The sequence below is a fragment of the Pinus tabuliformis genome, chromosome 8, assembly GCF_031772625.1.
Source record: "Pinus tabuliformis cultivar Carrire ecotype Pingquan chromosome 8, CPIR1, whole genome shotgun sequence".
In the NCBI taxonomy this organism is placed as follows: Eukaryota; Viridiplantae; Streptophyta; class Pinopsida; order Pinales; family Pinaceae; genus Pinus; species Pinus tabuliformis.
This window is the reverse complement of record NC_142294.1, coordinates 1,708,674,302-1,708,746,390: the sequence shown is the minus strand read 5'-3', so window position 1 is coordinate 1,708,746,390 and position 72,089 is coordinate 1,708,674,302.

Below are 72,089 nucleotides of genomic sequence, written 5' to 3'. Positions count from 1 at the left end.
AAGATAGTTGAACGCCTTAGAATTCAACCTCTTCGAGGGGGAAACCTCCTTTTGCATTACAAAAATGAACAATTCTTTGATGATACAAATGACAAGACCTCCTTTCTAAATAGGAGTCTAAGGAGTCATAATATAATTAGAGTTGACATAACAATAATAATGTAAGGGCACAATAATAACAATAGTGGGCTTCTATGGGGCACAATAATAAAAATATGGGGACTACATGGGTACAACAATATAATAAGGGGGGTTGTATTAATAACAATAAGGGGTTACACTAGTAGTATAGGGGCCTAACAAAAACATAGAAAAAACAGTTTTTCAGGAAAAAAGAAAAAAACAAAAATAAGAGAGGAAGCAACACCATCCACCTCACATGAAGCCTACCTACTACCTCTTCATCTCTATCTACACCTCTGGCATCATCTTCAAAGCTCCAAGCATAGAAAGAAGCTGAAGTTTCAAGGGGAGAAACAACTATAGGAGCTCCTGTAGGAATTCTTGTAGCAGCTGATCCCATCAAAACCCAGCACCAACAGTAGGAGAATGCACACATGAAGGTTGAGAAGGCACCTGAAGCTCAGACCCAGCTAGAGAAGAACCTGCACAAGGCACAACCACACATCAACAAGCAGACAACATACATCAACATAAATAAAGGCATGCAACAGAGAGAGAGCCAAAACACCTCACAACAAATACATTTGGATCATCGGTAAGTAATTAACCTGCTCCTCTGTTTGCATTTGTGCAATTAGAAGTCATGAAAAAGAAACGAGATGGTTGAGGTTGAATGAGGGAAAGGTGGCCAATTAACTTGGCCACCTTCATCTAGTTGACTCCACTCATCTGAGATGTCACCCACACGTGCGCATAGTCAACTCAAGAAAGATGTCAAGGACAGGTAGTGGAGGAAGTTTGAACTCCGATGCAATAATGAGGGATGATTACGAGGAGGGGCCATGATGACAAGGTAGGTGGGGACCAAAATTCCACATATGGCCAACGTATACTTTGCCAGCTCAGCCCCCATCACTAGAAATATCCATAAAGGGTAATAAGTACTCCTCCCCAAGCATTCTCACCACCTTTTTCTTCATTCTCTCCTTGTAACTCAGCTACATCAATCTCCTTGTGCCCCCACAGCCTTGTAACCATCGTCCTCCATCGATCTCTCCCATATTCCTGCTCTTGGTGTTTTCTACAAGAGCACCTACAGGTTCTACAGGAGCACCTACAGGAATCCTATCAGAGGGACATCAGGCTTCTACAGGAGGGGCAGTGAGTTGTTTTGAAGGGAGAAAACATGAGTTTTAGCACAATTTTTGGTTTGAGGAGGTAGGTTCCATGCATGCGCCTATTGAATATCAATATATGCAAGAAGTTGTTTCAATTTGAGGAAATAAAGTCTTTAGGAGAGGAGAAAATACATAAAAATTTCTACTTATTTAAAAAAAAAACATAGTCTCCTCTCTTTCTCTGTTCTTCTCAAAAATTGTTGTCTCCATCTCCAAATTTGGTTTCCCAAAAGAGTATAAAAAAAATGACACGAGGGTTTATGAGAAAGGATCCCACTAAATCCACTAGGCTCCATGCACATCCACAAGTGGTGGACATCTTCACAAGGGAAAATTGGATGAATTTCTTTGAGAAATTCTGAGGGTTTGATGAGGAGATTGCCCAAGAGTTTGCTCTCTCTTTGGTACCCCACACAAGAACTCATGCCACTATCACCTTTAGAGGTCTTTCCATGGAGATAACCCCTGAATTTATCAGTAGAGTCACTACCCTTCCTCTTGGGTTGCCTTGGAGTAAGGATGAGAAACCAATTGGCCAGGCTGCCAAGAAAAACGTTTTCCATGACAATGAAACCCCTGTAGAGGATAAAAATGGCATTAGAAGGGCTAGCATACCATATCCTTGGGATGAGGTTAGCTACCAAATAATCAAATACATTTCCTATGAGGGAGGTACAACATTGTCTATGGTTATCACTTTAGAATCCTCCATGAATTAAGGTACGACATGGACACTCCAGCACCTCAGAAGCTTAGCATCCCCTACTTCCTATTGCAGTCCCTCATTGACTCCAACACTAAGGTTCATGCAAGGAATTCAGAGCAACTAGCTCACCATGCGTTAATGAAAATCCTAGTGGAAGAAGCCCCCCATACATTTACACTCCCTATAGCATGGGAAGTCTTCCAAAACATGACAGCTGAGGATGACATAAAGGCCCTAACCTATGATGTCAACCATACTGGCAGTGAGGAGGAAGAGAAGCAAGGGGGAGAGGGTGAATCCACTGATGACTTAGAAGAACAAGGAAGGAAGGAGGAAGGAACTAAAATAGAGGAGGAGAAAGCTGAAGAAACAGAGCAGGAAGAAATAGAGCGAAAAGAGACAGAAAAAGAGACAGAAGGAGGAGAGAAAGAGGCAGAAAAGGCAGAACAAGGAGAAGGGTCCCCTGAGACTCTGGAAAGGGAGGCAACAGCTGCCCTCACTGCCCTCAGTACACCAATCAAGCCAAAGCAAAAGAGGAAAAGGCAGGCCTCCATGTATTTCAGGGCTAGGAAGAGCACAAGAATTAAAACAGGAAAACCTCAACCCTCTTCAAAAATGCCAATTACAATTGAAGATTCACCCTCTACTAAGGGGAAAGAATCCCCTTCAAAGACACCTATCACATATGAAAGGGGGACTCCTAGATACTCCACATGGAAAGAAAAGGTATTAATACAGGACCCAAAAAGAGTCCTACAGGAGGCTTAGATAGTTCTACAGGAGACGCTGTCAAAGCTACAAGAGAACCAAAAGCTTGAGAAAAGGATGGAAGAACAACCACAGATAAAGGAGGAAGCAATAGAGTTACAAGAACCTGATCCCCAGCCTAGTCTTGCCTCCTATTACAATCTACTTGAGGGAGGAAGAATAATCCCACAAAAATTTGCAATTCCACTATTCTTTGAATTAGAGAAAGAGAGAATAAGAACAAATAGGTGGATGCAAATAGCCAAATACAAAGGAGTTGAGGATATTGGCCATATGGAAAACGAACTTAGAGAAATGGGTAGAGAGTTGAGTGCTCTCAGAGACAGGGAAGCAATTACAAGAAGCCACCTTGAAATTGAAAATGAATTGTTAAGGCGACAGCTGCAAGAGAAAGAGACTCAGCTAGCATGCATGTCCAGCTTATCCATGGAGGCATTGCAATGTAGAACACCAACAAAATCCTATGGCCTATGTCTCAAGGACCAATGGTTACAATTCCAAATAAAGACTCTGGCACAAAGAGGCACAATGCCATTCCAATATTACAGGCAATTTATGGATTTGTGTGACCAAAGCACATCAGAGGATAAGGCAAAGATGGAATAATTATACCTACATAACATGGCCTTCATAGACATGATGTGTGGGACCCCAATTCCAGGCTAGGGGACCTGCAACTAATGGCCATGGCCTCATGGATGAACCATGAAGAGTTGAGCACAAAAAAAATAAAAAGATTGATGATAAAAGAGTAGAATGAACCATTAATGATAAGATCTGAGCCATCAGATCCCATGACACTCATCAACACACACAACCTGCTTGCAAATAATCCTTAGATTGCCCCTAGATATCTAAATGATCAGGCACAATCCATTGCACACTTTGAGGATATGTAAAGGCTACTTGGGGATGACTGTGTGCATGCATGCATGAGTAGATGGAACACCTTACCACACAGTTTGCAGATAAGGGAATATCATTCCCCCATGAGGTTGAAGGAGGAATTAAGAAGAGTGCCAATGTACAAGCACTCCATGCAGAGGTTGAACGTCAACTGGATTGGCCTCAAACTGAGTCGCCCACTGCTGTTAGGTAGAAGAGAAGAAGAAGAGGAGGAGAAGTGGGAAGAGATAGAAATGAAGGTAGGATTCTATGACAAAGAAGAGCAGATCACATCAGAAGATTGGGATGCTATGGAGGCCACCAGGGCCATAAAAGATGAGGAGATGGACTAAGTTGCTTAGAGGATGAGCAAAACCTTCAGTAGGGGGGTGATGATGAACCTCATAAATGGGTAATTATATGGGCTCATTTTACCTCCTAACTTAGTAAAATCAACCATTCTCTTAGCTTATTGTATGATTTTCTGATTATATTTATGCTTATGGAGTGAGTTGAGTTAGTTATGATGCCATCTGGTCTAACATGTGTTTAATGCAGATTATTGATGAATTTTGAGGTCAAAGTCAAGGATCCAGTGGAAAAATGGCAGCAATAAATTGAAGTGGACAAAGGAGAGGACTTAAGGATGGAATCCCCCTCATTTATTACTCCTCACTTCGAATTCCCCTTCATTCAGCTCGCAGTACAAGCAGCCAAATCATGCACTAGAAGGCAACCGAGCAAGTGGAGGATGATTGATGATTATCTCGATTTTTGGGAGCCAAGCCTCCCTGATTTTAAGGATGCTGTTGGTAGATTCATTTGTATAAGTAGAGAGGCCTAGGGCCTCACTAGGGTCAGATTTTTGTTGGATTTTTGCTTATGTAAACTCTGCTCAATTTCGAGCTTATTATTTTGTGACAGTTTCATGTAATCCTGCTATTGTTTTGGAAATAGAGATGGAATCATTTTTGAGCTAGCATTGAGTTACCTCAGAGGGCTGAAGCTCTTGTGTTAGGGCCCAATCCAAGTAGCCAAGCTCCTCTTCACTTGTATTTTTATGTTTTATTTCAGTTTGTAGATTAGGTTGCTGTTAGATGTATTTCTTTTATGGTTAAGAATATGTTGCTTTTGATGATTCAGTAGTTTGCTTCCATTTGTGCTTTCTATATCAGGTTAAGTAGTGATAGAGAGAAGATTCAAAAGGCTACAAAAAATTCCTTGGCCTCTCTTCCTCCCTTTGAGACCGTGATTTGAGGCAAAGACCCTCTTGCTGCCCCAAAAACACAGATTTTCCTCCTTCATAGGACTTCTAGTGTTTGCAGCTTTTTAGTAGCTTAATAGTCCAGCTTTGCTTTGCTTCAGATATTCTTCATCATGCTCAATTCTTTATTTTCAATAGTCTTATTTCATTGTTTCCTTTCTTGTAGCATTTCTCAGCATTTCCTTTCATAGATCATAGTTTAGACTATTTTGATGCAAAACTCTGTCTTTCTAGATGCACTCATTTCATTTCTTGCTTGATCTTATTGGTTGATTGTCAGTTCCTTTGTAGCAGATCTCCTCTTGTAGTAGGCCAGCTGATAAACCATCACATCCTCCATCTAGACCATGCCCTATACGTCGCCCAAACCTCACCTCAATTCCGCCTTAGTTTCCTGCATTTTCCATAGAACTTCTTCCTCTCTCCTTGAGCAAACCCAATCATCTTCCTCTCTCCCGGTCATTCATGGTAGACCTTAGGCACCCTAACACCTCATTCCAACCTTCATCCACCTTTTCCACCCACTCTCACACCCTCAAAATAATGAAGATTGCTCTCGGCCTCCTCCTCTAGGCCTCCTGTAGTTGCCCTATTTTCCTCCTATAGATTTCCTTTGTCCTCCTCTAGATTTTCTTGTAGGCTTCCTTTTGAAGGCTGAGTGTGGGAAAAGCCTCAAGAAGGCCACCTGAGACCTCCTAGGACCCATCCACACCATCCTACATCCTCTCAATCCCAAAACCACCCTCCAACACCACCTATTCGCTGCCACATTCACACACAATAAATTACATGCATGTCAAATTCACATAAAAATACATAAAAAACCAAAAAGATGTTTTTTGCTTATTTATTTCTAGAAATAGCTTAGTTAGATGTTGTTTACTTCCTTGAGTAGGTAATGGCATTCCATTCATGGTTTTCATAGTGCTTTATGCAAAAGTAGTATTAGTTGGTTAATTAGGGTTTACTAGGTTTGCTTTACATTTCAATATTCCTCCTTTCTGCAGTTAGAGTAGCATATGTAGAGTAATCTCTCTCCTTTCATCACATATAGAGATTCTTCTGGAATCCATAAAACTTGGCTTTAGCTCCCAGTGATCTTGCGCTGGTTGACCAAGTGACAACTTGTAGTAAGAACTACAACTTGTGCATACATCACCGACGCTTCCAAGTTTGTTACGAACTACCGGGTTGATAAGAGTAAAGTAGACAACCCAGGAGTTGCAGCATTATTGCTGCAATACTGGTGCTCACCACAATCTTTGTCAAAATGTGACATTCGACCATGGTTGAGCATGGTTAACTATGATTGACCATAATTTATATTATAAACCCACGGGAATAATAAACCTGAGGGATTGATATTATAAAGCTAAGGGAATAATAAACCCAATGGACTAATACTAAAATGTTATGAAACCAACTCAAGAAAAGATAGAAAAGATAGATCAACGCCTTAGAATTCAGCCTTTTCGAGGGGGCAACCTCCTTTACATTACATAAATGAACAATTCTTGGATGATACAAATGAGAAAACCTCCTTTCTATATATAGGAGTCTAAGGAGTCACAATATAATCCAGCCGACCTAACAATAATAATATAAAGCCACAAAAATAACAATAGAGGGATTCTATGGGGCACAGAAATAACAACATGGGGGTAATAGGGGCACAACAATATAAATAAGGGGTATAACTACAATAGTAATGGGGTAATCACTAGTATTATAGGGACCCAACATAAAACCCCGAGGGATTATGAACCCAAGGAAATAATATTAAACCCAAGGGACTAATATTATAAACCTAAGGTATATAAACCTTGAGATAAATATTATAAACACTAAAATAAACATGGTTGATTATGGTTGATTTTCATATCAAGACAATCCTTGTTACAATCTGATATTGGGCCATGGTTGACCATGCCTAACCATGGTTGATTTTCAAATCAAGACAATCTTTGCCATAATGTGACGTTAGACCATGGTAGACCATGATTAACCATGGATGGCCATGGTTGACCAAGGTTGACAATGATTAACCAGGGTTGACCACAATTAATTTTATAAAACATGGTCGCCACAGTTGAATAATATTAAACCCAATGGACTAATATTATAAACCAAAGATATATAAACCCTAAGATTATAAACACTAATATAAACGTGGTTGACTATGGTTGACTTTCATATTGAGACAATCCTTGTTACAATCTGATGTTAGACCATGGTAGATCATGCTTAACCATGGTTGATTTTCATATCAAAAAGTTCTACCATGACTGACCATGGATGTCCACGGTTAGCCATGGTTGACCAAGGTTGACCAAGGTTGACCATGATTATCATATTGAGACAATATTTGTCATAATACTATGTTGGACCATGGTTGAGACAATGATTGATTTTCATATTGAGACAATCTTTGTTACAATGCGACATTGGACCATGGGTGATGAAAGTTGACCATGATTGACCATGGTTGACCAATATTATCATATTTAGACAATATTTGTCATAATGTGATGTTGGACAATAGTTGAGACAATGATTGATTTTCATATTGAGACAATCTTTGTCACAATGCGACATTGGACCATGGTTGACCACGATTGGTTTTATAAAACATGGTTGACCATGGTTGAATAATATTAAACCCAAGGGACTAATATTATAAACATAAGGTATATAAACCCTAAGATAAATATTATAAATGCTAATATATACAAGATTGACTATGGTTGATTTTCATCTTGAGACAGTCCTCGTCATAATGTGACGTTGGACCATCATTGACCATGTTTGATTTTGAAATCGAGAAAATATTTGTCACAATGCGACATTCAACCATGGTTGACTATTGATTCTCATATTTAGAAAATATTTGTCACAATGCGACATTGGACCATGGTTGACCATGATTGAATTTATAAAACATGGGTGACCATGGTTGACCATGATTCCTATTATAAACCCAAGGGAATAATAAAACCTAAGGATTAATACTAAAAACCCAAGGGAATATAAACCTAAGGGAATAATTCTAAACCTAGGAATATGAAACCTTAGATTAATAAACCAAAGGGATTGATATTATAAACCCAAGGGACAAAAATTATAAACCCAAGGTATGTAAACCATAAGATAAATATTATAAACCCTAAAATAAACATGGTTAATGATGGTTGTGTTCCATACTGAGACAATTCTTGTCACAGTGCGATGTTGGACCATGGTTGACCATGATTAATTCAACACTAAAATAAACATGGTTGAACATGATAGATATTCATATTAAGACAATCCTTGGACCATGGTTGACCATGGTGGATCATGGTTGACCATGGTCGATCATGGTTGACCATGGTTGATCATGGTGGACCATGGTTGACCATGTTAAACCCAATGGATTAATACTAAAACCCTGAGGGATTATGAACCCATGGGAATAATATTAAACCCAAGGGACTAATATTATAAACCCTAAGATAAATATTATAAACACTAAAATAAACATGGTTGACTATGGTTGACCATGGTTGATTTTCATATCGAGACAATCCTTGTTACAATCCGATGTTGGACCATGGTTGACCATGCTTAACCATGGTTTCTTTTCATATTAAGACAATATTTGTCATAATGTGATGTTGGACCATGGTTGACCATGATTGACCATGGATGGCCATGGTTGCCCAATATTGACCATGATTGATTTTATAAAACATGGTTGACCATGGTTGACCATGGTTGAATAATATTAAACCGAAGGGACTAATATTATAAAACCAAGGTATATAAACCCTAAGATTATAAACTCTAATATAAACATGGTTGACTATGGTTGACCATGGTTAACTTTCATATTGAGACAATCCTTGTTGCAATCTGATGTTGGACCATGCTTAACCATGGTTGATTTTAATATCAAGATAATATTTGTCACAATGTGACGTTCCATCATAGTTGACCATGATTGACCATGGTTGACCAAGGTTGACATGGTTGACCATGGTTCACCATGATTATCATATTGAGACAATATTTCTCATAATATGACGTTGCACCATGGTTGAGACAATGATTGCTTTTCATATTGAGACAATCTTTGTCATAATGCGATGTTGGACCATGGATGATGAAAGTTGACCATGATTATCATATTTAGACAATCCTTGTCATAATGCGACGTTGCACAATAGTTGAGACAATGATTGATTTTCATATTGAGTTAATCTTTTTCACAATGCGATGTTGGATCATGCTTGACCATGATTAACCATGCCTCACCATGATTGATTTTATAAAACATGGTTGAATAATAATAAACCCAAGGGACTAATATTATAAACGTAAGGTATATAGACCCTAAGATATATATAATAAACACTAATATATACATGGTTGACCATGGTTGATTTTAATCTTGAGACAATCCTTGTCATAATGTGACATTAAACCATGATTGATTTTCAAATCGAGAAAACCTTTGTCACAATGTGACATTCGACCATGGTTGATTCTCATATTCAGACAATATTTGTCATAATGTGACATTGGACCATGGTTGATCATGATTAAATTTATAAAACATGGGTGACCATGATTGACCATGGTTGACCATGCTTCCTATTATAAACCCTAGGGAATAATAAATCCTACAGATAATACTAAAAACCCAAAGGACTATAAACCTAAGGGAATAATACTAAACCTTAGGAATATGAAACCTTAGATTAATAAACCAAAGGGATTGATACTATAAACCCAAGGTATATAAACCATAAGATAAGTATTATAAACCCTAAAATAAACATGGTTAACCATGGTTGAGTTCCATATTGAGAAACTTGTCACAATGTGACTTTGGACCATGATTGATTAAACACTAAAATAAACATGGTTGGCCATGGTTTATTTTCATTTTTGAGACAATCCTTGGACCATGGTTGACCATGGTGGGCCATGGTTGACCATTCTAAACCCAATGGATTAATACTAAAACCCCAAGGGATTATGAACCTAAGGGAATAATATTAAAACCAAGGGACTAATATTATAAACCCAAGGTGTATAAAACCTAAGATAAATATTATAAACACTAAAATAAACATGGTTGACTATTGTTGACCATGGTTGATTTTCATATCGAGACAATCTTTGTTACAATTCAATGTTGGACCATGGTTGACCATGCTTAACCATGGTTGATTTTCATATCAAGACAATCTTTATCATAATGTGACGTTCGACCATGGTTGACCATGATTGACCATGTTTGACCAAGGTTGACCATGATTAACCATGTTTGACCATAATTGATTTTATAAAACATGGTTAACCATGGTTGAATAATATTAAACCCAAGGGACTAATATTATAAACCCAAGGTATATAAACCCTAAGATTATAAACATTAATATAAACATGGTTGACTATTGTTGACCATGGTTGAATTTCATATTGAGACAATCCTTGTTACAATTTGACATTGGACCATGGTTGATTTTCATATCAAGACAATATTTGCCACAATGCGACATTCGACCATGGTTGACCACGGATGACCATGTTTGATTTTATAAAACATGGTTGCCATGGTTGACCAAGGTTGACCATGATTGGCTAAACCCAAGGGAATAATATTATAAACCAAAGGTATATAAAACCTAAGATAAATACTATAAACACTAAAATAAACGTGGTTGACCATGGTTGATTTTCATTTTGAGACAATCTCTGTCACAATGTGACGTTGGACCATGATCGAGAGAATGTTTGTCACAATGTGACATTGGACAATGGTTAACCATGGATGGTATTATAAATCCAAGGGAATAATAAACCCTAGGGGTTAATACTAAAAACCCAAGGGGTTATAAACCTAGGCGAATAATATTAAACCATAGGAATATGAACCCTTAGATTAATAAACCCTAGGAATAAAAATTATAAACCCAAGGTATATAAACCCTGAGATAAATATTATAAAACATAAAATAAACATGGTTGACCATGGTTGATTTCCATATTGAGACAATCCTTGTCACAATGCGACGTTGGACCATGCTTGACCATGATTGATTTTCATATTGAGACAATATTTCTCACAATGCGATGTTGTACCATGGTTGATTTTCATATTTAGACAATCTTTGTTACAATGTGACATTCAACCATGGTTGAGCATTGTTAAGCATGGTTCTCTATGATTGACCATGGCTAATCATGATTGATACTATAAACCCACAGGAATAATAAACCCAAGGGATTGATATTATAAAGCCAAGGGAATAATAAACCCAATGGATTAATACTAAAACCCTGAGGGATTATGAACCCAAGGGAATAATATTAAACCCAAGGGACTAATATTATAAACATAAGGAATATAAACCCTAAGATAAATATTATAAACACTAAAATAAACATGGTTGACTATGGTTGATTTTCATATCAAGACAATCCTTGTTACAATCTGATATTGGACCATTGTTGACCATACTTAACCATGGTTGATTTTCATATCAAGACAATCTTTGTCATAATTTGACATTTGACCATGGTAGACCATGATTGACTATGGATGTCCATGGTTGACCAAGGTTGACCATGATTAACCATGGTTGACCATGATTAATTTTATAAAACATGGCTGACCATGGTTCAATAATATTAAACCCAAGGGACTAATATTATAAACCCAAGATATATAAAACCTAAGATTATAAACACTAATATAAACATGGTTGACTATGATTGACTTTCATATTGAGACAACCCTTGTTGCAATCTGATGTTGGACCATGGTAGACCATGCTTAACCATGGTTGATTTTAATATCAAGACAATCTTTGTCACAATGCGATGTTCGACCATGACTGGCCATGGATGTCCATGGTTGACCAAGGTTGACACTGGTTGACCATGGTTGACGATGAGTATCATATTGAGACAATATTGGTCATAATATGACGTTGGACTATGGTTGAGACAATGTTTGATTTTCATATTGAGACAACCTTTGTCACAATGCGCCGTTGGACCATGGGTGATGAAAGTTGACCATGATTGATCATGGTTGACCATGATTATCATATTTATACAATATTTGTCATAATGCGATGTTGGAGCATACTTGAGACAATGATTGATTTTCATATTGAGATAATATTTGTCACAATGCGACATTGGACCATGGTTGACCATGATTGATTTTATAAAACATGGTTGACCATGGTTGAATAATATTAAACCCAAGGGATTACTATTATAAACGTAAGGTATATAAACCCTAATATATATATTATAAACACTAAGATATATACGATTGACCATGGTTTATTTTCATCTTGAGAAAATCCTCGTCATAATGTGACGTTGGACCATGGTTGACCACGATTGATTTTGAAATCAAGAAAATATCTGTCATAATGCGACATTCAATTATGGTTAACCATGGTTGATTCTCATATTTAGACAATGTTTGTCACAATGTGACATTGGACCATGGTTGACCATGATTGAATTTATAAAAATGGGTGACCATGCTTCCTATTATAAACCCAAGGGAATAATAAACCCTAGGGATTAATACTAAAAACCCAAGGGAATATAAACCTAAGGGAATAATACTAAACCCTACGAATCTGAAACCTTAGATTAATAAACCAAAGGGATTGATATTATAAACCCAGGGGATAAAATTGATAAACCCAAGGTATATAAACCATAAGATAAATATCATAAACCCTAAAATAAACATGGTTAACCATGGTTGAGTTCCATATTGAGACAATTCTTGTCATAATGCGATGTTGGACCATGGTTGACCATGATTGATTAAACACTAAAATAAACATGGTTGACCATGATTGGTTTTCATATTAAGACAATCCTTGGACCCTGGTTGACCATGCTAAACCCAATGGATTAATACTAAAACCTAGAGGGATTATGAACCCAAGGGAATAATATTAAACCCAAGGGACTAATATTATAAAACCAAGGTATATAAACCCTAAGATAAATATTATAAACACTAAAATAAACATGGTTGACTATGGTTGACCATGGTTTATTTTCATATCGAGACAATCCTTGTTACAATCCGATGTTGGACCATGGTTGACCATGCTTAACCATGGTTGCTTTTCATATCAAGACAATCTTTGTCATAATGTGACATTCAACCATTGTTGACCATGATTGACCATGGATGGCCATGGTTGACCAAGGTTGACCATGATTAACCATGGTTGACCATGATTGATTTTATAAAACATGGTTGACCATGGTTGATCATGGTTGAATAATATTAAACCCAAGGGACTAATATTATAAACCCAAGGTATATAAACCCTAATAGTACTAACACTAATATAAACATGGTTGACTATGGTTGACCATGGTTAACTTTCATATTGAGACAATCCTTGTTGCAATCTGACGTTGGACCATGGTTGACAATGCTTAACCATAGTTGATTTTCATATCAATATAATCTTTTTCACAATGCGACGTTCGACCATGGTTGAAAAAGGTTGACCAAGTTTGACCATGGTTGACCATGATTATCATATTGAAACAATATTTGTCATAATATGACGTTGGACCATGATTGAGACAATGATTGATTTTCATATTGAGACAATCTTTTTCACAATGCAATGTTGGACCATGGTTGACCATGATGATCATATTTATACAATATTTGTCATAATGTGACATTGGACCATACTTGAGACAATGATTGATTTTCATATTGAGACAATCTTTGTCACAATGTGATGTTGGATCATGGTTGAACATGATTAACCATGGCCGACCATGATTGGTTTTTTAAAACATGGTTGACCGTGGTTGAAAAATATTAAACCCAAGGGACTAATATTATAAACACACGGTATATAAACCCTAATATAAATATTATAAACACTAATATATACATGGTTGACCATGGTTGATTTTCATATTGAGATAATCCTTGTCAGAATGTGACGTTGGACCATCTTTGACCATGATTGATTTTCAAATCGAGAAAATATTTGTCACATTGCGATTTTCGACCATGGGTGACCATGGTTGATTCTCATATTCAAACAATATTTGTCACAATGCGACATTAGACCATGGTTGGCCATGATTGAATTTATAAAGCATGGGTGACCATGGTTGACTATGCTTCCTATTATAAAACCAAGGGAATAATAAACCTTATGTATTAATACTAAAAACCCAAGGGACTATAAACCTAAGGGAATAATACTAAACCCTAGGAATATGAAACCTTAGATTAATAAACAAAAGGGATTGATATTATAAACCCAAGGGATAAAAATTATAAACCCAAGGTATATAAACCATAAGATAAATATTATAAACCCTAAAATAAACATGGTTAACCATGGTTGAGTTCCATATTGAGACAATTCTTGTCACAATGCGATGTTGGATCATGATTGACCATGATTGGTTAAACACTAAAATAAACATGGTTGACCATCGCTGATTTTCATATTGAGACAATCCTTGGACCATGGTTGACTATGGTGGACTATGGTTGACCATGCTAAACCCAATGGATTATGAACCCAAGAGAATAATATTAAACCCAAGATACTAATATTATAAACCCAAGGTATATAAACGCTAAGATAAATATTATAAACACTAAAATAAACATGATTGACTATGGTTGACCATGGTTGATTTTCATATCGAGACAATCCTTGTTACCGATGTTGGCCATGGTTGACCATGCTTAACCATGGTTGATTTTCATACCAAGACAATCTTTGTCATAATGTGATGTTCAACCATGGTTGACCATGATTGACCATGGGTGGCCATGGTTGACCAAGGTTGACCATGATTAACCATGGTTGCCCACAATTGATTTTATAAAACATGGTTGACCATGGTTGAATAATATTAAACTGAAGGGACTAATATTATAAACCCAAGGTATATAAACCCTAATATTATAAACACTAATATAAACATGATTGACTATTGTTGACCATGGTTGACTTTTATATTGAGACAATCCTTGTTACAATATGACGTTGGACCTTGGTTAACCATGCGTAACCATGGTTGATTTTCATATCAATACAAACTTTATCACAATGCGACGTTCGACCATGATTGACCATGGATGGCCATGGTTGACCAATGTTGTCATAATACGAAGTTGGACCATGGTTGAGACAATGATTGATTTTCATATTGAAACAATCATTGTCACAATGCGACGTTGGACCATGGTTGACCATGATTATCATATTTAGATAATCTTTGTCATAATGCGGCATTGGACCATAGTTGAGACAATGATTGATTTTCATATTGAGACAATCTTTGTCACAATGCGATGTTGGACCATGGTTCACCATGATTAACCATGGTTGACAACGATTGATTTTATAAGACATGGTTGACTATGGCTGAATAATATCCCAACGGAGTAATATTATAAACACAAGTTATATAAACCCTGAGATAAATATTATAAACACAAATATATACATGGTTGACTATAGTTGACCATGGTTGATTTTCATTTTGAGACAATCCTTGTCATAATGTGACGTTGGAACATGGTTGACCATGATTGATTTTGAAATCGAAAAAATCTTTGTCATAATGCGACATTCAACCATGGTTGATTCTCATATTAATACAATATTTGTCACAATGCGACATTGGACCATGGTTGACCATGATTGAATTTATTGAACAAGGGTAACCATGGTTGACGATGCTTCCTATTATAAACCAAAGGGAATAATAAACCCTAAGGATTAATACTAAAAAACCAAGGGACTATAAACCTAAGGGAATGTTGGGTAGTGGATCCCCCGCGTAATGGTTTTGGGGCTTAAAGCCAAGTTTTGGGTCAATGTAATGAAAAGACACCGCAAAATGTGGGCGCGGAGCGCGAGAGTCTAGGGTAGTCTGCCCTAAAATATTGTAATTTAATATAGAATGTGTCGGCCTACCCATGGTCTGTGGACCATGGGAATGTATAAATAGAGTGAGGCTCTAAATGTAGAAGGTAGCTTTTGGATCTGATCTGAAGTAATATGGTTTTTTGAATTCGATATTCGCTCTGAGTTGTAAGTCCGAGTCGTGGTTTGTAGTAGTAGATAGATGTTCCACAGCTGTGTGCATGGAAGCCTGGTAGAGTCCGCAGGTGTGTGCGCAGAAGCCTGGTAAAGTCTGCAGTTGTGTGCATGGACCCATGCAGCTGTGTGCGCAGGGTAGGAAGTGTATTGTAACTGGGAAAAGCATTAATAAAGATAGGTTGGTTTTGGAACATTGCGTATCTATTTCTATAATTCTATTTATGCATCTGTTTATAGTTTATGATTGTGCGCATGTCTGTTTATGTTGAATGTTAATTGAAAGTACGGGGCCTACTTAATTTAATTCAAGATCTATAATAATAATAAGCACAGTAAAGAGTAAAGAGCAGTCATGCTCTTCATTCAAGTCGTAGAAAGGTAGTTGCACTGGATAGATCGTGAACCTTCCAAGACCCATCAAGACATCCCAAGGGTGCAGAAACCTGGTTCCAGCACCCTCCCATACTACCTCGGATGAGACCTCAGTCTGCGCTCCATGGACTGTTGCTGAAAGGGCCGGTAGTTTTGGGATTTGTTTGGCTAAATTACTTTTGAACCTGGGTCAGGCCCCACCAAGCCAACAAATGGTTCTGTTGCTGGGACCGGGATCTGCCTAAGGGATGTCTAATGTCGGAACACTGGAACCCTACGAAGAAGGAAATTTAAGAGTGGTTAGATCAGAAGCTTCACGAGTTTGTGGTACAAGAAAACAAAACTCCATAGATATCCAAGAAGTGCTGGTTGGATCGCTACATATACACGGAAATCCACGAGATCTTCTGCACGACCTTCTCTTCAAAGCTGTATGATTGGATCGCGAGGTTAGCCGACAGCCAGGGAAGGTATAAGCTCGATCAGACGATAGTGTGGACTCTGGAGCTAGTGCGCAGACTAGAGGCATCAGAAGATAAGATCGCGTGGGCCGTGGACCACTGGCTCGACCGAATAATTGGAGGGTTTATCACTGAGTTCGCGATAGACACAACTGTGAGCTATAGCGAAGTAGAGTGACGTTTTCTTAAGGGACCATGAGGTAGGTACATCAAATTCTTGGACACTTGGATTATGATGTTGTTATGTGAGAAGCGGGTTATGCGAATACATTAATGAGTGGAATGACACGGATTGGAAAGATCTACAAAGGGATTGAAGGGTTAGGGAACAATTCTTTAATTTCACCTTCACGAGAGAGCCAGGAAGAGCGCACTCGGGTTTCTCCGAGAAGTGTGGTCAGTTTGATAAGGTGGCGCATACTGAAATTAACGCCTCCACTCACGCCATCACCCACTTCACCTACTTCAACCCCATCTTCAACCACCCCACCTCCACCCAACCCGCAGTTCAGCATGGTGAATGCAAGCAAGCTACCCGTATTTAGAGGAGTAGGGAATGAGGATTCAAAACAATTCTGGTTCATGGTAAGAGCAGTGTGGGAAGCACATGGGGTTGCGGATGACAACATTAAGAAGGCCAAATTAGTGAGTGCACTATAGGATTGCGCACTCACATGGTATGTCAAGCACTCGAATGATCACCCAAATGTAGGAATAATGGAAATCCAGAATGTGCTAAACATAGAGTTTAGTCAGCCAAAGTCAGAGACACAATCAATCATTGGGCTTAAAGAGATCGCAATACTTCCAGGTGAAACCCCCTGGGATCTGGATCAGAGGCTGAAAAGTATGATTTGCGAGGCTAATATGACATTGACGGATGTGCAACACTGCATGTGGTTTGTGGCATCTTTGACAACACACCTAAGGATGATGCTGTCACAACAGAAGCTCTCAACCCAGGCAGAAGCATTGGAAATGGCGATGAGGCTGCATGAAACACAGATACAGGATCCGGTGTTGGGGGTCCAACAAATCCACATGTAGCTACAAAACCTATGCTTGGAGATGCAGAGATTGAATCAGGATAGGGCGCCTTGGCTAGAAGCGTGTGAAGAAGTGTGGTGCATAAAATGTAAAGGCTAGGGCCACGACAAGGATCACTGTCTAGTATTCATGAACTACTTGGCGGGGGGGGGACCAATGCCATCCAGACTAGAGGCACAGGCAGGGCCAAGTGTAACACCCACGCTCTGGTGCATGATCTGTCGGGTGGGAGCAAAGCACACGATGGAAAACTATCACCTGTTGTAGAAGTATACACAAACTCCGTAACAACTGTTTTGTAATTTCTGTAGATCAGTGGGCCATGATGAGCGAAACTGTCGAAGTTACGAATTGTTGATGGATTGAACACCTGCTTACAGGATGCAGACCGAGGCGTGATGTTAGGATCCAGCCGCCACAATAGCGCATAATGGATTCCAAGGACGCGGATGAGGACGAGGAGGAATGGGACCCGAAAGAGGGTGTAGACAGTTAATCTGCTATAGTTGTGGAGGACCTGGACACTACGCGCGTGACTGTATGAGCCCAACCAGAACATGTTGTTCGTATTGTTATCAGTTTGATCATGAAGCTGTAGATTGTTCGACGTTGATCGTGCAGATGCGAGAGAAAGGTGTAGTTCAGCCTACTCCGATGTAGAATAGTCAAATGATGAGGTCTAAACCACGCAAAGAAGACCCCAATGTGAACATGGTGCTCAGAAGTGGCACGACTACTGGGGAAGATAAGGGGAAGCAGCTTGAGGAAGACACTTGGGTTCGCAAGGATCCTACAAAGGAACCTGAGTTTGACTTGGAACGCGCAAAAGAGACGTTTATGGAAGCTAAGAAGAGCTTCACAGAGGCCTCTACTTTAGGTAGTAAGGATCAACCAGAGCCAGGAATGGATCCCTTTATGATTACTACCTTTTTAGAGACATGCATGAAGCTGCTACACGACAATAACGCAGTTAAAGGACTACAAGAGTTGATCACTAGGTGCGCAGGGTCAGGGGAACCACGCGTAGTTTGAAAACTAGGAAAGCATGCCTGTGCACCGGAAGGGAAATGCGATTGACGACACAGATTGGCGAGTATGAAATGGATCAGGTAATCCTGGACCTGGGCTTAGATGCAAATGTGTTACCAAAGCAGACGTGGGAACGCATGGGTAGGCCCGCATTACAGTGGTCTCCGATTCAATTACAAATGGCAAAGCAACAAAAGATCTTGCCCATGGGAAGGTTGCAAGGGGTAATAGTGGATATCGAAGGTGCGAGCACGCAAACAGACTTTGAGGTAATAGAGATTGTGGATGACAGTAACCCTTACCCTGCGTTGCTAGGAATAGACTGGGCCATGGACATGAATGGAGTTATTAACCTGAAGAAGCGAAAGATGATTTTCATGAAAAAGTCCCTATGCGTGGTAATTCCGCTAGATCCAGCTGAAGTAGTGCCCTACACTGAACCTGTGCACAATGATGACAACAACGATGAGCTGGATTGCATTTACCAGATAACGGTGCAAGACCAGGATCGAGTGAACCCGATAGCGGACGGGAGAATCTCATGGGAGTGCGACATTTCCTGTACTTCAGATTCAGATGAAGAAATAGAGCGCTGGAAGAACCGGTTGCATGAAGTAACAATCCTAAATTGCAACATGATGGTTAGATCATTGCGACACATGACGACCGAAGCAATGGAATTGCCAACAGATGATGGGGCGACAAACGTGGAGGAATCCTTAGACTAGTATGAAAGGGCAGTGCTAGAACAACAACAGTATGGTGTGATGGAATGGGCATTGCGCACGACACCTATGTAATGGTGGAATACACACTAGAAGAATATTGGGAGCTAGCGCGAATGCAAAAGATGGATACACTTACGGTTTGGAAGTCCCCAACGTCGAATGCGAACTGGGTAGCCAGGGCGAAGTAGTTTGCGTGCCCGTCTGTGTCGATGGGTTCATACATGTGCTGTGCAAGCACATACCAAGCTAAGGATAAAAAATTAGAAATCAATGCGGCAGCCAAAAAAGAGACGCACACCACAAATACCCCATGTCGGAACATTCACAAAGCTACACGGAGTCATGAACAGATTTCACCAGATGAGATGAAACAACTGGGACCTACGCGTACCAAGGATTGGATGGGCCTATCGGACCATAATCACAAATAGGAGTGCGGAAATGACCCCATCATTGACGAGAAGAGATGAAACCAGGAGGACGGAGAGGAATCCCCAGACCATAGCTCCCGCAGTTGGGACAGGATGCGAGGACCGGGGTAAAGGAATTGGGCAGTTGCAAGAAGCCATTCGGCAAGGGAGCATGAAACTTTTCAAACTTGATGACTGGTGGGCACGAATGAGGAAGAGAAGTGTGACATTGGACAAAGAAATTAGTGGATTGGAAACCAAAGTCACGCAACCAGGCTGCAAGAAACTACACATAATGAGATCAAGTCTAGCTGGCCCTACTACTGCATTAGAAAGAGTTGCAACCTTGCTATCATGGCTATGACCACACCTTACTAAATAGGGGAGCATACCATACAAAGAAGAATGCAACACACTACCATACACAAGGGTATTTGAAGGGTGCCTGTAGGCCAGGCTAGCAGGTAAATGGAAGCCTCGCACCGGGGGTGCGACCACTTGACTATCTGTAGGATGCACAGTCTCAGTGCTCCAAGCAACTGAAAGAAGGCATGGGACTATAAATGTGTCTACAGGAGAGATACGCAGAAAGGAGGTTCCACATAGGGCCAGTATGTCACAAGGATCACGGTCGCATGCAAGGGGCTATGCTGCTGCACAGGCATGCTGGGAGGTGACCGTTGATGTCATTGTTCATGACAAGAGGTATACTTTAAGGCAAGGATGGAGCAACAGATTGTAGTGCGTCACTCATAGGGATGGTGGATCAAGAAGCCTTGGAAATGCTCCTCACCACACCGACGAGTGACTTGGGACGAGTCACGATGATTGTGTTGGGGTTCTGTTAGGTAGCGGATCCCCCACGTAATGGTTTTGGGGCTTAAAGCCAAGTTTTGTGTCAATGTATTGAAAAGACCCCGCAAAATACGAGTGTGGAGCGCGAGAGTCTAGGGTAGTCCACCCTAAAATATTGTAATTTAATATAGAATGTGTCGGCCTACCCATGGTCCATGGACCATGGGAATGTATAAATAGAGCGAGGCTCTAAATGTAGAAGGTAGCTTTTGGATCTGATCTAAAGTAATATGGGTTTCTGAATGCGATATTTGCTCTGAGTCTGTAAGTCTGAATCGTGGTTTGTAGTAGTATATAGAGGTTCTGTAGCTATGTGCGCAGAAGCCTGGTAGAGTCCACAGTTGTGTGCGTGGAGCCCTGTAGCTGTGTGCACGGGGTAGGAAGTGGATTGTAACTGGGAAAAGCATTAATAAAGATAATTTGGTTTTGTAACATCGCATATCTGTTTCTATAATTCTGTTTATGCATCTGTTTACAGTTATGATTGCATGCATGTCCATTTATGTTGAATGGTAATTGAAAGTACGAGGCCTACTTAATTTAATTCAAGATCTATACTAATAATAAGCACAGTAAAGGGTAAAGAGCAGTCGCGCTCTTCATTCAAGTTGCACAAAGGTAGTTGCAATGGATAGATCGCGAACCTTCCAAGACCCATCAAGACATCCCAAGGGTGCGGAAACTTGGTTTCAACACCCTCCCATACTACCTCAAGTGAGACCTCAGTCCGCGTTTCGTGGACTGTTGCCGAAAGGGCTGGTAGTTTCAAGATTTTTTGGCTAAATCACTTCAGAACCTAGGTCAGGCCCCACCAAGCCAACAGGGAATAATATTAAACCGTAGGAATATGAAACATAAGATTAATAAACCAAAGGGATTGATATTATAAACCCAAGGGATACAAATTATAAACCAAAGGTATATAAACCATAAGATAAATATTATAAACCCTAAAACAAATATGCTTAACCATGGTTGAATTCCATATTGAGGCAATTCTTGTCACAATACGATGTTGGACCATGGTTTACCATGATTAATTTTCATACCGAGACAATCTTTATCACAATGCGATGTTGGAGCATGGTTGACCATGGTTGATTTTCATATGGAGACAATCTTTGTCACAATGCGACATTTGAGCATGGTTGACAATGATTGATATTATAACCAGAGAGAATAATAAAACCAAGGGACTAATATTATAAATCCAAGGGAATAATAAACATAAGGGATTAACAGTAAAACCCCAAGAGATTATGAACCCAAGGGAATCATATTAAACCGAAGGGACTAATATTATAAACCTAACATATATAAACCTTAAGATAAATATTATAAAAACTAAAATAAACATAGTTCATCTTTTTCTTCTATTAGGCTCTCTTATCTCTTTCATTTGCAATACTCAACTTTTGAATAATATTGCAATAATAGAAATATATCTTTCTCCTATATTTACTTAAGCTTCATACAACCTCATATTCAATAAAATTAAAGCTTAAACTTTTACATTTCTCAACATTTAATTAAGATTCTCATTATTTAATTAAGATTATGACAATAAAATTTATAAAATCTTTAAACTTTTCATAATCTCATAATATGATTAAGTCAACTTCCTCAAACCCTTTCAACATGACAAACTTAATTTTTATTTTTATTTTGTTTCATAATCTCATAATATGATTAAGTCAACTTCCTCAAACCCTTTCAACATGACAAACTTAATTTTTATTTTTATTTTGTCTCATAATCTCATAATATGATTAAGTCAACTTCCTCAAAGCCGTTGCCCTTTCAGGAACATACAAGAATCCGACCATATCAGTCTCTGTTATGCTTTGTGGCTTAAAGCCGTTGCCCTTTCATGATGGTGGCGGTGAAGCTGGTCATGGCCTAGATTGAACATCATTCACCTGACAACCAACTGGTGAGCAAAGAATGTGTTTGCTTTACACTTGCCTGAGTGCTATGGATTGGCAATGATTGTAATTGGGATACACTCCATATTGTGAAAAAAATGCACAGTGGAAGTGCGAAGTAAGTAAATGACATGTGAGAAAATGAGACCCTTTTATATAATATGAGAAAATTGAGCATATCTATAACTAAATACGGCAGTACCAATCTTACAAAATGAAATTAACTTTAATGTAGGTGAGTGTATAAAGAAATGCAATTTTTTTAATTCACTGTCCATAAAATTCTACATTGATTATACATAGGTATTGTTGAAAGTAAAAGAGCAAATTCGTTCTACTTTTTTTTAAAGTCTTTACTAATCAACAAAATGCATGAGATTGGTGAAAACTTAGCTATTTCGTCCTTATCGACGTCACTTTAGAAGCCTTTTTAACTAGAATTTGACAACCTTTTGCTTTGTGAAATTGATCTATTGACTGCGCCGGTTTTCGAAGACTTTGAATCCATCTGCGGCATCAACAACGTCCAACATCTATTTCTGTCATTCTTCTGTATTTTGACAAACACCAACGGCTGCTTGGAGGACCGGATATTGGTAACTCTTTGTAGTAAATGTTTCAGCTGGCCCATTTTGGACGAGTTTATGAAGAGTACAACCTTCAATAGATTTAACGGAGCAGGAGAATATATGGCGCAGAATACAACTCCTATGATAAACTGCTATAGCACTGAAAACATGGTAGACCCAGAGAAGTCTTGGTCATGGCATCTATATAGATGCGAACACTGACCACATGGCCAACCTCTTGGAAAAGTTCCTGAATCTGGGCGTCCCTAACATTGGGCTCCAGATCCTCCACATACAGAGATTTGGGCCCTACTGATTCATTCGCTTTCTCACTGCTCCCATTAGTAATAACTTCCTTACTGTTACTGAAGGATACTATGGAGTGAATGCAGTTGATGCCACTTTCAAAAGATAGAGGCGATGGTCCTATGGGTTGACAACTTCCTAGTGAAGGTTGGTAGTAGCGTGCATAATGATAGATATGCAGACCTGGCCACTGTGCCTACAGTGTCCTCTACGAGGGTTTCGTGTTTTCAGCTCCAAAAATTGGCTGGTTAAATTATAATCTGGAGAAACAACCCGCTTGTTAGATGGTGGCTCCTATTTTGATTTACTTCCTATCGCTGGATAATGCAGTTTATGTTGGTTATGTTCTCAAATTGCCGTGTATTGTTTCCCTTTCGTGGTGAATGAACGACTAAGTAATTGTTTCTCGTCTGTGGTGAATGACCGCTGCAGCCACAAATGGACTTGGGAAAAATCAACAGGTATGCCTAAATTCCACTCCAAAACATCAAATATAGGTGAACATACATGCCAATTTTTTTCTTCTTGTTCTGTTAATCACATTCTGGTTTAGAAGTACTTTACATTTCCATATGCGGTTTTGTTTTGGGGCCATTAAAAATACCTTCTCCGCTATTTTTTCTTGGTGGCTATCCAACCCCCATCCCATTTGGCTTCAATTTACAAAAATTATTGTCATTTCTTGACCTTGCATTGATTTTAGGTTTCGGATATGCAATTTCTGGATTAAATTTATGGGTTGTTACTGTTGTTGTTGTGTTGTTTAAATCCTTGAACTTCATAGTTTTAAATTGGCAAATTTGGAAACTCTCAGAATACGCTCTCTGAATTGTTCTAGTTTTGGGGGGTTCCATAAACCACAGTCTGGATTCTATGTTCATAACCATTATCTATTCACATCCTTTCTCTGTTATAGTCTAAAAAAGCACCCCCTGCGATTTTGGTGTATGAATTAGTGGTATTACAGGAACTATTCTTCCTCTCAGTTTTCACTCTGGTCTGTTCCTAGTTTTCTCGGTTGTCGGAACAATGCTCTCCGGTGGTCATCAATACTTTCTAGCATTATAGGTGAAGTGCGTGTCTACGGACACCTCACCTCATAAAAGAAAACACATTACTTGTATGCTTTCCCATGTAAACTCTGACCTCACTTCATTCCAAATCTAGTCGATATTCTTTCAGTCACTACACATTCCTTGTTTCCTGATCCAGATTGTCTAAGTGATGGCATCTTTTTCCCATAGTGTGCGAACATTAATCTCTCACACACCCCCTATCACCTCGATTATGTTGATTGTCATTCCCAATGCAATCTGAAATATTCTCGGATTATTCACACCCATCCACTTTAATATCTGGCCTGTCACCTTTTTCTCCCTGTCAGACTTACAACTCCATACACCTCCCCTCCCACGCTTTTCCACTGTGGATGGACGTTGACTCTGATGTATCTACCAACTCGGCTCTTATACGAGCCACCATGGAAGCATAATCACTTCTCATGGGGCCAAGCTCATTGGATGCATGGCGTACTACACTCGTGGATGATTGAGTGCTAGTTGTTGATATATCGCCTCATTCATTGCAGGGTGGCGGACATGCATTTCATGAATGTCGTCATAAGAATCAATTTATAAAAACCACTCCACCACCTCTGCTCCTAGCTTTAGACAGTGCTACCCTGGTCGACTGAATTAACATCTTACAGAAGCGTGCTCTAGTTGGCCGATGGTATTTCCCTGCAATGGAGGACTCTGAGATGAGGAATTGGTTAGGAAAGAAGTGGAAAACTATGCTCAGATACCTGCCTACTATGGTCAGATTAATGAAAGGATAGTACAGCTTTAACTTTCTCAGTCAAGAGGACTTAGAGAAAATCAAGTCCATTCCATGGGTTCATGGAAAAGATTTTTCGCCTTGCATAATTGGTACATAGGATATAATCCCCTGCACAATACACCCATCAATAAATTGATATGGGTTAAATTACGAACTATGGACCAAACGGGCTCTAATGGACATAGGAAACGCCATTGGAAAATTTGTTTATGTGGACCCGAGATGCCTTGGTGTGCAGGACAAGAGAGTCGCTTGGATTCTCATTGAAAAGGAATATCATGGGGGATTTCCTGATCACATCAAATTGCATTGGGAGGATATTAATCTCCATAAAAGGATGGATTACTGGGGGGTTCCTTTTTCGCTGTTCTTTCTATCACTGAACAGGGCACCTGCATGAATAATGTCCTCTTTGACCTGGAGGTCGCCTACATGGACAAAAATGCTATAACGCCTCCACGCTATCCAACTCAGATAGGGAACATCCAAGTCTAAAGGGTCAATGGTTTGTGTCACCAAATCAGAATATTCGTTATCCAGGTATGCCTCGGAAAAAAATTTCTCATTACCCACTTGCTTTTGGTTCTTTGGTATCATCTCTAATCTCTGTTCTGTCCTTCCCGAATATCTCTGATAAATCAAAATTTCCATTACTTGGCAGTCCTGCACATTTTAATTGCCTCCCTCCACTGGAACCTACCCCCTGTCAGGACTTACTAGCTCCTTTTCTGCTTTCACACCCCTATCATGACATTCCATCCACTTCGCATGTCTCATATGTACCCTCTCCCATTCCACCCCGTCGTCAACCAAGGACAAAGGCCATTGTCTTAGTGCCACCTCCCCCCCCAACTCACCTACTTCATCCCCTACAAATTCTATCGGAATTGACTTGGACTTACTTTTACAAAGAAAGACCCTATACCTACATTCTCTCACTAACCATAAACCTAGGGACTCTACCTCCCCACACATGAGCCCTACCATGGTGGGTAACATTACTATTTGTTAGAAGAAAAACTGAGGTATCCGACATTTTTGGGGATGAAATAAGAATAACCCATTTGCCTCACCAATGGACATTTTCCTAGTTGATGTTCCAATTGTAGATATTTCTCCCTCAGGGTCCCTTAGAGCATTTTAACCTGATAATCATCTCACATGACTTGCATCATATTGCTAAACATCTGAGGTCTGGGGGCTGCCCAAAAATTTTTAGCTCTCAAAAGCCTGCTATCCTCTCTTCACCCATATATCATTCTCATACAAGAATCTATGCATAGTGTCTCACAGGTTGTTCTATACTTTCAGAAAATGTTTCTGAACTGGTACATTTCTGCAACTACTGCTTCAGGCCTGTCTAGGGGTTTGGTAGATTTATGGGATCCTGCTTGGGTTACTATAAAGGCCTTTCGGTGTTTTGCAAGTATTCTTCTAGAAGCCAGCTTTCACAGAATACCTAGCCATGTTCACATTCTCAATGCTTATTCTTCCTACAAAGACATATTCATTTTTTTGGATCGTCTTTTCTCCTCTGGAATGATAGAATCGGTCTCTCTTATCATTGCGGGTGACCTGAACTGTACCATAAGTCATGATGAAGTATGGGGTCGCTGCAGGAAAATTGAGCCTTTGGTCAAATTGATTCAAGATGCTATCCTCTTGCGTAACTTTGTCGACATATGCCGGGAAAAAATTGTTCCAACATGGGATAATGGTCGTACTGGCACGACATATGTGGCCAAGAGACTGGATCGCTTTCTGATCCACGAATAGTTTTTGGAGCAACTTGGGGATGTACACACTGAAACCATCGGTAACTTCATTTCTGACCACAGGCCTATCTTGCTTCAATGGAGGAAAATAGGCATTCGTATGGGCATCCCCTTCAAATTCAACCGATCTTGGTTAAAAGATCCGGATTTTAATAAGCTAGTTTTGGAGACCTGGGGTCGACAAAATCTTCTCGGAACTTCCCCCATGATTAATATCCTTGAAAAACTAAACTCCCTTCGTGGGAATGTCAAGCTCTAGCAGAAACAGAAGCACAAGGACCTCAAGAAAGAACTCGTTGATATACAAAATGAAATGGACTGGATTCTGCCTAAATTTTCCTCCCACTGTCTTCCTGTGAAGATTTGGCTCCGCATTCATACACTTGAACTCCGTAAGAAGAACCTTCTTTCTATTGAGGAATCTACTTGGAGATTGAAAGCAGGGCGACCTGGCTAAAGGAAGGAGATCGCAATACTAGATTTTTTCACCGGTATGCAAATCATTGTCGCAACATAAAATCCATCTGGGAGATTACGGATGAGGATGGCCAAATTCATCAAACACAAGAAGGAATTTGTAATGCTGATGTACATTACTATCAAAATACATATGACAGGAATGATAAAATAATGGCTGAGGATCTTATTTGGGGGATAGAACCTTATTCCACTATGTACAAGGATGAACAAAATGATGATTTCTACAAGGAAGTCAGGGAAGAAGAAATTTTGAATGTGCTAAAATATTTTAAGAGTGATAAAAGTCCGGGTCCTGATGGATGGATGATAGAACTCTTTACAAATTTTTTTGAACTTCTTAAAAAATATTTACTAGGCATGGTGGAAGAATCCAGGACCACGGGATATATACATCAACATATCACTTCTACATATATCACCCTCTTTCCAAAGATCAACAATACAAAAAGTTTCTCGGAATTCAGACCTGTTTCCCTGTGCAATATTATATACAAAATCATTTCAAAGACTATTGGAGGCAGAATGCGAAATACTCTTTCACGATATATCTCACCAGACAAGATAGATTTTGTTTAGAACAGGCTCATCCATGATGCTGTTGCAAATACACATGAGAATATGCACATGATCCATGCCAAGAATCTAAATGCGGCTATTTTTCAGATTGACCTGAGGAAGGCATATGATTGCCTGGATTGGGGCTTCCTTAGGTGTGTCCTTACCAAAATTGGACTAAGACCTAGATGTATAGATTGGATAATGGCATGTGTGGATAATGTAAATTATGCTATCATAATAAATTGTTATCCTACAAAATATTTTCGGGCTGCTAGAGGTTTGTGGCAGGGATGCTCACTCTCCCCCCTTCTCTTCATTTTGGTGATGGATAACCTAAGTCTACACATAAAAAGCGTGGTTCTGGAGGAACAATTCCGGCCACTGAAGATGGGAAGCAACATCAGCATCTCGCATAATGTTTTTGTTGATGATATCCTTATCCTAGGTATGATCTGTTGCTTTTCCTGGTTATGTCTCTTTAATATCTTCAACCAATTCGCAAATGCTTCGGGATTGCACATAAATAATAACAAATCTATAATATAGCATGGAATTTGCGACATGGAGGTCATCACATATATAGAAGGTTTATTTGGCATCAAGGCTATGTCAATACAAAAAGGAATGAAATACCTAGGATATCACATCAAACCCTACTACTACAAATCTGTTGATTGGCAATAGATTACTGGCTGTTTCTTCAAAAGGATATATGGGTGGGAGTTCAAATGCATTTCATTGGGGGGGTGAGTCATTCTCACCCAAGTAGTATCAGAGCAGATGGGAGTTTATTGGGCTCATCTATATCTCATCCCTACATCCATTGTTAATGAATTAAACCGTTTAACGACAAACTTCATCTGGGGGGAACCATGAAAGGAAAAATTATCATTTGACAAAACTATCCAACATTACTTTCCCCAAGGATTTGGGTGGATGGGGGATTATGGACCTGCGTAGATTTGGTGGAACACTGTTGATGAAATATTTATGGAGGGGTTTATTTGGGGATGGTACTTGGAGTAAAATCATTCAGCAAAAGTACCCCAAAGATAAAAATTTCAGGTTTTGGTACAGAAAGGGCACCATTGGCATTAAGCAAGGATCTGCCATCTGGCAAAGCTTTCTGAAAATGGATAAAATTTTCTTTCAACAACTTGCATGGAAATTTCAAACCGGGAATTGTATCCTCATTGGTGTCGACCCAATATTTGGAACTGGGGAGGAATGCTCCATCCCTACGAACATCAAAATTCACCTAAATGGACAAGGCATTTATTTCTAGGGTCAAGCCATCAATGACTGGCAAGGTCCACTTCCCATTTGGAAAGAAGCATACACTCTTGGTCTTAATGGTCATATGGTTCTGGAATGGAACAAGATTATTGTTGCTATCAAACACATTGGTATTTTCTGCTCAGGATCCTGAGACCCAATCACTTGGAAAGGAAAGATGGCAACTGACAATATCATTGTAGCCGATACGTAGTCTACTCTTTCCAGGATGACAAATTTAAAAGCGGAACTCCAATTCCCTTTTTCCTTTTGGAAACAAAAATTCCAAATAAAATCATCTTTTTCTCATGGCTATTCTTCCACGATAAGAATTTGATCTGGGAGAACCTACAGAAAAGGCAATGGCATGGGCTAGGTATATGCTCTATTTGTAAAATAGACATTGAAAACAACAATCATATTTTCCTACATTGTTTGCATACTGTTTAGGTATGGAAGAAGTTGTCTAATATTTTTTGTTTTCAGTATATCCTAGATTCCTCCATCAAGGATTCCCTAAAATGGTGGAGCACTCAGAAGTCCTCCTGGAGAGCCATTCCACTATTTATCATATGGGCCATCTAGAACTGGTGAAACAAGTATCTTTTTCAGAACTCACTAGATGATTTCTATCTGGTCATTGATAGAATCATATCTAATTTCACTGTTTACTCTTCACAACCCACTCGTCCCTGCAGTAGCCCACACATGCACATCAATACACAGTTTCTGTATCCGATCGGATTTTTTGACAGAGCAACACAAAGAAGTTTCTATGCATGTGGTGTTTGGATTGCTATATCATCTGAACTATCCTACAAGATCTTTTGGAACGGAGGATGCGGCAACAACAAGAAGGCAGAAGCAATAGCACTATGGGGCCTCTTGTGGTTCAACCTTTTTCTTAATATTCCCTATCTGCACATAGATGGAGACTTAAAGATCATTATAGATAAAGTATTGGGAAAAGCCTCCATTAACACTCCTATGCTACAAGGATGGCTGGAGTGAATAGATATCCTTTGGCAACCTCATGAAGGATCCAAAATCCACCATATCGATAGAAGAAAAAACAAGGAAGTAGATAGATTATCAAAAAAGGGTTGCTGGGAATGACGGGTAAATGGTATTTAGAGATCACCTGGGAGCACAATACATATGATATGGGGGACTTCTTATTTCAGGGTTAAAACTAAACCTCCCTCTTTTTTCTGCAAATTTTGTATATGTCACTTTTTGGCTTGCTGTTCTGAACAATATCTGCATTTTTGTTTAACAAAATGGATGCTCCTTCTCTGATCCTGAATACTATAATATATATGCAACTAGGGTGCTATGATCTCTTTTGCTGGATAAAGTATATTTTAGTTTGATAGCTCACTTTTTTTCTCTTAGGAGATGAGGAGAACAAGTTTCCAAATCATCTAGTGAATGATATGTATGTCAACTATTTTGTATATTTTTTCACAGTTAATATAATATACAACTTTTTTCTTCCTAAACATATATATAGATATATATATATATATATATATATATATATATATATATAGATACATGAGGTCGAAAAGGCCATAACCCTAAAATAAGTTATAGGCTATTTACGAGGATATCTGAAACATTTCAGATCAGAAACGACAATACCTCTGTCTTTGTTGATTATACATAGGTATTGTTGAAAGTAAAAGAGCAAATTCGTTCTGCTCTTTTTTTTAAAGTCTTTACTAGTTAACAAAATGCATGAGGTTGGGAGGGCCATAACCCTAAAATAAATTATAGGCTATGCACGAGGATATCTAAAACATTGCGGAATTGAAGCGACAATACCCCTGTCTTTGTAGACACTGGAATTGTCTTTAGTGTGACTTTTTGGAAGCTTTTACGATAGTTTTTTCTGGTCTAATTTCTCTAAAATTCGGCAGGAATTTATTGAAATCACAAGCTTGATGGGTAATCCTCTGCCATCGAAGTGCCCTAGGGGTTTTCCAGGGCGCTGAATCCACATATACAGTGAAACAATAGTTTAAATAACACAAATCAAGATTTCACCTCAAATATTTCCACTGTGTTACAGGGAAAAGTGTCTATTTAGAACTGCTCTATCCCACTAAGGTGTGACAGCTGCCTCAGAAACAAACAGAGAAAAGCTACTTATGTTTTTCCTTTATGAATTATAGATAGAGAGGAACAGAAAGACCAACCTCTGTCTTGCGCTAATCCTTCGATTCGATCCCGCTCTTCTTTGATAGTCCTCAGCTACTTGCTCCCTTGCACGCCCAGCTTCACAAAGTACCTGTAAGATCACAGAAGCATAGCACTATACAAAGACATAGATCTATAATAATAAACAATCTAGGATTAGATGTAAATTGACCATACAAATGTAACAAGCATCAATGATACAAAAGCATGGAGGAAAACTCAAATAGCTTTTATTGATAAAAAAGAAAAGAGCCAGGAGGAGTTACAACCAGTTGTTCCAACCCAACATCAACCTCCCAGCAAAGAAGCCCCTCTTCACCTCAAACAAAGCTTAGATCACCCAACAATCTGATGTTTGTCTCTATAAACCAACAACGATTCCTTACAATATGCAAAATTCCAGCCTCTGGATCTCTGGGATGAGGGATCCATATATAGATATCTGTAAGGGGGATGAGTCATCTTGTGATTTGATTAGTGTCTTCTCTCTGATAGTTCTTACTTCCACTTGGAGACTGAGGGCCTGTTACTCATCCTTGGTCGAATTCAGTGAGGCAAGTGTCATAGGAGAAGATTCTGGAAGCTTCCATTGCCTCTCCACCTCGCAGAATGACACTGCCATTTGTCATTTCTCGCCCATTGCACCCCACAGAAGGGACTTTTGAAATGCAACGCACCCTCACAGTGTATTTGGGTGAGATGCAACGCACTTAGCCAGTGGAGCAGCTGCAATGATCCTGTTTTGACCAATTCTGAGCAGTTTCTCATGGAGAACTTCTGGGAGAAGCTGTAATCTGTTGACCTTGTTCCTTTAGGGTTTAGAACAACACTTTTAGGAACTTAGGAGCCCTTGCTTTATGGACATTTCATGCTTGGGGTTGTAGGGCCCAAAAATGTCTATAACAGTTGCCCCCTAAAGTATGAGGCCGTTAATCTTTTGGTGTCGGGTGAAATGCTTTATTATGAGGATCCGAAGTTCTTTCAATGCTGGGAGGAGACCTGTAATAAGATACAATACAATAAATTATCTTCATACCATTTTCATGATCTAGCTGAGGCGGGCATTCCCATGCTCAGCTTTATAAATTCATTTTAATGTACATAGGATAGACAATCGTCTGAGTGTAGACTGATGATTCTGATAGAGCCATCATCCTTTTGAGTGGATGATTATCTGTGCAGCAATGATGTACATTTAATGTCTTTGTTTCCCTGAATATATATCACAACCTGGATGGATGAAACTAGATCCGGGGTCTTCAATCTCGTCCGATCTTCACTCAAAGTACAAGTCGATCCATGTGAGAAATGTTCTGAAGTCGAACATGGAAAGACATCGCTTGATTACCAGTCAATGATGTAAACTGTTAACAAGCGCGAGAGGAATCACCGATAATGATAATGATCCTCAAGGCACTGTAGTACAATTCCCGTGGTGTGAATAAAGGACTTGGCGTCGAACACCACGCAAAATCTTTCGGTCGAAGGCCATTGATGTAAACCTGTCGTCGGAAGTGAGAAACTTGCCATTGAGGCATGCAAGCTTCAAAGTACTGAATGGGGTGTTCCTAGATCAAATTCTTGGATAATGAGCTGATGTCGACAAGAAGTGATCCGTCACAGGAGGGCCTTAATGAATCCCACACCAATGACACAGAACGGAGTAAATGATTTTAATGGAGGTGAAAACGATCTGGTGATATAAGGTTCAGGGTGGCGGTCATGAAAGAATGGAGTATAATGTATGGTAGTGGGTGAGACACAGGTGAATTATCTGAATGACTTCTCTTGAACATATCAGCGACACTGATGTGATGGATTGGTAGCATTAACCCCAAATGTGGATGGTATGGCGTGACCATGGTGATGTGGCCGGTGAATGAAACAACCCAACCCGACTCGGACACGGAGCGGAAGTGTCATGTTCAAGAGCGACTTGCTACCAACAAAGTTTCTTTAAGTTTTCTTCCCAATTTTTCCCCAGTCATTGCTGACCAGTACCTCTTTATTTTTGTCAAGCTTGAGGAGGATAACATATGCTTGTTCTATAATTTGCCCTTCGGGCAAACCCATCGCTATGTTTTAACGAGCCTAGCGATAGTGAAACTCGTTCTCGTCTATAGACAAGTTTGTCGCTATTAATCTGTTTAACGAGTTTAACGACAAAGATAACTCGGTCCTTTTCAATTTTAGAGAGTCTGAAAAGGAACGTAAAGGTAACTCCAAAATTCCTTTTTCGTCATCTAATCCCTTAAGTCCAAAAAAGTATAAAACAATACAGAAGGGATGGATTTTCAATACTTTTAACGAGCCGAACAAGACAAGCGCTCGATCTTTTTGTGTAATAATCCCTCAGGTCCAAAAAGATTAAAATCTAGAGGAGGGATAGCACTTCCTGTCCCTTTAACGAGTTGGAGAGTCCAATGGCTCGGCAATCTTTTCATATTTTACGAGTCAGTTGAAAAGAGCTTAAAGGAGACTCGTCTTTTGAGGAACGAGTGATAAAACGAGTAGCAGCTGATTTCAGGTAAGGTTTGGAATTTTCCAATCACGGCAGTGTCACAAGGATGGCTAGTGAAATCACTCTTCACAGCTATTCCCCAAAATGAGTAAATAATCAAATGGAGGTGAATGATCGGCCAATGAAAAAGTGGAGGTGACGGTGCAAACACGACCAAGGCTTTAATGGCTGAAGTACTACATTCACGATGGTTATTTACCGGGGAATAGTTCATTTTTTAACGAGCTTAAACGCGGGTGGAAACATTTGCTCGTGTCTTATGTTTATTTTTTAACGAGCTTGAACTATGTGCTAAAACTGCTCGATTGAATGGCTCCTTTTTTGATTTTACCATAAATAGCTTTGTTCTTTCAAAGATTGCACTGTATTTTCTAATGCTTCAACAAGCTAGTCAGAAATGAACAATATATGTTTGAAAACGAGTTAGAACACTAATATTTTACTTTGAACTACGTAAAAAGTAATGAAAAAGTGTTTTTACCTCTCATTTTACCATTTCATTTGAACTTTGGTTTGTTGGAGCTTTGGAGGTGCTTTCCCCCTTTGATTTTCATCAGCTGATTTCGAGAGATTCTGTGGACGATTCTCGGTGCCGTCTGGACCAGGTAGGAGCTAAACCTGAGCTCTTTCATTTCATGGTTTCCATTTCCCATTCTGAGCTTGATTCCTAGTTTTTCTGAGCCTCTGGGGTTTGAAAAACTCGTTCTGCCTTCAGCGCACCCTCTGTGTATCGAAAGGTGCGTTGAATGTTGGCCAGTCTGAAGGGCATCTGACATGCAACGCACCCAGAGCACTGTTGTGCGATGGGCGCAGAGAAGGAATTATGTGCACAATTTTTGATGGAAATTTTGCCTGTTTCTTACCAAAATCAGGATCTAACTCTTCTCTTGTTTGTTTTTCAGAGATCTTTGGAGTAAGATGACCATTACATGGCGAGAACGTGAGCATGAAGAAGAGGACATGCTTTCCCTACATGATCCAGTTAGAGTAAACACACTGCGGAACTGTGGCTTGCTGAAGTTTTTCCGCATTTCTAGCATGAGACAACAGATCAACTTACTGCAGTATTTGCTCGATGCTTGGGATCCTACCAACCAGGTTTTCCAGATCAGGGGCAAATCTATCCCCTTGACTGTAGTAGACATCTATTTCTTGACTAGCTTGTCGAGGCGGGGTGCCCCCATCTCTTTATCAGGTTCGGCCCGAGGAGGCGACTCTGTGAGAGATTATGTTCGCCGGTACTACAGAGAAGGGTCTCAGCCGAGTAAAGACGGCAAGAACATCATCCGTGATGTCACTGACAGGTCCCTTAGGACTATTCTGTTTACTTTTGGTAGGATGGCCGGTGGTGCGGCTCTTCATGTAGCCAACCGATCTTATATGCAGTATGCCTTGGAATGCCTCCAACCGAAGGTGTTCAACTGGTGCGACGCAGTACTTCTTGTGATGAAAGAACAGTTGACCAAGATAAAGAGCGAGAGGTTGAAGAACTTTCTGTATGGTTCTATTTTGACCGCCTTTGCCTTGGAGAAGATACCACCGATGCAGCCGCAGTATATTGCACTCGATTTACCTTCACCTACTGAACCATGCATGTAGAGATGGGTTGACCATATGTCTAGGCATGCTGGTCAGTCTCAGATTTCATTTTCTGATACCTTCTTCAGGTGGTTTGATCGTCAGGAGATGGTTTATTCCAAGTATCCATATGCTGGCATGGACTTCCGGGGTGATCTAGATTTAGTATTGCCGGATGGCGAACAGTGGGGCGCCATTGGTAAAATCTTTGACCATATTTCTGTTTATCGTTTTTCATTCATAATGTCCTTGTGCTTTATTCTATCAAGACTTTAATCAAACTCATGTGTACATGTATATGTTGGTCCTGTTCGTCCAGTAGTTTGCCTGAGAGTACCAGCTGCCGCCCCAGCAGGAGAGGCCATCGGAAGGGCTATCCTTCGTGACCTTGATGTGGCCGAGACTCTCACAGCATTATAGGAGCAGGTTGAGGGCCTCACTCTTGGTATTCCAGATGTGAGGACTGACGAGCTACCTTTGCGGTTACAGCGGCATACTATTGGTGTGCCAAGACGATGGACTCGTCTCTTACGCATGATCGCACAGGTTGTGACTTGCTATCACGAGCATCATTAGACTAGGGTGCCCCCTAGAATTTTGAGTTTTTGGGTCATTTGACCGATTTTGTCTTGGTTACAGAACATTATGTGTAAACCATAAATAGTTATATATATTTTTGATTTTCGGAGTTTTACTTTGGTTAAGTTACATGATCCAAATGCAAACATTGATGGTATGTTTCTTTTTATAAATGTTGCAAATGTCTATCTAACACATAATTTGCTAATGATTCAGTTAATGTGTTTAAGTTTCTGGAAATATGTTGATATTGAATAAAATCAAATTGTCTTTCCAAAATCTTAACCCTTAGGAACATGCAATAAATAGCTGGGTTTCGGACGGAATATATACCATTGAATTGTAGTATTACGATTTGTGAGTCTAGCCTGACAATTAGTCGGCGTATACCATGTGTGATGGCATCAGAGAGAAGTTCTATCAACGCGCTATATTCAACGATGTTATTTGTTGATCGACCAATACATACCCCTCTGAAACTTACTAACTCGCCGCTTGGATCAAAAATAGCCCAGGCTGCGGAAGATAGGTTCCGCGAACTACGACTCGCTCCGTCGGCATATCCAACACATGACTCCAATAGGTTTGACATCTGCAATAAATGTAAAAAGTGGATTACTTGACCAAAATAAACACTTTAGCGAAAAAAAAAACATAACAAAAGCATACAGGTTACCATTACGCATAGTAACGCTTGAGGTACAACCCATTACGAGGTTGCGCCAGTGGAATTCCGTCATAATCCATTAACTCGTAGGCTCCTTTTGCTAACACTCGTTTAACAATATAGGGGCGCATCCATAAAGACTTAAATTTACCTGCTCCCAATTTATCGGATTCTTGGTCGTAAAGCAAGACCAAGTCACCTTCTAAGAAGACACAGGGTTTGACATTTTTGTCGAACTGCGCCTTGACTCGTTTCTTATGGGCTTCGTTAGCCAAAGCGGCATCACGACGGGTTTCATCCAATTGGATTAATTCCAAGAAACGAGCTTCTTCTTCTGAAGTTCCGGGGAGGAGATCAATTGCGAGTTTGAGAGACGAGATTTCACACTGGATTGGTAAGACTGCTTCCAGGCCATATACCAGTTGGAAAGGTGTAAACCCGGTTGCATTCCTTACCGATGTTCGGTAGGCCCACAAAGTTGAGTACAGGATTAGGTGCCACCTTCTTTTGTGAACTCCAATCATCCTTTGCAGCATGCGCTTTAGGACCTTATTGATTGCTTCAACTTGTCCGTTGGCTTGCGGATAATATGGAGTAGAGTTGTCGTGAGACAACCCTAGTTTGGCAGCTAATTCGACCATCATGTGATTGCGAAAATGCGATCCATGATCTGTGACTATAGCCTGTGGTACGCCGAATCTGGCGACTACATGATTGAAAAAGAAGAGGGCAGCTGTTTCACCAGTATTATCTAATGTAGGCATCGCCTCGGCCCATTTGGTAAAATAGTCAACTGCGACTATGATATACCCATGCCCCCCAGTCGAGGTGGGGTTACATGTCATGAAATCGATGCCCCATTTGGCAAATGGCCCAATAGCGACTATTGGCTGTAGAGGTGTGGGTGGTCTTCTGGTTTTGCTATCGAAAATTTGACAAGCATGGCAACTTCTGACTGCGGTTATGCAATCTTTGAACATTGTTGGCCAGAAGTATCCTGCTCGTAATATTTTTTGCGCTGTAGCATATCCAGACTGATGCCCCCCACACGCGCCTGAATGACAATCATTCAGGACTTTTTCGGCCTCCTCATGGGTGAGGCACCTTCTCAGAACTGTATTGATACCACGACGGTAAAGTGTGTCACCGACGATCATGTAGTCTTTTTCTTGGTATCGAATACGTTTTTGTTCGGAGTGTGAGGTGTTTGGCCTATATTTTTGGGTTTGGAGATAAATTATTATATCCCCATACCACTCATTGCTTGAAGATATCAGAAACAAACTTTCGTCCACGATTGTTTCTTCGGATGTTTCATCGTTGGACGATGATGGGAGATCACATAATAATTCTGCGAAAACTAGAGCTTTCTTCGACTTGGATTTTACAAATTACAGATCGAACTCTTGTAGGATTGCTATCCATTTTGAATATTTGCCCCCCAGCAACTGTCACGACAATATACAAGTCATGGGGTTGCAATCTGACAGAATGGTAGTTTTTCGAAAGAGGACATAGTGTCGAAATCTCTGTATTGCTTGAACAGCTGCGAGTGCTAGCTTTTCAACGTAAGAATATTTTCTTTCTGTATCATTTAAGTTTTTACTTAAATAATATGTAGGATGTTCAATTCCATCGACTTCTTGAACTAAAACCATTGCAATGGTCGTATCCGCTGCAGCCAGATACATGTTAAAATCTTTTTGATAATCAGGAGCGTACATTAATGATGCTTTCATTAATGATTCTTTTAAAGCATCAAAGGAAGCTTGCGCAACCTCATCCCAGACAAAGGGCACTTCCTTTTTCAAAAGACGTGTATAACCTTTAGCAAGTTCAGCGTAATTTGGAATGAACCTCCTCATAAAGTTCGCTTTCCCTTGGAGTTTCTGAATCTGAAGCAAATTCGAAGGTGGAGGCAAATTTATGATTGCTTGAACCTTACATGGGTCGAGACGAATCCCGTACTTTGAGACTACAAAGCCAAGCAAACGACCAGAACTGACGCAAAATACACATTTGTGTGGATTGAGTCGTATCTTGTAGTGTCGGCAACGTAGAAATATCGCTCTTAAATGCTGGGGGTGATCATTCCGCTTTCGCGAATGAGTCGGAAGGTTGTCGAGGTATGGTTGAACGATGTTTTTGATGTCATGGAAGGCATAATTCATTGCCCTCTGAAACGTCGCCCCTGCGTTCTTTAAACCAAAGGGTAATTTTCGATATGCGAACGTGCCCCACGGACAAATAAATGTAGTCTTTGACTGGTCCTGTGGGCGGATATTTATTTGATTATACTCGGAGAATCCATCCATGAATGAAAAGATTTCGCATCCGGCGCATTCATCAATTATCTGGTCAATGAAGGATGTAGGGTAGTTGTCTTTTGGACAAGCCTGATTTACATCCCTATAATCGACGCACACTCTAATTGTTCTTGTTTTTTCATAACAGGGACAATATTCGATACCCAATCGGTTAGAGGAACCGGGTAGATGAAACTAGCATGGAGAAGTTTTTCAACTTCTGCCTTAATGGCAGCGGCTTTCTTGGGGTGCACCTGCCTTAACCGTTGTCGTACCGGTTTGAAATCTGGATACATCTTAATTTCGTGTTCAACGATACTCAAGTCAATGCCTGGCATTTCACTGTATGACCAAGCAAAGACATCTCTGAATTCGCGAAAAAGAGCGTTATATATTTCCAGTTTTGAAGGAGAACAACATTTGCCAACATAAATATTCTCTACAACATCTGTTTTGGTCAAGATATTTATGGCGATAGTCTCTTCAATGTTGGACAAGTTTCACTCGGAATCCACCGTGTTTACAGTATTTGATAGGAAATCAAAGACTGAAGGATGATAAAGGTCATCTTTAGTATCTTCTCCACAATCCGGAAGAAGGGAACGATGGTGGGAATCATTCCATGGTGCTCCTTCAATTACCATTGATTGGACAATTCCTTCGTCGGTGACATGCATTTGCGACCAAGGATCTGAAGGGGTACCATATTCTTTAGACCTATCTATCCAAACGCTTGATGAGCGTTGATTTGGGTTTGCCTCCCATGCTAGGAACATTGATTGCTACAATATTTCCGTTGGGCTTGGGGGCAAAACCATTGCATGATCCATGTCGATATCGTTTTCTGAGATCTTTTTAGAAGATATCATATTGCAGGTTCCTATCGACGCTACTTCCACCTGGTTGATTGGAGGTGGAAAGGCGAAAGTTCCCATTAGTATAGGATCTTTTGGTAGGCCTACTTCGATATTTTGAAGCGAATGGGGGCTTCCATGGATCATGGGAATGCTTCCTGTAACTTGAGAACCATTGGGGAGGAAGTTTTGTTGATCGACGATTGTAATCCCTCCTTGAAAGGGAAATGCAATCTTCCTAAAATAGGTCGACACAACAGCAGCCATAGCATATATCCATGGTCTTCCTAGTAGGATGTTGTAATCAAGATTCCCATCGATGACTTCAACATCTATTTCTATCGTTTTCCCTCGTAGTTCAACTTTCAAGTTACTTAGGATACCATATGGGGTATATGTCCTTCCGTCGAATGCTTTTAATGTCGTCGAAGATCGCGACAAGGTTGGAGATCCTAAAGTTTTCCAGCAACTCATCGACATAATGCATGTAGATGCCCCCTCATCAATAATTGTTCGATGAACAGTTTTGTTGAAGGCTTTCACTTGAACAAGGAAAGCTAGTTGAGCTGGTAATTGAGGATCGTATCCTTTATGGTCGAAGGATACAAGATTGGAATCCTTTGGGTCTATCCCACCAATGGCTGATAATAAAGCCTGCCTTTGGGATGGGCAATTCTGTAGTACTTCAAGAGTCGACATAGCGGATGGCGATTGGGCCAAATCTTCTACTATATTATAATGTTGTGCCACTCTAGCGCGGGGATTAAACGTCGACTTGTGTACTACTCCCTTTGGCAGTTTTATTGTCAATTTAGGAATGATGGGTGGCACAACTTCTGTCGAAGTTGTTGTCGAACTACTAGGTTGATTTTTATCTTTGTTGTTCGACAGCTGTGGATTCCCATAATCTTTGTTCCTTGTCGATATCAAAGCATCATTTTGCTGTTTTGAAACTGACAACATTAGCACTTGGGACGGGGAAGCATTTTCACTTTCAACCAGATTTGTTCCTAGATTTGGAAACGGATCAGTTAACACTGCGGAGGTTTTCGAATTCTTGAAGAATTTTTTAACCTCAGCTCTGTGTGGAAAACTTGCGGTCCAATGATCCTCATCACATATGAGGCATGGATTTTTTGGTTTCCTATCTCCGGGAGGGTTTGAAGAAGATTTTTCAGGTGATGATTCCTCCTGTTTCTTCTTCTTCCCTTTGCCTTTTGCTTGCTCCCTGGTTGTTTGGTTTCTTTGCCTTTATCTGTTGATACGGTATTTACTTCCGAAGCAAGAAGTTCATCTTTTGCATTTTGACTTGAAATCTTACGGGCCTTTTTGGATGTAGCCTTTGTCAATTTCGTGTCTGTTGTGCCAATCACGCCATCTTCGGCATGAGAGTCATTGTTCGATTTAGGAGGAGGAGGAATTGAGAATTCCGGTCTAGGGGCGTCAGGTATTTTATCATAGAGCGTGCCGGACTGAGTGTAAATCAAGTCCAGATATTGCGCTCGAGCGATAACTTGTTCTTCTTTTACGACTCCCCCCTTTGCCACATCTTCTGTGATGGAAGGTAGTAATGACTTGATAAACCATTCAGCTAAGAGCTGATCGGGGACATACGTTTTTACCATTCTACGACGACGTCGCCACTCATGTATATGATCAGATATGTGAGTGGCCGTCGTCTGTTTGAAATTGGTAAGAAGTTTTGTTCCCGTTTCGTACCTTATTGGTAACTGAAAATGGGTTAAAAAGGTTGTGGCTAAGGTACTGAAGTTGTCGAACGAAGCTCTAGGTAATTCGATGTACCATTTTTCCGCTGGACCCATTAACGTCCTCTGAAAGAGGCAAAGTCTTATCGAATCATCATTTAGGGTGTTTGATGAACACCATAGATGAAAGGTCATCACGTGATTCGATGGATCTTCACCTGGATTTCCATTAAATTTAGGAATATCTGATGGAAGTTTATGCGGAATCGCCGGCCACCAAGGGGCGTAAGCGATTTGATCGTTTGTTAACCTATTTAAATCAGGTAACTCTAAAGTTGCCACAAAGGGTAACTGCTGATTCAGGTTAGGTGAAGCATACCCAGGATAAGATGGGATTGCCTGAGCAGTTGGTCTTTGCATACCGGCATAATGCATTTGATGCTGGTATGTTTGGTAAGGTTGGTGGGCATGACCATTGTGAAATGGTTGATTTTGACCGTTTTGAATGTACGACTGTCCACTATTAGCAAAGATTTGTTGCTCAGAACCTCGGTATATTTGTTGGAATTGCGATTGTTGGTATTGCACTAGCCATGGTTGTGAAGCCATGTGCTGTTGCCCGATACTAACAGTTTGACCAAGATGAGGGGTAATTGTACCCGTCTGAACCTGTGTCGTTCCATCGGTCGGTGATTGTGGTTGAGTCGCAGGGTCAAGGGGCTGTGGCATTACAACCTGAGAAACCTGAGGTTGGCAACTTGCGACACCGTCACAATAGCTGGTGTAGTTGGGATATTTGACATAGGTAAGCATTGTTGCATCGAATATACAACTCTTGGTTGTTGAGGTAGTATTGGTACCCAACCGCTTGAGGTAATTCCGGTATAACGTGAATGTTGTTGCGAACTCCCGTATGGATATCCTCTCGAAGGGGATAATGAAAGGGTATACTGCCCCCCATACGGTGGTAATCCAGAACTCAAGGGAATTGTTTGCCCTTGGGGGCCGGACTGCTCAAATTGACCTCCAAATGGATCAATTTGTTGAGACTCAACATAAGAGTTTCCGGATATTATTCCGGATGAACAAATAAGAACGGACCATACTGTCGAAATAGCCCCTGAGTGGGCTCCTTCTAGCGGCTGAGAGCTAGTCGGGATAGATGGTATACCGACGAACATTGTCAGAGTGATAGCAGGGAGTTCTGCCGTCGCTGTGTCAGACGACACAGTCCTAGATGTTGACGGTTGTTCAGACATTTGTAGTCTATCCAAAAGATTACCTAGCGACTCTATAGGAGCTTCCGCTGGTGGTAGACTTACTTCTGATGAAGAAGGATATAGAGTGATCCCGACTCCAAATTGCGATGGAGTACTTGTTGGAGGATCTTCTACAATTTCTTCTATGGCAATCAGAACAGGTGGAAGGGGAAGACCGTCAGGTCCGTAAAATATTTCTGGTGCCGAAGAAGGTATGGAATCGGCAGCCACAGATGTTTGAAGAGCAAGACTCTCCGAACCGGTTGTAGATGGAACTGGTTCGGTAACACAAGTGTTTACTCTCAGACTAGGATCAGTATCACTGTCCTTCTGTGGCTGCTGAACTTCTTTTGTAGAGGCAGGGATTCCAGAAATGTTTGGAGTAACTGGAGTCTCTGATGTCATTGGAACACTTGTTCTAACTTTAATAGGAGATTTGAAACCGGTTAAACGAGTTCGCTTTGTCTGTACTGGCTTCGATTCCGGAGACAAAGACGGTTGACTCGTAAGCCTCTGCGAACGACGGGGTTTCAATTGACTTTCTTCCACGATTGCAGATTACTCGATCAACTAAAATAAAGGGGAATTATGTTTCCGAATTAAATGAATTTTAGACGCCTTGACACAACTTGTTTTTTCAGTTTTTAAGAGTCGAGAAAAAACAAAAGATGACTCTAGTCGCCTTCGATTTTTAATGAGCCTGAAGTGACAAGTGCTCAGATGGACCTTTTCTGTTAAGGAGTCTGAAAAGGAACGAAAGGGACTGCTCTGGAAATCTAGGTAGAGGGAGTACCAAACCAATCGCAAAACTGCAGAATACTTTTTACGGTACGACAATCAATCTTCCCGAATGCTGTGTTCAGTGCATTGCGATCGATAGGGCGGCAGACACAACTTCCTATGGATAAAGGATTTAAGCCTATTGGGGTCTCCCAAAATATACTCGATGATACGTGGGAGCACAAGTCCGTACTGGCACTTATCGTCTCAAAGTGGAGGAATCACCCAACCATCAGTGAGAACAACAGTTACCAGGTTTTACGACGCCGGAATACGTCTCTAGCCTAGACTTCTAAATGTTGTGCGTTAAGTTCCAAAGCGTTGTTAGATTCATTGAATTTATTTTAAGTTGATCTTGTTTATGAAGTTTGTCTTTCGGGTTCACCACGAGATGTAGATGTAATTCCTAAAATGCAGTCTAAGATGATAAACAAACTTTTTATCTCTTTTATGCAATGAAAATCCTAGCTACTAGGGAAAAGAAAGATAGAATCTTTTCACAAAGAGCAAAGAGCACACTCTAAATGCACTTTCCTAAATCAAGCCAATCAGACTGTCTATATGCAAATGCACATGCATGTATTTGTTTTTCGACTTTCTTAGTATATGGATGCTAAAAAGAAAGTTGATGCACAAATCTGAATTTCTTTTCAAGCGACAAATATAAACAAGTTTCTTTTCGAAATAAAAAATGGAGACGATCACAACACCTTACGATTTTGAAATGAATACTCGTTTTTGACACTAGAAAATTACAAATTCAGACCAAAAGCAACAGTAATAGGATAATCGACCATCAACAACAATCAAACTCTTTCCTATGATTGAAATCGACACTTGCGACAGTTTCAAATCAAAGGACGACAGTACGATTACACTACTTTTGCAAAGGAGAACTGTAAATGACTCAACAAACACACAAAAACATCTACAGTTATTTTGTACAAAGGAGGCGGAATAACAGCAAGGAAAATGGGTTTCAAACAGACATATACTGATCACAGGCAGCAAAATTCAGGAATAGAACTGGAGAGAATGATCCACAGAAACCACAACTGCACAGAGCTAGTCTGATCAGCGCACCTGTAGCACAGAGAATCTGAAATGCAACGCAGGTTTTCCACGTGGGAAGTGCGCTGAAATTCAGAATCTCTGAACAGTACCTGCGCTGGGCCAGAAACGAGACTCTGTTCGGGTTCTGGGTCACAGTTTGCAGTTCAGTTCTTGGGTTTTGGCCGAGCAAAAAGCAATCAGTAATGCAACAATCAGGGGTAGATCTAAGGAGGATCTAAGAGCTATCACAAGGGCAATCAGATAGTTTGTGAATCAGTTGTTTAAATCATAAACAAATCCAGTAGATGGATTGAAGTAGCAGTTGTCTACTTTGCATTTGTTATGGAAAATGCAGTTCGAATGCTACTTGTAAGTTTATGAAATAGACAACAAAGAATGATAAACAAACAAACTAATTAGCTCCCCAGTGGAGTCGCCATTTTGCTGCAGGGAAAAGTGTCTATTTAGAACTGCTCTATCCCACTAAGGTGTGACAGCTGCCTTATAAACAAACAGAGAAAAGCTACTTATGTTTTTCCTTTATGAATTATAGATAGAGAGGAACAGAAAGACCAACCTCTGTCTTGCGCTAATCCTTCGATTTGATCCCGCTCTTCTTTGATAGTCCTCAGCTACTTGCTCTCTTGCATGCCCAGCTTCACAAAGTACCTGTAAGATCACAGAAGCATAGCACTATACAAAGACATGGATCTATAATCATAAACAATATAGGATCAGATGTAAATTGACCATACAAATGTAACAAGCATCAATGATACAAAAGCATGGAGGAAAAATCAAATAGCTTTTATTGATAAACAAGAAAAGAGCCATGAGGAGTTACAACCAGTTGTTCCGACCCAGCATCAACCTCCCAGTAAAGAAGCCCCTCTTCACATCAAACAAAGCTTAGATCACCCAACAATCTGATGTTTGTCTCTATAAACCAATAGCAATTCCTTACAATATGCAAAATTCCAGCCTCTGGATCTCTGGGATGAGGGATCCATATATAGATATCTGTAAGGGGGATGAGTCAGCTCGTGATTTGATTAGTGTCTTCTCTCTGATAGTTCTTGCTTCCACTTGGAGACTGAGGGCCTCTTACTCATCCTTGGTCGAATTTAGTGAGGCAAGTGTCATAGGAGAAGATTCTGGAAGCTTCCATTGCCTCTCCACCTCGCGGAATGACACTGCCATTTGTAATTTCTCGCCCATCGCACCCCACAGAAGGGAATTTTGAAATGAAACGCACCCTCACAGTGTATTTGGGTGAGATGCAATGCACTTAGCCAGTGGAGCAGCTGCAATGATCCTGTTTTGACCAATTCTGAGCAGTTTCTCATGGAAAACTTCTGGGAGAAGATGTAATCTGTTGACCTTGTTCCTTTAGGGTTTAGAACAAAACTTTTAGGGACTTAGGAGCCCTTGGTTTATGGACATTTCATGCTTGGGGTTGTAGGGCCCAAAAATGTCTATAACACACAGAATTCCGACACTCGGAAAGTCCAAAAAGTTGCACTAAAGACAACTCCGTAGACAACTCCTTATTATTATCATTATTAATAAATTGGTTTTTTTATATGTTTGTTGTTATATATATATATATATATATATATATATATTTATTTTGTTTTTAATTTTTCTTTGATTTTTTTTTTTAATTATGCTTTTTTTCCTATTAAAATATATTTATTTATTTATTCATTTTGTTTTAAATTATTTTTCCATTTCTTATCTTTCCTTTAAAAAAATATATATATTGATTTTTTTACTTTTTATGGATTACTTTTGGTTATTTTAAAATAATATACTTATTTTAATTTTTTGGGGTTTTTCTTTGTTTTACTTTTAATTTTTTTATGTTTGATTTTTTTTTTACGATTTTGTTTTGGTCGTTATATATATATATATGTTGTTGTTGTTTTCATTTTAATTTTAATTTATTTATCTATTTTTTTTTACTTTTTTCTTGGGTTGCAGGGTTTTTTTCAATACTCGACTAGCAACTCGACTCACTATGTCAATTTGATAGTTGATTTTTAGTTTTCATTACAATGGATTAAATCCGCCTACACTGTATGTCAATTATATGGTTGATTTTTAAGTTTTCATTGCGATGACTGAACTTTGCCCCTAATGCATGTCAATTTGATGGTCGATTTTTAAGTTTTCGTTGCAATGTGCCAATTTTATTTTATTTTTTATTTAATTAAATTTATTTAGTTTTTTCAGAGGAAATATTTGGCGAGATCCATCCCAAGGGATCACATATCGCTGGCTTATTAGCAGAGTCTAATCCCAAGGGTGTCAAGGAGAATTGATCTCGTGACCTCCCATTAACGAGGTGCTTTAGCAATGAGAACTCGACCAATTAAGCTAATCCTCGAGACTTGCAATGTGTCAAGTTGTCTTAGACTAAGATTTTAAGAGTTATATTTTTAGCATTTAAAAGAAAACAAATACTCTTAATATAATGATACTTTGTTTTAGGAATTCATTTTTAAAGTTTATTTTCTTTTGTTATAATTTTTGGTATGGAAATATGGTGAAAATTTAAGGTTTTTTATAGTCATGATATTTTGTTTTCATTCCATGGGTTAAAAATATTGAAATTTTAATGTTTATTGTAGTCGTGATATTTTATATTTAACACCATGATTGAAAAATGTCAAAATTTCAAGGTTTTTTGGAGTCATGATATTTATATTTAATGCCATGGTTTAAAATTGTTGAAATTTTAAGGTTTTTTGGAGTCGTATTATTTTATCTTTAACATTATTGTTGAAATTTTTTGGAATTTTAACTCTTTTCAAAGTCATGATATTTTATTTTTAATGGCATTGCTAAAATTGTTAGAATTTTAACTAAAAAAAGTGTTGATGCAACATCGACACTTTTAGATTTCGAGGTATGTTTTTCATGTTTATGGCACATTTTTTATAGTTTTTAACGACATTGTTAAAATAAATGGATTTTTAACACAAAAAAAGTGTTGATGCAACATAAAAAATTTACGTATTAGGGGTGTTTTTCCATGTTTATTGTAGATTTTTTTTTGGTTTTTATTTCCATTGCTATTTTTTTTTTGGAATTTGAACAAAAAAAATTGTTGATGTAGTATCATCACTTTTCGTTTTCAGGGTGTTTTTCATGTTTTTTTCACAAAAAGTAAGTGTTTATGGGGCTAAAGTTCTCATTTTGAGGTTACCGTTCTCGTTAAGTTGGTAATTTTGTTGGACTTGTTAAAAACTATTTTAATCATTTTAGATTTTTAGTTGTGATGCATATGTACATGTTCCAAAAGAAAAATAGAGTACGTTGGATAATAAAACTAAAAAGTGTATCTTTATTGGTTATAAAGATGACCTATAAAAGATTATAAACCTTAGAACCCAATTTTTCATGTTTTTTTCACAAAAAGTAGGTGTTTATGGGGCTAAAGTTCTCATTTTGAGGTTACAGTTCTCGTTAAGTTGGTAACTTTGTTGGACTTGTTAAAAACTATTTTAATCATTTTAGATTTTTAGTTGTGATGCATATGTACATGTTCCAAAAGAAAAATAGAGTAAGTTGGATAATAAAACTAAAAAGTGTATCTTTATTGGTTATAAAGATGACCTATAAAAGATTATAAACCTTAGAACCCAATTAGAACCCAATAATTAAGAATACTATTTATAGATGGGTGGTTGTATTTTTGAGAGGTTAAATATATTTCCAAATAGAGCTTAAAGCCGTTGCCCTTTCATGATGGTGGCAGTGAGGCCATGACCAGTGAAGCCAGTCATGGCCTAGATTGAACATCGTTCACCTGACAAACAACCGTTAGCGAAGAATGTGTTTGCTTTACACTTTCCAGAGTGCTAGCAGGTGCATTCGCAACGACTGTAATTGGGATACACTCCATACTATGAAAAAAAATGCACAGTGGAAGTGCAAAGGAAATAAATAACATGCGAGAAAATGAATGTGAGAAAATGAAACCCTTTTATATAATATGAGAAAATTGAGCGTATCTATAACTAAATACGGCAGTACCAATGTTATAAAATTAAATTAACTTTAATGTAGGTGAATGTCTAAAGAAATGCAATTTTCTAAATTCATTGTCCAGAAAATTCTACGTTGATTATACATAGGTAAGTTGAAAGTAAAAGAGCAAATTCGTTTTGCTCCTTTTTCTTAAAGTCTTTACTAATTAACAAAATACATGAGATTGGTGAAAAATTGGCTATTTCGTCCTTATCAGCGTCCCTTTAGAAGCCTTTTTAATTGGAATTTGACAACCTTTTGCTTTGTGAAATTGATCTATTGACTGCGCCAGTTTTCGAGGACTTTGAATCCATCTGCGACATCAACAACGTCTAACGTCTACTTCTGTCATTCTTCTGTATTTTGAAAAACACCAATGGCCACTTGGAGGACCGGATATTGGTAACTCTATGTAGCAAACAATTCAGCTAGCCCATTCTGGACGAGTTTATGAAGAATCCAACCTTCAATATATTTAATAGAGTAGGAGAATATATGGCATAGAATACAACTCCTCTGATAAACTGCTATAGCACTGAAAATATGGTAGACCCAAAGAAGTCTTGGTCATGGCATCTCTACAGATGCGAACACTGACCACAGGGCCAACCTGCTGGAAAAGTTCCTGAATCTGGGCGTCGCTAACATTGGGCTCCAGATCCCCCACATACAGAGATTTGGGCCGTACTGATTCATTCGCTTTCTCGCTGCCCCCATTAGTAATAACTTCCTTACTGTTACTAATGGATACTATGGAGTGAATGTAGTTAATGCCACTTTCAAAAGACAGAGGTGATGGTCCTGCGCATTGACAACTTCCTGGTGAAGGTTGGTAGTAGCGTGCATAACAGTAGATACGCAGTCCTGGCCACTAGGCTTACAGTGTCCTCTACGAGGGTTTCGTGTTTTCAGCTCCAAAAATTGGCTGGTTAAATTATAATCTAGAGAACCAGCCCCCTCGTTAGATGGTGTCTCCTGTTTTGATTTACTTCCTATCGCTGGATAATGTAGCTTATGTTGGTTATGTTCTCGAAATGCTGTGTGTTGTTTCCCTTCTGTGGTGAATGAACGACTGAGTAATTGTTTCTCGTCTATGGTGAATGACTGCAACGGCCACAAATGGACTAAGGAAAAATCAACGGGTATGCCTAAATTCCACTCCAAAACATCAAATATAGGTGAATATACATGCGATTGTTTTTCTTCTGGTTTAAAAGTACTTTACATTTCCATATGGTGTTTTGTTTTGGGGCCATTAAAAATACCTTCTCCGCTATTTTTTCTTGGAGGCTATCCAACCCCCATCCCATTTGGCTTCAATTTACAGAAATTATTGTCATTTCTCGACCTTGCATTGATTTTAGGTTTCGGATATGAAATTTCTGGATTAAATATATGGGATGTTACTGTTGTTGTTGTGTTGTTTAAATCCTTGAACTTCATAGTTTTAAATTGGCAAATTTGGAAAGTCTTAGAATACGTTCTCTAAATTGTTTTAGTTCTAGGGGTTTCATAAACCACAGTCTGGATTCTATGTTCATAACCATTATCTGTTCACATCCTTTCTATGTTATAGTCTACAAAAACACCCCCTGCGATTTTGGCGTATGAATTAGTGGTATTATAGGAATTATTCTTCCTCTTAGTTTTCACTCTGGTCTGCTCCTGGTTTTTCGGTTGTCGGAACAACGCTCTCTGGTGGTCATCAATACTTTCCGGCATTATAGGTGGAGCGCGTGTCTATGGACACCACACCTCATAAAAGCAAATGCATCACTTGTATGCTTTCCTATGTAAACTCTAACCTCACTTCATTCCAAATCTAGTTGATATTCTTTCTGTCACTACACATTCATTGTTTCCTGATCCATATTGTCCAAGTGACAACATCTTTTTCCCACGGTGTGTGAACATTAATCTCTCACATGCCCCCTATCACCTCAATTATGTTGATTGTCGTTCCCAACGTAATCTGAAATATTCTCGGATCATTCACACCCGTCCACTTTAATATCTGGTCTGTCACCTTTTTGTCCCTGTCAGACTTACAACTCCATACGCCTCCCCTCCCATGATTTTCCACCTTGGACGGACGTTGACCCTGAAGTGTCTGCCAACTCAGCTCTTATACGAGCCACCATGGAAGCATAATCACTTCTCATGGGGCCACGCTCATTGGATGCGTGGCGTACTACACTCGGGGATGATTGGGTGCTATTTTTCGATCTATCGCCTCATTCATTGCAGGGTGGCGGACATGCATTTCATGAACGTCGTCATAACCATCGGTTTATGAAAACCACTCCACCACCTCCGCTCCTAGCTTTAGACAGTGCCACCTTGGTTAACCGCATTAACAACTTATAGAAGCGTGCTCTAGTTGGCCGATGGTATTTCCCCACAATGGAGGACTCTGAGATTAGGAATTTGTTAGGAAAGAAGTGGAAAATTATGCTCAGATACCTGCCTACTATGGTCAAATTAATGAAAGGCTAGTACAACTTTCACATTCTCAGTTAAGAGGACTTAGAGAAAATCAAGTCCATTCCATGGGTTCATGGAAAAAGCTTTTTGGCTTTGCATACTTGGTACATAGGATATAATCCCCTGCACAATACACCCATCAATAAATTGATATGGCTTAAATTACATGGTCTTCCTATCGAACTATGGACCAAATATGCTCTGATGGACATAGGAAACGCCATTGGAAAATTTGTTTATGTGGACCCGAGATGGCTTGGTGTGTAGGAAAGGAGAGTCGCTTGGATTCTCTTTGAAAAGGAATATTGTGGGGGATTTCCTGATCACATCAAACTGCATTGGGAGGATATTAATCTCCATCAAAGGCTGGATTACTGGTAGTTCCTTTTTCGTTGTTCTTTCTGTCACTGAACAGGGCACCTGCGTGAACAATGTCATCTTCGACCTGGAGGTTGCCTACATGGATGGAAATGCTACAATGCCTGCACGCTATCCAACTCAGATAGGGAACATCCAAGCCTAAAGGGTTAATGATTTGCGTCATGAAATTAGAATATGCCTCATCCAGGTATGCCTCGGAAAAAAGGTTCTCATACCCACTTGCTTTTGGTTCTCTGGTATCATCTCCAATCTCCATTCCGTCCTCCTTGAATATCTTTGATAAGTCAAACTTTCCATTACCTGGCAATCCTACACATTTTAATTGCCTCCCTCCACTAGAACCATCCCCCTATAAGGACTTACCAGCTCCTTTTCTGCTTTCACACCCCTATCATGATATTCCATCCACTTCACATGTCGCATATGTACCCTCTCCCATTCCACCCCATCGTCAAACCAAGGACAAAGGCCCCTATCTTAGTGTCCCCCCCCCCAACTCACCTACTACATCCCCTACAAATTCTATCGGAAGTGACTTGGACTTCCTTTTACAAAGAAAGACCCTAGACCTACATTCTCTCACTATCCATAAACCTAGGGACTCTACCTCCCCACACATTAGCCCTACCACGGTGGGTAACATTACTGTCCGTCAGAAGCAAAACCAAGGTAGCCGACATTTCTGGGGACGAAATAAGAATAACCCATCCACCTCACCAATGGACCATTTCCTAGTTGATGTTCCAATTGTAGATATTTCTCCCTTAGGGGCCCTTAGAGCACGTTAACCTGATAATCATCTCACATGACTTGGATCATATACTTAAACATCCGGGGTCTGGGGGCTGCCCCAAAATTTTTAGCTCTCAAAAACCTGCTATACTCTCTTCACCCATATATCATTCTCATACAAGAATCTATGCATAGTGTCTCACAAGTTGTTCTATACTTTCAGAAAATGTTTCCTAAATGGTACATTTCTGCAACTTCTACTTCGGGCCTCTCTGGGGGTTTGGTGGCTTTATGGGATCTTGCTTGGGTTACTGTAAAGGACTTTCGGTGTTTTGCAAGTATTCTACTCGAAGCCAGCTTTTGCAGAATAACTGGCCATGTTCACATTCTCAATGTTTATTTTCCCTACAAAGACAGATTCATTTTTTTGGATCATCTTTTCTCCTCTGGAATGATGGAATTATTCTCTCTTATCATTGCGGGTGACCTGAACCATACCATAAGTCGTGACGAAGTATGGGGCTGCTGTAGGAAAATTGACCCTTTGGCCGAATTGATTCGAGATGATATCCTGTTGCATAACTTTGTGGACATATGCCCAGAAAAAATTATTCCAACATAGGATAATGGTTGTACTGGCACGACATATGTGGCCAAGAAACTGGATTGCTTCTTGATCCATGAATAGTTGTTGGAGTGACTTGGGGATGTACACACTGAAACCATCGGTAACTTCATTTATGACCACAGGCCTATCTCTTCAATGGAGGAAACTAGGTATTCGTATGGGAATCCCCTTCAAATTCAATCAATCCTGGTTGGAAGATTTAGATTTTAATAAGCTATTTTTGGAGACCTGGGGTCAACAAACTCATCCTGGAACTTCCCCCATGATTAATTTCCTTGACAAATTGGACTTCCTTCGTGGGAATGTCAAGCTCTAGCATAAACAGAAGCACAAGGACCTCAAGAAAGAACTTGTTGATATACAAAATGAAATGGACTGGATTCTGCCTAAACTGTCCTCCCAGTGTCTTCCTGCAAAGATTCGTCTCCACATTCATACACTCGAACTCCGTAAGAAGAACCTTCTTTCTATTGAGGAATCTACTTGGAGATTGAAAAGCAGTGCGACCTGGATAAAGGAAGGAGATCACAATACTATATTTTTTCACCAGTATGCAAATCATTGTCGCAACATACACTCCATCTGGGAGATTATGGATGAGGACAACCAAATTCATCAAACAAAAGAAGGCATTTGTAATGCTGCTGTACATTACTATCAAAAGGTATATGACAGGAATGATAATATAATGACTGAGGATCTAATTTGGGGGATAGAGCCTCATCCCACTATGTACGAGGACAAACAAGGTGATGATTTCTATAAGGAATTCACAGAGGAAGAACTTTTGAATGTGCTAAAATATTTTAAGAGTGATAAAAGTCCGGGTCTTGATGGATGGACGATAGAACTCTTTACACAATTTTTTGAACTTCTCAAAAACGATTTACTGGGCATGGTGGAAGAATCCAGGACCACGGGATATATACATCAAGATATCACTTCTACATATATCGCCCTCATTCCAAAGAGCAACAATGAAAAAAGTTTCTCAGAATTCAAGCCTATTTCCATGTGCAATATTATATACAAAATCATTTCAAAGACTATTGTAGGAAGAATGAAAAATACTCTTTCACGATATATCTCACCAGAACAGACTCATGCATGATGCTGCTGCAAATACATAGGAGAGTATGCACACGATCCACACCAAGAATCTAAATGCGGCTATGTTTCAGATTGACCCAAGGAAGGCATATGACTGCTTGGATTGGGGCTTCCTTAGGTGCGTTGATCCAGGTGGATCTTCAGATACAATGGCATGGAAAATCTCAGAAATCAAAGTGATCAGAATGAAGTCAACTCAGCATCAGAGTGTAGATCTCATCATCCTGATTCCAACAGTGTGAATGACACTTCAATCCAAGTCCGGATGATGAAGTTATCGCATAGGGAAGGTTGCTTTGATCCTTAAGAAAATGAGGATTTTTCCTTTGAAAAAGGGTTTTAAGCCTTAAAGGAAAAATCACAATCAGAGGATGCATAGAGGCAGATTTAGGAAAGGCGCTGAGGAAACATCGATCGCTGATCTTTGACTAAATTGGATCGACGGATTGGCGGACAAATGGATATATATATATATATATATATATATATATATATATATATATATATATATATATATATATATATATATATATATATATATATATCGGCAAATAGGCAGAGTGATCGGCTATCAAGCAATTGGCGGGATCGTTATCAGGGCACCAGGTGATATGCGAGTGGGATACCCACGCGATCGGTCGACGCTGATATCGGCGATCGTCAATCGACGGTCGGTCATTCCAGTTAATCAGGACTGTACACCCCCAATATGCAGATTTGCGACGTCAGGTAGGACCCGATATGCAAATGTGCCCGATTTAATGTTTTTTGAAGTTCGGGTAAGAGAGATTTTTTCGAATTTTCAGTGTTTTTCAGGATTTTAGGGTCTTATTGCCTCAACTATAAAAACGATATTTTAAGAGGGAGTTATGCCCACCGATCCTTCCACGACACCAGATTCCATTTTTGAACCAAGCAACCTCGATTTATGTGGCCTTTGTCATGCAGAAGGATCTATAAATCCTGATAGTTGGAAAGAACACGGGGGGAGGCATTTTTGCAGCTCACTGTTTCGTTTGGCAGGTGGTTGAGAGTGCATTTTGTCTGTTGAGACAAGTTTCAGATGTTTCAGCCCCTTTTAGTGCAATGGATGCTTTGATGCAGCTTACATCTCCATATCAGGCATCCATTTGATGGCCATCTTTTAGATTGGAGGTATAAGCCTCTTGTGGACAATTGATGATTGTAATTCTTTTATTTCATGCCATTTAATAAGAAAGGCCTCCCCGTTGTTGAGCTGGGCTCGGAGACGTAGTCCGAATTGGACGATCTCTGATATCAAGCCTTGGTGTATTCTTTTGTGCCTTTTATGTGTGTACTTCTTCTTTTCTTATGTGCACATTTTTGTGTTAAGCTGCAATTTTACATGTGATTCTTTCTATACATCTATAAACGAAATCATCCTGGATCAAGTGGTATTAGAGCAGGGCTTTTGAGATGTGAATTGAATGTTTGCATGCTAACAAGAAGCAAGCTTCAAAGAGGCGAAGGGGAACTAGAACCTTTTGATCCAAAGGTAGGGCATGCACCTTAGAGAAGAAACATGGTTGAAGATGAAGCTCATATCGAAGAGGAGCGTAATTTCAGAAAGACTTTCTATTCAATGGCAGAAAATATTAGTCAACTGGATCTAAGACTGAAAAAAGTAGAGGAGAGAAATCCAGAAGGCCAAGGTTCAACACATGAGAATGGTGGAGAAGAACCCCCTCCTTCTCCTTCTGGTAGTGAAGGCTCTCCTTCTTCTCACCACCATAATCAGAGAAATCCAAAGTATCCATATAAGAAACCTTTTTTTAAAATAGATGTTAAATATGATCTTCCTATTTTTAATGGTGAAAGTAATGCAGAAAAGTGTAGAAATTTGTAGAGTTTTTCTGCAAATCGGACAACTCTGATACCATGTAGAAATTTCCCACCTATAGAATAACCTGGTAATGCAATGTACTAAAGCAACACACTTGATCTACTTCTACAAACAATTTAGCGGAAGCTTAATCAACCATGAGAAACATCAATAAGAACACATATAACTGATAAGAAGGAATCAATCACACATAACACAAAAGAATTTACCCGAGAAAAGCATCTGCCTAAAACCCCATCTCTATATTATCATACAAGTGGAAATATAGTCCGGATTACACAAAGCCTTAGCTCGGAAGCTATCCAGCTCTCAGTACAATCCCTTTGCTGCTCATAGACAGTCAAAGGATTCTCACAAACCATCTCCTCTGCCCTCCAAGCCTCCTATTTCCTTGTGCAGTTTCCTTGGGGTCCAGTGCTACCACCTGTGTGAATTGGCCTCTTCACACACTCACTAACCTCTGATCTAACTGCACAAACTTGAAGGAGATAAATCTTGATCATGGATGAGCTTCCTTTATAGGAAAAATATTCATCCAACTGATAGTACACTGTCCCTTCTCTGATCTTAACTGGGTCTCTGTCTGAACTGCCATGCGTCAGTTATCCATGAGAGAATACTCAGTTATTCAAAAATAATAGTTGTCACATGCATGCAAGTATCAACATACTATATCTCATTAATTTAACAACTTGTTAAATTAATCTAACTGGACTTGACTCAGTTAACTGAGCCAACTAATTACAACTCATCCTTATCCTTTAACTGATGGTTACATCTATCTACTAAAGGATAATATGTTGCATGTCCTCACAAAGACTTCAAGTTTACTTTTCCTTAAATAATTAACGCATGGAGAATTAATTAATTAATATTCCAAACTGTTGGTAAGACCAAATTCGAATTTACTTCCTATAGATAGACTAGAGACTGCTATAAATAGGAAGGGACCGAGAAATGCTATTTTTAGAAGTTTCACCTCTCACCCAAGGTGGCCAAAATGCTCATTGGCCAAATTTCTATTTTTAGAAGCGCTATCTTAGTAGTTCTATTTTTAGCACTTCCTAAATTTAGCATTTCTTGTTGCACACTTTTCAACAAAAAGCTTAACAATTGGATCAGGTAGATTGAAGTTTACTGCAGGATTCAGCAAATCATAGAGGATAAGGCGAAAATCCAGCTGGCCTCTCTATGGCTGGGCAGCACAGCTCTTGTTTGGTGGGAGAGCAAATTGCTGAGCAGTAAAAATGTGGGTAAGCTCTTTTCCTCATGGTCTGATTTCACTTTTGTGTTAAAAGAACAGTTTTATCCCTTACGATACAAACATAAAGCTTTGATGAATTGGAAATATTTAAGGCAAGGCAAAGGGTAGGATGTTTAGAGTTTTACAGAAGAATTTAGGAAGAAAGCACTGAATTTTGGTATTGCACTTGATGCACCTGAAGTTGTAACTAAGTATATTGGCTCACTGCATAGTTATATTAGGCATTCATTGTTATTGTTTGAACTAACCACTATTGATTCAGTCATCGTAAAAGCAATTCATATTGAGAATAGGGGCAAGAATGAAAGAGAGGATCAATCCAGAAAGCCATCGTTCAAACCTCCCAATGGAAAATCCAAAGCGAAATGGAAAGGGAAGGAGAAGAAAATAGCAGCAGCCAAAGAAGGAGAGCGGCCTTATTGCAATCATTGCAAGAAGGAAGGCCATGATGACAATCACTGTTGGAAGTAGGACCCAGAAAAGCGTCCAAAGAAGTATGAAGGAAAAGGGAAGCAGAAAATAGTGGCAGCGACACAGCAAGACCTTGGATCAGATTCAGGAGATGAAGCACTGGTCACGACAGCGGGAAAAAAAGGTACCCATACACCTCCTGTTGATTCTAAATCGCATGAAGGCACCAGTTCTGTAGATGAGTCCCTTTCAAATGATCGAAAAAGAATTGAATTATTTCATATCAGGGTTGTAGTAAATCACACCAAAGTAGAAACTCTATTTGATATTGGGTCCCAAGCAAACTTAATTGCAGAATCCCTGGTAAAGAAGTTTGGCTTAGAGACAAAACTACTCCCAAAACCTTACCCGCTGGGATGGATACATGATAAAGCGAAATTGAATGTAACCCAACAGTGCAAGGTCAAATTTGTGATTGTGTCTAAGCTAGTAGACGAAGTAGAGTTGGATGTAATACCACTAGATATATGTGGCATGGTATTAGGGAGCCCATACTTGTATGATAGAAAAGCAGTCTTTTTCCGCCATGAGAATAAATATCACATCACCAAGGATGGGGTAGAATACATAGTGCGGGCTCATCAAAATAAAATTAATGCTAGCCTCATAAGCGTTGGCAAATGAAACAACTGGTGAATTCCAGTAAAACATCCATGCTTATCTTTGTAAGGGAGAAAGAGGCCGAATTCGCTGATGCGTTCCAGGGCTATGATGGGAAGCATAAACAGGAATTAATGGAATTGATTTCTAATTATACTGAATTGTTTCAGGAGCCGAAGGGACTACCTCTAAAGAGGGAAATCCAACACGAAATCCATCTATTGCATGATGCCCCTCTGCCAAATATCAACATGTACAGGATGTCGGTGATTGAAATGGAGGAGATCAAGAGGCAAGTGTAGGAATTGCTGGACCAAGGCATCATCAGGCCAAGCACCTCTCCATGTGGTTCGCCGATCGTTCTAGTGCCAAAGAAAGATGGTAGCTGGAGGATGTGCGTGGATTACTACGCGCTCAACAAGATATCGATGAAAAATTGCTATCCCCTCCCATGCATAGATGATTTATTAGACCAATTAAAAAGTGCTATTTATTTCATAAAGTTGGGTTTGCATAGTGGCTATCACCAGGTCAGAATTGCAGAGCAGGACGTGTGGAAAACTGCTTTTAAAACCAAGCAGGGGTTGTTCGAATGGACGGTGATGCCATTCGGGCTTTGCAATGCTCCAACCACCTTTATGTGGGTTATGAATGATATATTTCAGCCTTTCATTGATGAGTTTGTTCTCATGTATTTAGATGATATACTAGTTTTTAGCAAGAGTTGGTTTGAACATGTGAGTCATGTAAAGAAAGTGCTTGATGTGCTGAAGAAAGAAAAACTCTTTGTAAAATTGTCAAAGTGTGAGTTCGGGAAAACCTCTTTGGGTTACCTAGGTCATATTGTTGGTCATGGTCAGTTAAAAATTGATCCCTCTAAAGTTGAAGCAATTGTAAATTGGCCTAAGCCTACTAATGTAATTGAGGTTCGTAGCTTTTTAGGTGCAGTCCAGTATTGGAGGAGATTTATTGCTAATTTCTCTATTATTGCATCACCCTTGCACACATTGAAAAGTGTGAAACAGACCTTCCAATGGGGGGGAAGACAACAGAAGTACTTCCAAACATTGAAGGAAAAAATTAGCACTGTGCTAGTCTTAGCCTTACCTGATCTCGAACAGCCATTTGAGATCGACACTGATGCCAACAGTTATGCCATGGGAGTTGTACTGATGCAGAAAAAGTGTTGACACCTAATCCTCAACGGATGGGTGAACTGGATAGTCATCAAGAAGATGAACTGATCCGTCATATTTTTGTATATAAATGTTAGTTAGCTTATGAATAATATATCACAATTTTCTTCCGCTCATTTATTCTGGAGTTACCCTGGCCTGACATGGTATCAGAGCACAGGTCCCAGGTTCTTAAAATAGCCGTAACTCCTTCATTTCTGCTGTTGTCCTCTGTCTCTCTGCGCATTGACTGCCAGCACTCTGACCTGCATCTGCCACACCTGCTCTACCTCTGCCTGGCTATAACGCCTTTGTCTGCATAAACGTCTCTCTGTCCTGAGACTGCGCACTGTCCTGAGACTGAGCGCTTCTGTCCTGAAGACTGCGCACTATCCATAATTATTCGCTGCTGAATGTGCGTTGTTCTCAGATCATGAGCCATTGTGGTAATGCGCTGCTGAAAGGTAATCGTTTCATTTTCCTTACGAATCTCTAATTCACCTCCATCTTCACTCGGCTCTTCTTCCTGCCTGAAGCCACGAGGTTTGGCAGAAGTCCCTGCACGTATTTCCTCAACTGATGAGAAGTGTCTGCGCCCTGTGGGCTTGCCCTTGAATTTATCTTCTCATCTTCCTTGAGAAAATAAACCAAAAGAGCCGCCGGTCCTTCTCTTGGCTATACAATGTTGACATATAATGCCGATAGTCACTGTCCCTAATTTGCTAGCTCTTGTAGCTACCCAGCACGGTCCATTGGACCAACACTGTAACCAAGGCCGAAATTGAAAGGCAGTAGACCGTGGCCCCTCGCTGTTGTCGACGTTTTCCTTGTTATAATTAAAGGCGGTGAACAAAAACCGGGCGGTGATGGTGGTGGCATAACCTACAACTGTCGAAAAAAATCCCATAGATCGGGCCTGTTTGTTGATGGGACCACCGAACGCTCTCTCGTTGGCATTTTAAACTTCCATTTTTTTCTTTGCGGGACGATAGGGCGGTAAACAGGACGACAACTGATGTGAAAACTTCTGTATATCGGGCTCGTTAACTGATGAAAGTGCCAACTTTTAGAAACGTCGATCCGTTCAGAGATGCTGTAACTGTAATGCCTTTTAGAATGGATTTATGATATTTCTCTTCTTCCCTCGAATCTTAAAGTTTCAAGCTTTGATAATCCCGATTTTGCAGTGCGAAATAACTCCAAAGAAGTAAATGACCGTGAAGGGCAGTAAGTTGTACTGGCCCCTTCAGAAGGCAGTGTCTCCAATGGAAACGCGATTTTGTGTTGTTGCTTGTGTTTCTTGATAAGGTTTTGAACTGGAAAATGCAGCTATTTGTTTTATTATCAATGATTGATACTTGAATGGTAGAGTGAACATTGCTGCGTATGGTAGCAAAACCGTGTTTAGTAGTTCAAATTGTATTGAGCAGCTTATATATATCATTCAAGGCGTTTATATAAGCAGTTTTCAAAAGCATTCAAAGTCATATCAGTCAGAGCATTTTATATATCAAAGCATTTGTGGAGGTGATATAGAGATATTGCACAGTTTTTTATTTTTGGTAATGTTGTATTGAAGCATAAAGTGATATAATATTTCAATGAAATTCTGATGCCTTCTGTCACACATTAGAGGGATTTGTAGAAAATATAGTGCATAAGGCTGTAAGGAAGTTTTTTTTTATCAAGCAGAAGTATTGTTTACAGAATGCATTCAATCATCTCTATGGTCGGAATAGTTCTCACTGGCAAGGAGAACTATTCTGAATGGTCTCGGATGGTAAAACACACCCTCATCTACAATGAGTTGTGGAAAGGAGTGTGTGTCAGAGAAGAAGACAAAGACCCTGTGCAGCCTACATTAGATAAAGAACTCGTCATTTGGGAAAACAAGAACAACAAAGCCTATGCATTGATCGCAACATCTGTAAATGAAGAAGTAAGTCGTCATATTTCATCCTATTCACTGCCTTTGAAGCTTTACAAAAGCTGAAAGAACTCTATGATTCACATTCTGCACTTGAAGTTGTTCAGCTCATGATTAAACACTTCACTCTTGAACTGAAAAATAATGATCCCCTTGCTCTTGCATCTGAAATAAAGTCTATAATGCATGATATTAAATCCACTAAGGTTGAGCTGGATATCTCTCTTATTGCCTTTCTCAAAGCACTCTATCCTACCTACTCCAATTATCTTGAGTCTTTACAAGCAAATGGAAATCTTAAAGACATAACCTTTGAGTCTCTTGTGAAAAAGTTTGCTGAAAGAGAGAAAGCCTTTGGAAAGAAGACAGTCCCTGAATCTTCTGAAGAGACTGTTTGCCTTGCTCATAAAGAAAAGCATCCTGCTCAAGATTCTACAAGAGGAAGAGGTGGACGAAGAGGAAGAGGAAGATACTTCAGAGGCAGGGGGGGCCTTTTGTGCCTTTTATGTGTTTACTTCTTCTTTTCTTATGTGCACATTTTTGTGTTAAGTTGCAATTTTACATTTGATTCCTTCTATACATCTATAAGAAAAAACATCCTGGATAATGAGTCCTTACAAAAATTGGACTAAGACCTAGATGTATAGATTAGATAATGGCATGTTTGGACAATGTAAATTATGCTGGCATAATAAATGGTTATCCATCAAAATATTTTCGGGTTGCCAAAGGTTTGCGGTAGGGATTCTCACTCTCCTCCCTTCTCTTCATTCTGGTGACGGATAGCCTAAGTTTGCACATAAAAAGAGCGGTTCTAGGAACAGTTTCGGCCAATGAATATGGGAAGCAACATTAGCATCTCACACAATGTTTTTATTGATGATATCCTTATCCTGGGTATGCTTTGTCACTTTTCCTGGTTATGTCTCTTTAATATATTCAAAAAGTTCGCAAATGCTTCAGGATTTCACATATATAATAACAAATCTATAATATATCATGGAATTTGTGACATGAAGGTCATCACATATATAAAAGGTTTATTTGGCATCAAGGCTATGTCAATACAAAAAGGAATGAAATACCTAGGATATCGCATCAAACCCTGTTGCTACAAATCTGTTGATTGGAAATGGATTACTGAATGTTTCTTCAAAAGGATATCTAGGTGGGAGTTCAGATGCCTTTCAATGGGGGGCGAGTCGTTCTCACCCAAGCAGTATTAGCGCAGACGGGGGTTTATTGGGCTCATCTATATCTCATCCCTGCATCCATTGTTAATGAACTAAACCACTTAACGACAAACTTCATGTAGGTTTTAACCTCGTACAGAAATTACTTGCATACAAATTCTAAAACACAAAAAATCAACAATGCTAGAACATAACACATAAAACACATATACCTAGAGATTTTCCCCTGGATCCCAAAACCGGGACTACCAGCTTGATTTTTCATTATATTCCTTTCAATGTTGCAATACATATTTATACATGCCGAAGCATCCAATACCATGGACTGGAAACCATTGCGTCCAAAACCATGGAGTGAAAAACCATTGCGTCCAAAAAACATGTGCAAAAATCATGCACAAAACCATAGGTGGGTATACCCAACCTAACATAGGGTCCAAAACCAAAATTTTCTGGGGCGCTGCCCCAAACCCCATAAAGTGGGGTTACGGGTACCCCTCAAACCCCTTGTGACCTCCCCCCCTCGCTACGCAATCGACACAATGAAGGGGGGGCTTCGCCCCCCCTCTAACCCCCAGTTAACTATGTGGGCTAGTCGTGGAAAGAATATAACACAACCCAACATTCTCCCACTTGTTGTTTTCTTTCCATAGGGGGATACAAGAGAGCTTAGTCATTTATCTAGCCTTGCAATGCCCATTGTTTCTCTACCCCAAGAGAACTTCTCAGAGCTCACAGATTTTGTCAATGCATCTGCAGTATTTTTAAAAATTTCCACCTTTACTAGCAACACCTTTTTCTCTTCTATCATATCCCTCACAAAGTGATACTTTACATCAATGTGCTTTGTCTTTGAATGATATGCCGGGTTATTTGCCAAGAAAATTACACTTTGGCTGTCACATTCTATCCTTATATCTTCCTGTATTAACCCCATACTTGAACACAATCTCTGCAACCAAACTACTTCCTTGGTTGCATGAGTGGTTGCCATGCATTCTGCCTCTGTAGTTGATAGTGCCACTACAAATTGTTTCTTACTCATCTCACTGATTGCACCTCCAAATAGGTTAAACACATACCCACTTGTAGATCTTCTCTAATCCAAATCTCCAATCCAATCTACATCAACAAAGCCACATATATCTAAAACTCTGTCCAATTCTAGTCTTCCTTGGTAGCACAAACCATAATCACTAGTGCCACGCAAATACCTGAAAACCCATTTCACTGCTGTCCAATGATCCTTCCCTGGTTTTGACATAAACCTTCTCAACACTCCCACTACATGTGCAATTTCTGGTCTAGTACAGACCATTGCATACATAAGGCTACTGACTACACTTGCATATGGAACACGGGAGATATCCTCTCCCTCTTCTTGTGTCTTGGGACACTGTTCAACAGATAACTTTACACCTATAGGAATAGGAACCTTCACCAGTTTACTATCGTGCATATTAAACCTCTGCAGTGTTGTCTCGACATACTTCCTCTGGTTAAACTAGAGCTTCCTCTTTGCCCGATCTCTTTTAATTTCCATGCCCAAAATATAGTTTGCAGCACCAAGATCTTTCATGTTGAATTTGGAGGACAATTGGGTTTTCAAATCCTAGATAATTTCTTTGTCATTTCCAACCAACAACATATCATCCACATACAAGACTAGATAAATAACACGGTCACCAATTAATTTAAAATACACACAGTGATCTGCTTTGCTTCTCGTGAAGCCAAGTCCCCGTATAAATGTATCAAATTTCTGATACCACATCCTTGGTGACTATTTTAACCCATACAAAAACTTCTTTAACTTGCATACTAGTTCTTTCTTACCCTTCACCGCAAAGCCTTCAGGTTGCTTCATGTAGATATCCTCTTCCAAATGCCCATGAAGAAACGCTATCTTCACATCCATTTGCTCTACCTCAAAATCAAATGCAGCAACAACAGATAAAAGTACTCAAATAGAAGTTACCTTGGGAAACAGGAGGAAAAATATCACCAAAATCAATTCCCGGCACCTGGGAATAACCTTTTTTTACCAATCGAGCTTTTTATTTCTCCACCTTTCCTTCTGCATTTGTCTTCTTCTTGAACACCCATTTGCTGCCAATGGGTTTCCTTCCAGCTGGAAACTCCACCAGATTCCAAGCCTCATTTTTGTGCAAAGATGCCATTTCATCAACCATGGCCTCTTTCCAGAGTTTTCCATCCTTTGAATCTACGACTTCCTTCACATTTCTTGGATCACCATCAGTAATAGATAAAACAGAAAACAGATAGACTATATCTTTCTGGTTACCTTCTTTCTCGAACTGATCTTCTCACACCTGGAGTTTGTGACTCTTCATCTTCTGATTCCTCCTCTGCTGTAGAGTCTGATTCTTCCTCCTTTAGCTCAAACTTTATCTTCTTAGGTTCCTTTGGTTGAAATTCATGTTTAATAACATCTTTCACCTCTCTGAACACCACATCTCAGCTATACACAACCTTCCTTGTTATTGGGTTCCAAATCTTATAACCCTTTAAACCGTCCTTATACCCAATAAAGATGCACTTTTTAGATTTACTATCCAACTCGGTTCGTTTCTCCTTTGGAACATGTACATATGCATCACATCCAAATACCCTCAGATGTGAAAGAGAGGGTTTCTTACCAGTCCATACCTCTTGTGGAGTCTTATCCTCCAACGCTGATGAGGGTGATATGTTGACTAGGTAACATGTTGTCTCCACTGCCTCTACCCAGAATTATTGTCCCAACCCGGCACCACTGAGCATGCTTCTTGCCCTTTCCATAAATGTCTTGTTCATTCTTTCTGCAACTCCATTTTGCTGAGGTGTATATGGAGTATTCTTCTGCCGTGCTATACCACACTTCTTATATAATTCTTCAAATTCCTTATTGCAAAAATCTCCACCATTATCTGTCCTCAGCACCATTATCTTCTTCTCTATCTGGTTTTCCACCAGAGCCTTAAATTCTCTAAACCTATCAAAGACTTCAGATTTCTTCTTAAGGAAATATATCCATGTATTCCTTGATAAGTCATCTATAAATGATACATAGTACATAGACTTACCTAGTGATGGAACCTTCACAGGTCCAAACACATCACTGTACACAAGCTCTAATATCTGTTTCGCCCTCTTACTACCAAAGGGGAAACTCACCTGATTCTACTTCCCATATACACAATTTTCACAGAAATCAAAATCCATAGAGATATTACTCATACCTTCTACCATACCTTCAACATGAAGTATTCGAAGGCTCTTCTCTCCAATATGTCCAAGCTTTTGATGCCACAGCATGGTCTTCTCTCCAGAGACCTCTAGATTTTTTGCTCCACTTTCAGGAACCACAAAACTATTTCACCCATCAATAATAGTGCTACCTTGCAGCTTGTACAGAGTTCCAATCCAAACTCCCCGCATCAATACCAGTGCTCCCTGAACCATTTTGTAGGTATCCTTCTCAAACACTGTTTTTACACTTGCATCATCTAGCTTGCTTATAGAAATCAGATTTTTGGCTAATGCAGGAATATGTAGAACACCTTGGAGCATTCTAACCCTTCCACCTTGCAACTTCAACTTTAATTTTCTACGACCAACGATTCTAGCCTTCTTGTCATCCCCCAAGAAGACATCACCACCATCATATTTCTCAAACTCATAGAACCACTCTATATGGGGAGTGAAGTGAAAGGATGCACCTAAGTCAATCAACCATGCCTCATGATCTACATGTGTACTTGAAGAAGCTAAGTACACATCCCCACCTTCATCTGAGGTGCTTTTTGCCTCTACAGAAGGAGCATCATCAGATCCCCTTCTTTTATCAGAAGATTTAGATTTACAGTCCCTTTTGTAGTGCCCTTCCTTTTCGCATTTCCAACACACCACCTTCATAGGTTTTCTTGGAGATTTAGATCTCCCTCTAGATTTAGATCTCCCACTCGATGACTTATTTTTGTTTCTGTTCCGGGACCGTCCTCGTATAGACAAGGCATCACCATTATGGCTCTCCATATTTTTACGTCTAATCTCCTTCGTCAGCAAGGATGAGACTATTTCATCAAACTGCAAGGTAGTTGCATTGCCACCTATTGCAATAACCAGACTATCCCACGAATTTGGTAGAGAACACAACAAACTGATGCACTGATCTTCATCTGAAATTTTAATATCAATAGATGCTAACTAATTTACCACAGTATTAAATGCATTCAGATGCTCTGTCACTGAGTCTCCATCTTTCATCCTCAGGTTATACAGTTTTTTTTGCAGGAACAGTTTATTCACTAGAGACTTAGATTGGTACAAAGTCCCTAACTTGTCCCATAAATCCTTCGCCGTAGCTTCCCCTAATACATTCAGCAATACTGAATCTGAGACACACAATCTTATTGTGCTCTTTGCCTTCCGATCCAAATTTTTCCATTCTTCATCAGACACTCCCGTTGGTTTAGTACCTGGATCTACCATGATCCACTAATCTTTATCCACCAATAGATCCTTCATCTTGAGTTTCCACAACTCAAAACTCTGACCATTAAATTTCTCGATCTCTATCTTTCTACTGCTCACCATCTTCTTTCACCACGAGAATCGATCTCGTAGATCTCCCACTAAACAGGGTCTACCACAGGCCCGGGCGAAACCCCTCAGCAACAAAGGCATCCCCTTGAAGCCAAAACAACTATAATACCAAATGTAGGTTTTAACCTCGTACAAAAATTACTTGCATACGAATTCTAAAACACAGAAAATGAACAATGTGAGAGCATAACACATTAAACACATATACCCAGAGATTTTCCCTTGGATCCCAAAACCGAGACTACAAGCTTGATTTTTCATTATATTCCTTTCAATGTTACAATACATATTTATACATGCCGAAGCATCCAATACCATGGACCGAAAACCATCGCATCCAAAACCATGCACTGAAAAAGCATCGCGTCCAAAAAACATGTGCGAAAATCATGCACAAAACCATAGGTGGGTCCGTCCAACCTAACATACAGTCCAAAACCAAAATTTTCTGGGGCGCTACCTTAGACCCCATAAAGTAGGGTTACGGGTACCCCTCAAACCCCCTGTGACATCCCCCCCTCGCTACACAATCGACGCAATGAAGGGGGGCTCCGGCCCCCTTCTAACCCCCAGTTAACTACGTGGGCTAGTCGTGGAAAGAATATAACACAACCCAACACTTCATCTAGGGGGGGGATATCCATGAAAGGAAAAAATATCATTTGATCAACTATCTAGCATTACTTTCCCCAAGGATTTGGGTGGATGGGGGATTATGGACCTTCGTAGATTTGGTGGAACACTATTGATGAAATCTTTATGGAGGGGTTTATTTTGGGATGGTACTTGGAGTAAATTAATTCAGCACAAGTACCTCAAAGATAAAAATTTTAGGTTTTGGTATAGAAAGGGCACCATTGGCATCAAGTAGGGATCCGTCATCTGGCAAAGCTTTGAGAAAATGGATAAAATTTTCTTTAAATAACTTGCATGGAAATTTGAAACTAGGAATTATATTTTCATTGGTGTCGAACCAATCCCTGGAGCTGGGGAGGAATGCTCCATCCCTACGAACATCAAAATTCACCTAAATGGACAGGACATTTATTTCTAGGGTCAAGCCATAAATGACTGGCAAGGTCCACTTCCCCTTTGGAAAGAAGCACACACTCTTGGTCTTAATAGTCATATGGTTATGGAATGGAACAAGATTATTGCTGCTATCAAACACATTGGTATTTTCCACTTAGGATCCCAGGACTCAATCACTTGGAAAGGAAAGATGGCAGTTGACAATATCATTGTAGTCGATACGTAGTCTAATCTTCCTGGGATGACGAATTTACAGGTAGAACTCCAATTCCCTTTTTCTTTTTGGAAAACAAAAATTCCAAATAAAATCATCTTTTTTCTCATGGTTGGTCTTCCACAATAAAAATCTGATCTGGGAGAACCTACAGAAAAGGTAATGGCATGGGCCAGGTATATGCTCTATTTGTAAAAGAGACATTGAAAACAACAATCATATTTTCCTACATTGTCTGCATACTGTTCTAGTATGGAAGAAGTTGTCTAATATTCTTGGTTTTCTGTATATCCTACATTCCTCCATCAAGGATTCCCTAAAATGGTGGAGCACTCAGAAGTCCTCTTGGAGAGCCATTCCACTATTTATCATATGGGCCATCTGGAACTGGCGAAACAATTATATTTTTCAGAACTTACTGGATGGTTTCTATCTAGTCATTGATAGAATCATATCTAATTTCATTGTTTACTCTTCACAACCCACTCGTCCCTGCAGTAGCCCACACATGCACATCAATACACAATTTCTGTATCCGATGGGATTTTTTGATGGAGCAACACAAAGGAGTTGCTGTGCATGTGGTATTTGGATTTATATATCAGCTGAACTATCCTACAGGATCTTTTGGAACGGAGGTTGCGCAACAACAACAAGGCAGAATCAATAGCACTATGGGGCCTCTTGTGGTTCATCAATTTTCTTAATATTCCCTATCTGCACATATATGGAGACTCAAAGATCATTATATATCAAGTATTGGGAAAAGCCTCCATTAACACTTCTATGCTACAAGGATGGATGGAGCGAATAGATCTCCTTTGGCAACTTCATGAAGGATCCACAATCTAGCATATCGATAGAAGCCAAAACAAGGAAGTAGATAGATTATCAAAAAATGATTGCTGGGAATGACAGGTAAATGGTATTTGGAGATCACCTGGGAGCACAATACATATGATATGGGGGAAATCCTATTTTCAAGTTAAATCTAAACCTCCCTATTTTTTCTGCAAATTTTGTATATGTCACTTTTTGACTTGCTGTTCTGAACAATATCTGCATTTTTTTTTAACAAAATGGGATGCTCCTTCTCTAACCCTAAATACTATAGAATATATGCACCTAGGGTGATATGATCTCTTTCGCTGGATAAAGTATCTTTCAGTCTGATAGCTCACTTTTTTTCTCTTATGAGATGAGGAGAACAAGTTTCCAAATCATCCGGTGAATGATATGAATGTCAACTATTTTATATATTTTTTCACAGTTAATATAATATACAACTTTTTTTAAACTTGAAAAAAAAAACAAAAAACATGAGGTCGAAAAGGCCATAACCCTAAAATAAATTATAGGCTATGCACGAGGATATATGAAACATTGCAGATCAGAAACATCAATACCTCTGTCTTTGTTGATTATACATAGGTATTATTGAAAGTAAAAGAGCAAATTTGTTCTGCTCCTTTTTTTAAAGTCTTTACTAATTAACAAAATACATGAGGTCGAAAAGGCCATAACCCTAAAATAAATTATAGGCTATGCACGAGGATATCTTAAACATTGTGAATTAGAAGCGACAATACCTCTGTCTTTGTAGACAACGGAATTGTCTTTAGTGCGATTTTTTGGAAGCTTTTACGATAGGTTTTCTGGTCTAATTTCTCTAAAATCGGCATGAATTTATTGAAATCACAAGCTTGATGTGTAATCCTCTCCCATCGAAGTGCCCTAGGGGTTTTCCAAGATGCTGAATCCACATATACAGTGAAACAATAGTTTAAATAACACAAATCAAGATTTCACCTCAAATATTTCCACCAGATTTCGACACCCGGAAAGTCCAAAAAGTTGCACTAAAGACAACTCCATAGACAACTCCTTATTATTATTATTATTAATTTTTTTTTTATATGTTTGCTGTTGTTATATATATATATCTATATCTATATATATATATATATATATATATATATATATATATATATATATATATATATATATATATATATATATATATATATATATATATATATATATATATATATATATATATATATATATATATATGGAGCGATTACCAGAGCTCTGGCTAACCCTAGTTTTATCTCCGTTCAAACCCCTGTTTCCCCATGGCAGTTTACAGGCTGGGTCCATGGTTCACGGGTCTCTGACTAGCGCGGGCCCTTCGAGCGTACAACTATTATACCACTGAATCCTGGCTACTGGTTTCTCCTAGGGTTTACTACCTTCCCGGCTGAACTTTCTCGTGCTGTTTTATCCTTCCAACTTGCTGTCGGTCCCCTGGTCGGCACTTCAGGGTTTGCTATTTTGTCAGGTTGCTATGGTAGAGGAGGACCTCGTGGACTACGAGGAGGGCCCCATGCCAGATCATGATATTTGGGCATGCAATAACCGACCAGCCACTGAACCCTGGGGCAAAGAACAAGCTATAGCGACAGTTGCCCCCAACATACAGTCCCACCCGCCACGCTCAGGGAAGAAGCACCATCCTGATGTCAACTTGGCGGACCTTCCGGTCCTTGAATGCTCGCCTCTCTCGCCGGCCACGCTTCATCTTCTGGGATCTTGCCTGCAGACTTCTCCATCATTTGACTCACCTCTCCCGACCTCTGCTCAGCTTTCCCGGCCTACGCCGTCGCCTACCATTCAACCCTCGAACCCATCATCCATTTCATTGGTGCCGGTTAACCCCCTTGGCCCGCTGCACCCCTCTCGTCCCACCTTACACCCCGGTTCTTGCAGCTTGAATCCCCACTCCCCCATCCGCTCTGGATGCTTCAATTCCCCGCTTCTACCTGCTCGTTCGGTCGGGTCTGCTCAGCATAGTACCTCTGACCCATGTTGCAAGCTCCTCAAGGACTACCCCATCGACAAACGCTCAGAAAAACAGAAAAAAGGGAGGTGCCTTCGAGCCATCGACTCCGATATCAACCTAACATTCGGGGAGGACGTTCAAATGGCGGATGCTATTGACGCCGCTAGTAAGGTTCTGGTCGGCCGGGTTCATGGTCGAACATATTCTGTGGAAAGATTAAAGAAATGGACAGAGGAGATTTGGGGATCTTTGCTAAAGGAATTACCAGCTATCAGAGTCTTAGCAAGGGGATGGTTTGCCTTACACTTTCATAGACCTAAATACACCCAATGGATTCTA